At 38.5% G+C, this 72,089-nt stretch overlaps 1 protein-coding gene across 1 annotated transcript; it reads right to left on the bottom strand.

Annotated features, from left to right (window-relative positions):
* Positions 1-25,308: 25,308 nt before the first annotated feature.
* On the bottom strand, positions 25,309-60,910 carry LOC127189423 (aldehyde dehydrogenase 1A1). The gene is made up of 11 exons (XM_051146236.1): positions 60,853-60,910; positions 51,346-51,450; positions 41,472-41,612; positions 39,393-39,522; positions 37,832-37,893; positions 36,906-37,034; positions 35,430-35,543; positions 32,136-32,238; positions 30,208-30,392; positions 28,157-28,321; positions 25,309-25,470 (listed from the first exon to the last, which is right to left on the bottom strand). The coding sequence occupies exons 3-11, from the start codon at positions 41,544-41,546 to the stop codon at positions 25,309-25,311; spliced, it is 1,125 nt and encodes a 374-aa protein (XP_051002193.1). The 5' UTR covers positions 41,547-41,612; positions 51,346-51,450; positions 60,853-60,910.
* Positions 60,911-72,089: the final 11,179 nt, after the last annotated feature.

Genomic DNA, 72,089 nt, shown 5'->3' with positions numbered 1-72,089 from the left:
TTTTACTCTTTTAGGTTTAGGGAAGAAAATATTTTATAAGTACTTCTGTTTGGCTCTGGGTTTCCTTTATTTTCTTTTCCTTTCCTTCCCTTTCTTTCTTTCTTTCTTTTTTTTTCTCTTCCTGGGTGTCGAATGAATGAAATCCATAAGAAAAAAGGACAAAGTAGAAAGGTATTTTCTTTTCCTTTCCTCTTCTTTTTCTTCCCTTTTCTACCTTCTTTTCTTTTATGTACACTGAAATGTAATTGCTGTACCAATAGTAGTTAATATTTAGTAAATTGTTCACTTATTTCTTTAATGCTTTTAGCAGTATATAGGGAAATGCCCAATTCCACTGTTCACAGAAGACATGGCTGGTGACATGGCAGAGTGGAAGGCTGCCTACGGCTACCCATGGTCACAGGTGTCCTAGCTGTTAGGGGTGTTGGAAAGCAGCCACTCTCCACTCTCTAGAGATGCCTACCATTCATAGCAGATGTGTTCGCAGTCATGGTCACAGATGGGGACACATTGACATAACAGTTAAAGAAACATGATGATAACAAAGAAACCTCTCAGCAAGACCACTGGAGAGGAGACGCAGTCCCCTGGTGATTCTGATGTTGTCATCCTGCAAGAAGACAAAGAAACGTTAACCAACCATCTGTAGGTTAACCCTTAATAATCTGTCCTCTCACTCCACCTGGTGGAAACACTAAAAATACAACAAAATGAAGCTCTCAGAAGTGCTATAAAAGCAATATGGTGAGCTAATCCCTCAGGCCCTACACTACTCTTCTGAAAGACAGTTTTGTAAAAGTCTAAAGTCCATACGTAGCTCATCTTACAAAGTGGCTTCCTGTTCATACCTGTGAGAAATCTTGACAAGGAACTACACATACAAGCAACAAGTAGTAGAAGGAAATACAGAGGAAGTGATCATTGGAATTTTAGTTCCATATTACTCCTATCCTAAGAATGCCTCCATATTATTTCTTTATTTCTTAGGTGGAATGTCAGAACATCTTGGTTGCTTTTACAATGAATTTTCTGTAAAGATTAGGGTTTTTTTTTTTTTTTAAGATTAGGTTTTAAAGGCGTTCATAGGTGATGCTTAGACAGCTAGTCTTTACTAATCTTTTCACTGCAGTAGGCCATTCATTTCTTCTTCTAGGGAATGGAAACTTTAAATAGCATCAAGCTTTTGCTCTGCATTTCCCTCTGCTGCCTTGGGCTCTTACTTTTAGACCCCCAGCTGCTCTTCTTGATGCCATGTTTAACACAGACCACCATTTGTCCCTTCAGTGGTCTTGGAACCCTTGTTGAAAGCCACTTCACTCCAGATCTGCAGCTTCTTTCTTGCCACTCTACTTCTACATGGTGCTCTGTATATGTGTGACTTTTATTTAACATAACTTTTAAAAATTTCTTGTGAGAATTCCATACCTGAGTACTGTAATTATGTCATTTTTTTACTCCATCTTCCTCCCCAGCTCCTCCTCAAAAACCTTGTGCTTCTCAAATCTATGATCTCTTCTTCTATAATTATTATTGTGTGGTATTATGAGCTGTGGGAACTGAGTGCAACAAACAAATCGCTATCCACAGTATTGCTCCTGCAGGCTTCTGTGAACTTGCTTCTTTTCATTATTTCCTTTTTTTGAGATTACAATTACATTTCCCCTTTCTGTCCTCAAACCCTCTGACATGCCCCTCCTTGCTCACTTTCATATTCATTGCCTCTGTTTTTATTATTTGCTGCTTATTTTTACAGGCTAGTGTATCTTGACCAGGTGGAGTCAGAGACAAGTTTACTAAAGGGGAAACTCCAGAAGTTCATGTGGGAATATCAGTTTGTTACCATAATAGACTGTTATGCCAATGTGACCCCCTTTCTGGATATGACTTAGGATACACACTTCTGCTACAGAAAAGGGACTCATTCCAGATGGTTCAAGAAAAATAGCTTTATTTGAAATATATACAGGACCACCTCAGAGACTTTTAGAAATGAAACACACAAACAAGGAAAATTTTACCCAGAGCTTGCCAGAAATAGGATTTGCTTTATACACGGTCACTGTCAATATCATTTTGCAACCATTCACTATATCCACTAAGTAAGCCACAGCTCGAATAAATTCTAGAACATCGAACACGAAAGAAAACAGTTTTCTCATTCTTTAATTTCCTTGTTCTTCTCTTATTGAAAAGGGAGACATCTAGGTCTTAAGTTCTCCGTGTCACTCCTGATTTCTCCACAGGTGTCTTATGAAAACACTTTAATAGAAACAATTGGCTGTGTGTAGTCATACCCACGTCATGTTCTTACTTTTAGAGATTTTTGGGGGCCATACAGAGAAAATATCTTGATTTACTGAGATAAGATGAATCAAACTTCAAAACGTATTCAGCCTTCAGGATTGATAGCTATTTCTTCTGAGCACCTATGAAAGGCTCACAAACTAAATCATTCAAAACAAGTTGCAGCAATGAGGCCAGTGAAGATTAGCAAGACTATTCAGGAAGGGATATAACTAGGTATAAAACATAACATTTCCTTTACTATTGATAGTCCAAGATTCAGCCTGGGGATGGGTAGAGAAACTGAGCTGGCATAGAAACATGCTAGAAACAGTCTTCCTCTTTTAGGGTCTGATTGACAGGACAGGTGGGATTCAAGCAAGCGTCAGATCTCCTAGTCCGTATCTGTGCCTTTGGTCAGTTCAGCTCCTTTTTTCTCAGTGCCCTTACTATAAAATTGGAATCGTTCCATTTTGTACAGCTCAAGATACCATTGAGATTGGAACAAGATTAATATTTTAGAGCAATTGGTCCGTAAATATTCCCTTGTTAAAATCACATCCCATTATTAATAGCCTGTTTGTTTGCTTGCTTCTCTTTGCTATGATATGCCTCTAGGCACTGATTCTCAGCTGGGGGTGACCTTGTTCATCTGTGCCTAGAGTCAGTTGGGTTGCCATAGCAGCTGATAAGTGTTCTGAACATGCAGTGACTAGAAATCAGAGCTGTTCAAACATCCTGCCATGCTCAGCATCTGCTTCAGCAAGGACTTACATAGCCTGACATATGAACTCTACATGTTAGTAGCTCTCTTTGTCACAAACCCTTGTTGTGCAAGGATGTGACCTTGTTCTGTTTTCTAGTTCATTTTTCATCCATCCTCCCATCTTTCTCGGGTGTGAGCTCTTAATAAGGGGTAGTTCTGAGACATCCCTACTCTGGCCGTGCCTTATCCAGTCCAAGGATAAAGAAAGTTCTTGTGAAGTGCATGTTCTCTCAAGAACACCACAATAAAGGGATGAGCCTGTCCTGCTGAACTATGCATTGGTGGTGGTGGGGGGGGCGGGCGGGGCGGAGGTGATTTTTCTGAACCCAAGCTCAGCACAGTTGTGCTAAGGAAGTACAGGATGCCTGTGTCACAAAAGTCAGAGAGCATACTTTGCATTAGAAGGACTTCTGCTTGAATTCTGCCTTGAATTTATCATCAAACCTCTATCTTTTGGATATTATAAAAGGATTCACAGGTCAGCAAAGTGACTGCTTTTCACCACTTTCAGCAGTCAAGACACCTGTGACAGTGTGCATCGTCCCATGCTGGCACACTCTCAGCCAATGTCTTCTATGAGCAATGGAATCAGTAATGTCCCTGTACCACACTAAAAAGATTACGTGAAGCCACACTGTGCCTGTCAGGGTTTAATAAGTATTCACTATTGTTATTGCAACTTTGATATTTCAGTGGCAAATGTGATGAAAGTAAATCTTTGTCTTGTTGTACTTCCTTGTCCTATCTCTTCCATTACAAAACAAAAGCACAATGACAAAAAGCAAAGCAAAGGAAAACAAGACAAATCAGGAGTCAAAGGAAGCCTTTAAGATATTCCGAAAGCCTGAGGTGACTTTACATGTTGTGGGAGCCAAGGTATGGGTGCTCTTAATTAATCCTGCAGATCCTCCGACAAGAAGAGGCTCTCATTTCCTTCACATGGGTTTCTCGACCAGACTTAAAAGTAATGAAGGGTCCAAGAAAGATCTGTATCTTTGAATATGACAAGGGAAACAAAATTAAAGGGATCAATGCCTCTCCCACCCTTTCCACTTTGGAGGATGAAGCTGGCCAAACATTGAAAAGGGGTACTTGTTAAATACACAATAATGAAGGGGAGAGAGAATAGAATTGAAGTTGAGCTTATAGAAATAGAGAAACAGTTCCTGATTTGTGTGTGTGTGTGTGTGTGTGTGTGTGCACGAGAGAGAGAGAGAGAGAGAGAGAGAGAGAGAGAGAGAGAGAGAGAGAGAGAGAGAGAGAGAGAGAGAGAGTCATATTATTGGCTCAAGAACTTGGCTTTGGAGGAAATCTAAGTTGCCTTGCTTTCTATGCACAAAGCTTGGGAAAAAACTCTGAAGGAAAGGATGTTTCCTCACAGCAAGCATTTAGGGTTCACTAGATGTTAAAGAGTGAAAAATTATGCTTACTGAGCTCACGTGAGGAGGTCCCCCAGACTTCTTTCTTCTTAATATTTTTCTTTTATTCTTTACTCTCTTTTCATTTCTCCTCCCACTCTTCTCTTTCCTGCCTCTTTCCCTCCCTCTCTTCCTTCTTCCCACTCTTTCCTTAATAATTTTATGCTGTCTTTCATAAATATAGAACTTCTTGATGTACAAGAAATGTAAGTGATTGAAAATCCCTGCCCTCCTGTACCTTACACAGAATAAACACTGTACATTAAAAGTGAGCTGCATTTAAAGGCACACTGCTTTAGAAAATATAATTTCCGTCATGATTACAAAAGGCCCAAGGTTATCATCATAAAAGAGCAAAGGTTTGTTTGGCTCCTAGTTCAAAGGTTCATGGCAACTGGGCTCTGTTGCCGAGCATGTGGTACTTCAGGACTTCATGGTGGGAGATGGGGTGCGGCTCTTCATTCTATGGTAGCCAGAAAGCAAAGAGGGAGAGGAAAGGACCAGGATCCCAGGATCCCCTTCAAGGCATGTTCCCAGTGACTGAAGGAACTCAACTTAAGACACAACTGAATTGCACAAGCTGCAGATGAAACAACATGGGCCAAAATATAGCTTCTATTTGATTTAGTATAGTGTTATAGATTGATAATTTGGAAAATATAATAAATAAAAATACACAAATATACCTAATGTAACAAACATCACAGTTTAGCAATGGAACCCAAGGTGGAGAGAGGATATTTTTCTCATGGTCACCTAGCTAATTGAGAACTCAGAGACATAAACAAACAAGCAAACAAAAAAACAAAGTCCCTGTAATTCTACCTCAGAGATACGAATTGGAGAGCACTTTATCTGAGCATTGAACTCTGGTCTGGAAGTCAGGATTTGTAATGATAAACTGAGTGCCCATGAGGAACAAGGGTCAAAGAGGTAAAGGAATTTGGCATGTTGAGAATCTAGGTACAGGTCAGAGCTCAACAATTACCACACAGAAAGATGGGGCTTGGTAAAGAAGAGAAGATATTACTAATGGTTCAGCTAGCAGAAAACATTAATCTACTCATATCTAATTTCTCTGAATGAGAAATAAAACTTAAGGTACATGTATCAGAATCAGACAATGAAAGTCTCTCATATTATTTTTCTAATCCAGTCTCCAAAGAATGGTCTTGACCTTAGTTTTAATAAAAGAAATCCATATGGGTCTATCATTATGGTTATTTTATTTTGTAGACTTTAGGTACAGTCATATTAACCAAAGTTCTGTAATGGTATAACCTACATAACTGTAGAGATTATGAAAGGATTTACTAGAATGGCCAATGAATAGCCACCCCACCATCATATATGTGTATTGACAAGGATGATCAGGGAAAGAGACTGACTTCTCCCAGAGAACAGCCAGAACCACACCTCATATTTAAGTTTTCAGTTGAGCATCAGTGTTGGCCATTGGAGTCTAGAATGTAGATAGGACAATGTCAGCTCTTCAAGAGTGCTGGTGCCTCCTATGCCCCCAATTGTTTCTTAAACTTCTGGTGAAGAGAGAGTCTTAACATTACCTTTGTGGAAGATTAAGTTTTACACAACAGAAAAACTCCAGAATCTCCCTGTCTCTGAATTTCTTTATCAGCGTTAAGCACAATATGTCATCCTTTGACCCATAAGTTAGCAAACAATTCAAATAAACTGTTAACACATTTTTGTTTTCTGTGAAAGCTGCAACATTAAACTCAGAATCACTGCTCATTAGACCCAAATAGATATATTTAGTCTTATTTCATTTGTATTCTTTGTATTATTATCTGAGACCCTTAGAACCCATTATCACATATATTCTCCAGATCTCTGCTTTCATTGAGAGGATCAGACATTACAAGACTGCCCATGGCTGAAGTCATACACTCCCTGAAGGTACTGGCCAGACTCCATGAGCATCAGCCAATCCCACTTAAAGTCACCTAACAGGATGTTCTTAGCCCTGTAAAAGTCCACACTGAGTAGATCTGAGCCAATCAGCTGCTAGTATGACCATATATGGCTTAATGCCCAAAGATTATTACTCAAAGGATGGACCATCTGGCCCTGGACAATTAGCTTATGCCCTATGTAACTGCTCCTTAGCTCCTCCATTCCAATTAGAGAATAGCTCCCCCCTTTGGAATTCCCCTCATTCTCTATAAAAGGCCTGCACACCTTTGGGGTAGCCGCCATTTTGTATGGATGGTTGACCCTGCATGCTGGCTATTTCTGCAGGATAAACTCTCTTTGCTTTTGCATACTATGTCAGCCTGGGGTTTTCCTTCAGTGATTCTTGGACCTTTATATAATGAATTAGAAAAACCATGACTTTATTTAAGGATGTACAGACTATTTTTTTGTATCTCTCTCTCTCTCTGTATCTCTCTCTCTCTGTGTCTCTCTTTCTCACTCTCTCACTCTCCTCTAGGGAATATGAAAACAAGATAATATTTATGGGAATTTTATTTTTTTAAGAAATCATGACAGTCCTTGCTGGAAGTGAAAAATGTTTATTTATACTCTATTTGCTATATGATGTAACCATGGAGCCTTTAGTAGTCTTTAGTCACGCAGAATTTTCAGTGTGCAGAGCACCCCTGAGGTATATAGGCAGAAGTCACAAAGACTTCTGAGGTATACTTTTCGAAAGGGATTCAAGGGATCTTTGAGGCAAAATCTGGACCTTGCAAAGCATGATAAGGACAAACGCAGAAGGGGAAATAACTCACGTTTCCTACCTCAGTTTGGGGCAGTCCAGAGGGTGTTCTCATGCTTAGTTCTCCTGTATAGACACATTTTTAATAACCATGTGCTGAATGAAGAAAGACAGCATGTAGCCAGATTCATGGCCTCTAATTCTGAGGCAGGTTTACTGTACAAAGGATCCTGGACAATGCTAAGTTATGCCACTCTGAAAGCTTCAGGTATGTGTAATGGGGGTACCTCTTCAGGCTAGAAATAGCCTTCATTTTTTCTTTTTTACATTTAATTTGTGTGTCTGTGTGTTCTTGCATGTACAGCCATGGTGCACATGTGGAGATCAGAGAACAACTTGGGAGAGTTGCTTTCTTCTCCCACCATGTGAGCTTAAGGGTTGGAATTGAGGTTTTCATGCCTGGTGTCAAGGGTCTTTACCCAGTGATTCATCTTGCTGTTCTTCAGTCATCACTTGTAAAACACCTTCCCACTAACTGCAAGTTCTTATAGCACAGTATGGAAGCAGAAAAGGATCTATGCTGAATCGAGCTGAGTGGAGATAGAAAGACTTGATCCAGCTGGCTCATTAATTCTTGCCTTGGCTCATAGTCAGGCTCCACCCTGTACCATCCTCATGATGGCCAGAGAGTGCATGCAAATCAGGGCCAGCCTACCAAAATGGATTGCTATTGCTAATTTAACTAAGTGTGTTTTATACCGCTTAGTGTGAAAACAATGTAACTGGAGTTAACATGTTAAAATCGATCTGGAAAAAAAAAATCACATGAAAAGAAAAAATGTTGATGACACCAAGGCTTCTAGATCCATCTGGGATGAGCTGCCATTTCAGTGATTCCCAGCTTGAAGAGGTTTTGGGTGTGGGAGGTTATGGTCATGTGAAAGAGTTTAAGCAGGCTTGTAAAGTCAGAAGGCGGTGGAAAGGATGCAGGGTCCTCATGGATGACAGGGAGTAGTGCTATCGCAGGGGAAAAGCTGCAGGAAGTAGTAGTGGCTCCCGATGTGAGTGGCTCCCCAAGGAAGCATAAATGTGAACAACAACGCTGTCTGCTTTTTACTCAGGAGATTGGGAGAAAATTGATTTATCTGTTCATTCATTTATGGAATATAGGTTACCTCGAAATAGTTGTTGTATTAAAGACAAGCCAATTGAAAGTTCAGGAGTAAGAATGGTAAAAGTTCTAACACACGAATGAATAAACAGAACCCACATAAGTAAAGGAATGGATGGGTTGGAGAGTGACATCACACGAGGACAGGAAGAACAGACAATGTTTCTTCTTGATCTGCCTCTTCTAATTTAGCATTCTGAGGAAAGGCAATACACCTTCTTCCCTGAATGTTTTTGCTTATTTGACCACATATTTGCTGGACAAGATAGAAAAGGCTCATATTGCATATAGAGTTTAACTTTTTTATGGCAACTAAATTATGAATGAATGTATTATTTTAAGAGATGCTAAGGATAGTCTTGCAACACTCTTGAATCATATTCATAAATATTAGGCTTGTGACATTGAAGAAATAATGAACATCTATTTCCTTTACAATTTTAGAGATTTTGTTCACTCCACTGTAATGGGATCAGAATTATTAAAAATTAGAATGAATTTTGGGACACATGCATATACCCCAGGCTAGAGCCATGACTATTAATAAACATAAGCCATTTTCTTCAGGAAGACATTAATGGAGTCACCATGGTTTGTGTCAAGAAACTAGTGTTCAGAATAACATATGCTCTTCATCTTTCACATAATTTCTGGTAAACCAATCAGAAGGCAAGGGACGTGTATGTTTACAAAATATTGAGACAAGTGATGCTTAACAGTCCCAAGTCTTGTCTGTACTGGAACAGAAATCAGCATTTGAATAACACAGAAACAATCTTTACAAAGTGCACAAGAACATTACCCCAACAATATCCTATATTTTTTCCTGAAGAAGAGAGATCTTTGAAAGCTTCTCTCTCTATGTCTGTCTCTTTCATGTATACATGCTGCTTTTTTCTTTTGATAATCTAATAATTTTTTTTAGTGGTTATTATAAATTTATACTGTTATATATATTTAAGTGTTTCCAAAATTGCTTTGGAAGCCTTATAAAATCTTGTTATTTTGATATAAATGCCATATGTGACATTGAGGTGATAGAAACAAATATCTCTTTGGCTAATTATAATTGAGCATCCAAAGAATCTATGTACTCACAATCAGAACCAATGACCCAGAAACCCCAATTGGAATCAATAAAGGAGTTTTAAAGTAACTCCTTTGACATTTCTATGTATATCTTACAAGATATGGTTGCTAAGTGATCCATGCATTAAATTATTGTAAAAAGATTAAGTTACATATTATACTATTTTAGAAAGATAATTTGGTTTGAGAGTGAATTTTCATGTGTGTGTGTGTGTGTATGTATGTGTGTGTGTGTGTGTGTGTGTGTGTGTGTGTGTGTGTGTGTGTGTGTGTGATGGTGGTAGGCTTATAAAGATAAACAAATGTCTTCAGGACATGAAGAAGACTGTATTGCAATCAACTGTTCCTGGCTTGGTAAAATCAAATGTATTTCATCATCCTCTCTTCTTCAAGTGCCTACCATGGAAGATACCTCTTCCAGATCCCATCCCTAGAATCATTCATCAAAGGATATTGACTTGTAGTTGTTTTTTCGCTCTGATAGAAATAAATTCCTGGCACAATAATCAATTTTTATTTGTTTGAATGCATTGAGTGGTAAACAAACACTGTCCTACATTCACTTTTATTTCTGTGACAAGTATCTTGACAAAAAAGCAAAAGGTTTATTTGGCTTCCAATTCTCAGTTATAGTCTATCACTGTAACAAAGTTCCAGAGGAAGGAACTTTGGGACAGCTAGTCTACCACATTCATAATCAAGAGCAGAAATGAATATACTCTCAATGACTTCTTGTTTCTCCTCAGTTATCTTTCTCTACTCCTAAAGGTGCCAGGGTCCAGCCTATAAAGTGGTGCTGCCCACATACAGGGTGAATCTTCTCATCTGAATTAACTCAAGAAAAATCCCTCAGTTTAGGATTACCTATGCCGGTAATCCTAGTACTCAGGAGGCACAGGCAGGAGGATCTCTGTGAGGTCAAGGATAGGCTGGCCTATAAAGGACAGCCAAGGCAACACATAGAAACTCTGACTCAAAAACAAAAAACAAAACAACCAAAAAAACAAAACAAAACAAACGGACAGACAATCCAATCAAACAAACAAACACAAACCAAAAGGAGAAAATCCCTCAAGGGCATGTCCACAAGCCAATCTCATACAGATAATTCCTAATTAATATTCTTTCCAAGTAAGTCTAAAGTATGTCAAGGTGACATTTAAAACTGAGCAGCATGAACTCCAGCACTGGAAAGGTCTGAAGAATATATGAAATTACCATCTAGTAGCATGCTTCTGAGAACTTCCACAATTGCAAACTACTGTTCATCCCTCCACCAAGGCTGTCTCCCGGTCAGACTTCAAGCTAAAGAATGAGAAATAGTCTCAGACAACTAGGAGGAGGTAAAGGTCCAGTTAGGAAAAGACAAATAAGAAGAAAATGTCAGTAGCTGAGTTTAGCTGTTTTTACTTGACCTACAATTCCATTTGAACTTGACAAATAGTGTAGTTCCCACAAAATATTTGCTCCCTTAAAGAAAGGTGGGACATTGTGTTAAAAAAAAAAAAAGGTACTTGACATCTAAATATTATATTAAATTTTATGAGTATAAGGAACATTAGTCTCTGTGATTGAAATTAGTAGACGAAAATTTTCATACACTCATATAGTTTTACTCTGTAGAAAATACAATAGGCTAAATTTCAAGTCCCTTATAAAAATTGGCATTTCTTTGGCATAGAATGTGGATAATAACCTCTGCCTCCTTTGAAATCATTTCTCAGTTATTTATATAAGTATTACACTGTGAACACAATAAAGAGGGTACAATATCACCTCCCCTTAAATAACAGTAGCCATTCTACTTAGCTTCTTAAAGCCTCTATAACTATAACAGCTTTGGACGGACTGTATGTGAACTCTGTTCCTATTCTTAAACTTAAGTTTGCCTAGACACCTTCTTTTTATATTTCTGGTGGGAGGTACTAGACTTCATGGTCAGTTTATTCTAACTTCTCGCTTCTATGACAAACCTGTCACAGTCAAAAATGCCCTGGGAATTTAACTGAATCAAGTGACTTATAAATATGATTTCAGTGCATCCTTGGAAGCTGCTAGTCACTATTATGTAACAGTTACTTGCACTATGTTGCTTCTAAAAGACCTACTAGGTTGGGGCCCATGTGGTTCTTTGGAGTACTCCAGAAACCACCCATTTAGATTTCATCATCAATCTATGGGAAAATCACACCTAGTATTTTGTTCCCTATCCTATGTGACGCAAAATAGCTAAAGTAAAAGAAAAGGCAACAATATCTTGCTGCAGAGAATTACCTGCTACTCCTTACTGTACTTCCCTAATCACTTTTCACCTATTTCCCCACTCAGAGGCAAGCTGATAGTACCTCCCAGTGACAAAGCAGCACAGCCTTTTGTTTTTCTTTCTGTTGTTTGGAACATGTACTCTTTCCCCAGACAGCTTATAAGTAAACATTGTTATCTGCCTTCCAGCCCTTTCTGCCCTGGGAGCAGGTCGAGCCATGCCTCCCAGGTAAATGTTCCCTGGTCTGCCAGGCTGCTACTGTTGCCTCTAGGCTGTTTAGACTTGTAAGTCTTGATTGGGATAACACTCTTTCTTCAATAATAATATTTTTGTTTTTGTTTTCTACTTCCAATATTTGTTTCTGTGTCTCAGAAATCGATGTGGTATGGTTTCCCTCACTATAAATGTGTGCTTTGGATGCCTTTGTCCATTCGTTAGATGCAAAGGCACCTTTGCACTTTGTGCTTTCCGGTTTATGATTAAGCAGTTTAGTGTGCATTTCTGCTCTTCTCTAACATTGAAATAACCTTTGCACATGCGGGCAAATGAGCACGGATGGTACTTGCTAACCAGCTCACATGGCGTAAGAGCCTCACACACAAGGTGTCACTACAATGCTCAGGATTTCCCACATTTTAACGCTTTACCAACCATGCAATAAACTGAATGATGTCTTTAACTTTTGTTCCTAAGTTATCAGGAGTGCTTTGGAGCCATTGGGAACTGTATTACTTATATCTAAGCTTTTCTTTTTTAGACAGAAATCAATGAATACTAATTAATAAATACATACAAGTAAAACAAAAATATGAGCATTATAGAACCCTTTCCTTTCTTAGACAAATAAATAAAATATAAAAATAAAACACAAACAAATACAATGTGGATGAATGCTGCATATTTAATCAAGTATAGTGACCTATTTACAGTATCCTATAAGACAAAGAGACTAATGCAGAGTGAACAGGAGTCTTATCTAATTCTGTCCCTCATCATTTGGCAACTTTTTATGTCTTGCTTGTTTTCTTCATGAATCTGTAAAACAAACCTACTGGTGGTCTAGAAAAACATGAGACTTTTTTCAGATCTGACATGTGAGGTTCCATGAGTGAGCAGTAACTTCACAGTGGGTAGAAATGCTAAGGCATCTGTGTTTCAGTCCTCTAATTCTCCCCCATTGAATTCAGAGGCTAAGTTTCTGGTCACCTGAATAGACAACAGGTGACCAACATCTGTGTGCCTGCTAGCTGCATTTGAAACCAGCCTCTTCTGTTCTTCACTTCCTCCTCTTCTTGTCCTTATTAGCTTAAAGATTAATCTCCATGACTGTGGTGAAAAACAGTGAAATTCCTTTAATTAGAACAAAGTGTGCTTAGCCAACTTTGGGGCTCACATTCTTCTCCACCCAGTATTTTTCTTTGATAGTTAATCTTTCCTTTTATCTGAAGACAATAATTAAAAAGAAAGTCGATCGAAAAGAACTGGCAAATAAAACCCAATTCTAGTGGGATTTAAGTTAATTTGCCTAACAATTTAAAGGAAGACTGAGAAAATGAAAAAAAAAAGATACAATGTCAAGTTCAAGAGGAAAACTTAGCATTGATAAATAGCTATTGCTTTTGTTGAGTAGCTGTTAGGCCTAGATTTTTATTAAGTGCATCAGTATAAGCACTATATGTCATTAAACACTTGTATCTAGGGATCTTGCTGACCAAATGCTATTTCGTTTACTAGAATAATCCAAGTATGTAGCTATCATTAATTCCTTTTAATAAAATGTAATTAGTAGCTTAGAAATATGGAGAAATACTTCTCTAATCCTACATTCAATTCCTTCAGAATAGTTGTTTTAAACCATGTAGTTTGGCTCTCAGATCCTCCTGATTATCAACAGCTGTGCTCATCTGCTGGCTGGAACTAGATGAGGAAGATTGAATTATTCATTAGAATAATGGCTATTGTGAATGTTGAAGCCATAACTTAGCAATAGTCTGACTCAAAAGTTCAGGATTTGAACTTTGAAATGACAGTGAAATTTCTCTATAGTTAAGAGACTTCTATCCAGTTGATTTTAAGCAGTATCCCCTCATGTTACCAAAAGTCAGTGGTCTGAAAATTTCTAGAAAAAAAAAATGACAACAAAGACTGAATGACTGAGTAGAATGTCAGTGATACTGAGACACTGGAATGCTGCAAGTCCATACATAAACTATCTGAGACCGTATTTAGGCCCCTTAAAGCCAATTTTGCCCTCCTTCGAACATGACCTGACATCTTTGAAACTGTTGGGTAAGTCCTTTGGAATGTAAGAACAGACCTCAAGTGTCCACTAATCAAAGAGCTAAGAAGGACCTCAAATAGCATCCCAGGCCTAGAGTAGAGTTTCCCCCACTTTCTATAACACACCTATGCAGCTTGGGCTGAGTCTGAGTGTTTCTTTCTCTGTTCTAACTATCACTGAAAGCATCCTATAGCCTCAGCCTTGAAGGATTCAGCTTCCAGTCTCCATCTACTAACCTAGGCCTAGAATGCTTTCAGCCTCTGAGACTTACTACTGAATAAGCTCACCCTTTCTAGCCCTTTCTGAACTCTGGCTGGCTGGTTCAACTCAGCTATACTGGATCAAGCTCCTTGCCAAGCTGACTGATTCCATCTGGCTTCTCTCTCTTGGCTTCTGTCTGAATTGCTCTTCTTGGCCTCAAACTTACTCTGGTAGTATGTTCTAATCATTTGGTTCCTTCACATTCTCTGGCCAATTCTCTCTCAGTCTGTCTCTGTAAAACTGTCCCAGCAAAACTGCTGCACATATTACACTACTACTGCTATACTGCTACTGCTGCTGCTGCTGCTGCTGCTGCTGCTGCTGCTGCTGCTGCTCGCCTTCTCTCTCTGTACTGCTCCTAAGTAGCCTCTCTTCCTTTGCTGTTCTTGCAAGAGTTGGACGTATCCTATCTCTGACTCATTCTCTCAAATCTTTCTCTGATTCTTCACTTTGTCTGCCCCTCGATTAGATGTCACTTTCAAACATGTCTGCTTTCCTCTAAAATATAACCTTAATTTCATTGTTTCGGATTAGAGGTATGTACTAAGGGGCTGTCTGTATTCTAGCCAGATCACACTGTAATCCAGGGCATGTCTACATTGAGGCCAGATGACACAGACCTAAAAGGTCTTTTAGATGTGATACCTTACTAGAACATGTTGCTGGATTAAAATTCCTCTACATACTTATCAATGTGTTTGAAAAGTGTGATGTTTTATGATTGATTTTATTCTGTTACTGCAATAAATAAGGAAATGAAATTGTTCTCTTATTAAAACATATTATGTGGGGAAACTGATCTGTGTTCCTGTGCAATGTTCATTCACATTCAGTCTAGAATGTACCATCTCTTTTGTTGATTTGAAGTGAGAGCTGTTTTTTTTTATCACTAGATTGCTGTGACTTAAGGACGGAGTTCAAATAGCAAGCTAAATAATGAAATGAAAAAGACTTCTGTTACCTACATACAAAGTGCATACACATGTTTTCCAAGGAATATGGCTTTCTCTATAAAAATTCAAGGAGAAAAACACATAATTTTCATTTTAATGTAAGTATTCTTGTCGAGATTATAGCAAATAATCAAATATTTAATTTACAAACCTTTTTCCTTCAAACTTTCTCTCTTAGTAGCTTTTTTCTTAGTAACTTTAAGAGAACATTAACAATCTGACTGAATTAAATATGCTTTAAAGATGCATTCCTATCAAGACTGAAGAGTAAAACACAGGAAGCCATGGTAGATAAATGCAGTATGTAATCTCCATCAGTTCCTTTCATGCATAGTTTATAAGGCTCTGATGGAACAATTACGCAACATTGGTGAGGGGCTAGGTATTAGATGCTAGTACTCTGTTGTTAAATTATTTCAGCACAAAATAATTCCTTTGTGATTTTGTGAAAGGACAACTGTATTTCCAGGACCAGAGTGGCAATTTGAACTGAATTTCTGATATCTACAAAATATTTCTAAAGAGAAATAGGTCTTTGTATGGAGAATGGGATCTGCAGAGTCAAGACCAGACAACACCTAAAATCAGTAAGTAAATGGCATAGGAGAGTTCTTTTCACTGCTCTGGCCTTGCCTTTACAAGCTTAAACTTGTTTAAAAGTAAGTTAAAAAGTTACTAGCTAACGTAAATGCTGTACCTTTCAATATGTTATTGTAATTTATTCATATTACATGCCAATTATAATCAACCTTGCTCTTATCTTCTTGTTCCCACCCTTCTCCCCTTTCCATCCTATTCCCCTGTCCCTGATCTCTGACAGGTGGGGTCCTCCTCCCCTACTGTCTGACCATAGCCTATCAGGTCTCATCCGGATAACTTGCATCTTGTTCCTCCGTGTCCCTACAGGGCCTCTCCACCAAGGGGCAGTGATCAAATCATGGGCACCAGAGTTCGTATTAGAGTCAGTCCCCACTCTCCCCTCAATATTTTCTTAGGGCTGATGAATCTTTGAGCAAATAATGTTTCAAAAGGAAGCCAATCATCACTCTTAACACTTTGGTGAAATCATTCAGAGTGACACATCAGGCCTCGGTAAAAAGCAGATGCATGTGGGGCAATCTCAGGAAATGTTTAAACACCCCAAGCAGGGGTAGGTAGATGTGAGAGCTCTACTCTTGCCTTGGTGTAGAGGCTATGTGGGTGAGAAATCTGAATTTCCAGTGATTAGGCTTGTCCTACATGATTGTGGTTGAGAACAGTTTTTCCCTCTGGGATGGACCAGAATTGAAGAACTGTCTCAGAAATTTGCTTTAGAACTGCTTTGGTGTGGGTGAATTCCAAGAATGAAATATTCAACACGTTAAAAACTACAGGAGATCATGAGATAAAAGGATAAAACAGGGAGAGTGACAGGGAGGGGCTCACTGCTAGGCAAAGGGGCTTCGAAGTAATCACTTTTTAAATGAATTACAGGAAGAAACAGCTAAAATCTTGACCTTAAGTCAGTTCTGTTTTATGTTGATATTTTTTTTTAAAGCTGCCACCATTCACACCTTTTTATCAGGCCATCTCAAAAGCAGTTGCAGAAGCATATGTATTTTTTTTTTAATGAAGAAGATAAAAAAGAAACAAAATTGAAAATAGAAAAAAATTGCAGGACCTAACATTTGAAAACCTGAATCTAACGTCTGATATTCCTCCTACTTGGATAGTAAATTTCAATTTCTGCCACTTAGCTTGGTATGTCCAGAGATGAAAATCTCTTTATTGTGCAGACATTGTCAACAACGAAGCCATATTTATAACAGTAAAGCTAAATTCTTCATAAAATTTACCATACATAAATTATTAAGAACACCTGTAACTTTTCAATGTTTTAAGACTTATTGCTGGTGTGGGTTTCATACAATTAATGGCATACAAAGTCTAGACATTTAGGAGAAGCCAGTGCAAAGTAGAGAAGTTTTGTTTAATCCTGTAATATCTTATTTATACAAGGAAGATTTAATTTTCAAATATTGAAACCTGCTTCTGGCTTTTGTCTTGTTCTGTGCACAGATATCTTCTGTGATATATGAGAAGTGTTCTGGTGGGGTGTCTGGCCTCAGTGTTCACACGACAGCCTGCTGACATACTTACCCATGACTCAAACCCATCCAGTGAAAATATAAGAATTATTTTCGGCTTAGGAAAATAAATCCATCCTTTGTAATTCGATTTATTTATTTATTTATCTATTTATTTATTTATTTTGCTTTCAGTGATCAAATGCCTTTCCTTTTTTCCCCAAGACTACCATTTCTCCAGATTTCAAAATAGCAGTAATTATGTTGCAAATCTTACACTGTAATTTCAGTGATGGTAAAAACTAATAAATTTATATAAGTTTGAGGACCGCAAAATTGGAATTGCGACTACTTCAGGCCTCTGGAGCTTCTGACTGTTGACTGTCACACTGTTGTGTAAGGACTGCTAGTGGTGTCATAACGTCACTGCCGGGGGGGGGGTGGGGGCAGTCTGACACACAGAAATGACAAGCTCTTTTATTTGTAATCAGAATCTGGAATGGCCTGGTCTACATATTTCTAACCTTAAATTTAAGTCATTGATCTAAGGACAGTTTCAAATACATACACTGACACATAAATATCTTTTGATTTTGTTTGAACCCACTTTGCATTCTACTTGGTAGCCCAGGCCAGAATGAGAAGGTCCTCATAGGAGGGCATAATGGGAGCATGGGCCGTGAGTTTTACACAGAGCGCATCACCTCAGAGGCTCCTTTCATTCTGAGATGGCTCGCTCCTTTAGCTCCAGTGTTGCCATTGCAAGAAGAGCACCTTCTAACAAGGCTCCTGAATGTGCGTTGCTGTTAAGTGAGGTGGGCGAAGTTGCCAAAACAAATTTTGGGAAAATGTCATCATAAAGCAAAACTAAGCAGCTGGAGGACTTCTCTGAATCTGTAATATATGTTCACTATGCGGAAGATCATCGTGCGTAGAACGTGGCCACTCTTCTACAATGACCAGTCCTCACAATGATATGCCCTTCCTTTTATGCACTGAAAACAGTCCGTTGTTAACATTCAGATCTAGTAGAATTTCTTCATGAAGTCATCCCCAGGTTCTCTCAGACTTCATTTCTGCCTCTTTGCACATCGCTGAACTCGGGGTTTCAGAAAGCCTCCTTTCCATTACACACTCCTTTCTCCTGCTATGACAGGGAATACATGTCTGTTTTCCAGAAGTAAACCACCTTGTGATAACAGTTATTAAGTGTTATAGTTATCAATAGTGATAGTGGCATACCACACCTTCTCAGAACCTTGAAGGCATTCAGTAATGATTATCAGTTACTGATTATGTTCGCCTCAAATATATACCAATTATTCTGAAAAGTGCATTTTCCCCTGCACTTTTGAGGAAGAGTAGAAGGCTTTTTTTTTTTTCGATGCCGCATGTATTCACTGAATTTAATCGCGCTTTTGACTGACCAGTAGAGTTTATCACCATAACCCAAACTTATACCCAAATAATTCCGGATAAACAAAATCATGCAAGGGTGCCTTTATTAAGCATTGCATTCTAATTACAGCTAGGTATTTAACTTGACAGGCAGGCATGGCATTCTAGAAACCAGTTCACAACACTCAGGGGATAGCCACAGGAACAGAGCAGCTTACTCTGCAGTTATTATGTATGTTGAGTAATTCAAGGAGTCACTGAGGTAAGAGTTTAAATCAGGACTGGTCCTCCTTACCAAATGAATAATCTAGACAAGCAGCTACAATGGAAAGCAGTGATTATGGCAGAGTTGCAGAGAGCTTGCACCTAAATCTGTCTGGGATAAGAATTAGGGTCACATGTTAGAAGGCTAATGATTCTTTCAGGTTAAGCTACATGTTTTCTTTGCACGAGGTTAGTGCCAATGAATTGTTTATGTTTAAGAAATCAACACAAGAAGAAACTAGTTGAACACCACTGCACTGGTGACTATAGGAGATGTGTGGTCACTGTGGAGAGGTTTTCCTCACTCTGCTGGCTTCTTTATGAGTTCTTCTGAGATATTTTCATTGCGACTGTCTTGAGCTCAGTGTATTCATAAAGACCTTCTTCACCCCTAGAGAGGAAAGAAAAATTGCTGGTAAACATGATTCTGCACTGCATTGAAAGTCAAATACAATTCCTGGTAATTTAGTGCAAGTGCTTTCTTGCTTATCTGGTGAGGGGCAATGTAAAAGGCTCACTTACTACACAGTAGCTCACATAGTTGCTAGCTGAACATAGCTTTATGACCGAACATAAACTCTACAGTGGAGAAAAATATTCTTAAGCCTGTCTTTTATTTTAAAGGATTATGTGCTCTGCTTAGTTTCAGAGAAGCTATCCGCTGTTACCATCACTCTACTTGACCATATGACCATTACACAAGTCAGCCTGATCAGATTTCATCAGACAATAAGTAAGGGTGGTGTAGTTCCCATTGCACTCGATGGTCAGTGAAGAGCAGCAGGATAAGCCAGCAGCTGCACAGGAGCCTGCGCTCACCATCTGCACTGTCACGGAGACCCGAACAGGCAGCAAATGACCCAAATCCACATTCATACAGGGCAGGCTGTTCTTCTGAAGCCGTAGTGGCAACAGGATGTTTTGATTCTGAGCCAACCAACCACCTAGTCTTTCTTGGTGGACTTTTCTATATTTTGGATTGACTGTATCTAAATTTAAGGAGGAAAGAAACTAAAGACTGTCCTCATTCAGGCTTTGGGGATTTTTAGCAGAGACTGAGTTTCTCTAATAATCAACTTGCTATGAAACATTTAAGAAACTTTCCTGGCAACCACATGAGAACATCAGCTGGGACAAGTGTGCCTGTGATACAGCGGTGACTTTTACTCAGGGTTTTGTCCCACACCAGTTTTGGAAATGATGGTTTCTTTCCACCTGTGGAATGATGATTGCACTATGAGGACTGCACTCAGTTATACTCTGCATTGCTCTAGAGAGAAGATATAAAACTACATGCACATATGATTTTTTAAAATATCATAGCACTTGTGCACACACAGACTTGCAGAGGAGCCGGATTTTGGTCCCTCTTTACTAGTCCTATTCCCTATGCCCTTCTCTTGTGTATGCAGAAGAGGTCTTATTCTCCTTAGAAACATAATCTTCTTATACTGATTATTTTGTGGGTAATTAAGGATGAAAATACTTCTTGAATGCTTCAGTGAGATTGCTTCTCACAGTAATTAAAGGGCTTCAACTTAGCTCTCTAAATTCTATTAAGAGATAGTATTTTAATAAGTGCTTTATCTCAAAGAGGTAGATAAATTAAGCCACGATCTTGACCAAGTTGCTTTTCCTTGTATTTAGAGCTGCAGTCCTGTGTAACGGTGGTCACCTTGAGGCCGACACTCTTAGCCAGGACACAGGAGCATCTGATTATACTTCTTATTAGCTCAAGAAGTTTACACCTTACTAGTTCTGTGCTTCTGAAATTTCACTGCACAAATCAACTGGGCTTTCCTCACATGCTGCTGAGCCTCATGCAGCAGGCCTGGATGCAGCCTGCGACTGACTGTGTTTCCACTAAACTTTTGCACGTTGCTCAGGCTGCTTACCACAGGCCACAGGATACCTGAGAAGGTTTTAGCAGCAGGTCACATCTGCTTTCCTTCTGTGCCTAGAAATTAACTTTAACAAAGTCTCAGGAAACTGCTGAAATTGACAGATACAACCAAGCAAAATAAAAATTCATTCTAGTTCTTGTTTTAAACACTGTGTTTAAGAATAAATATTCTCTCTCTCTCTCTCTCTCTCTCTCTCTCTCTCTCTCTCTCTCTCTCTAACTGACAGGAGAAAGAAACAGCCACTGAAGTACAGAGAATAATTAAATTTGGGACATTCCCAGGTGAAATAAGAAAACAAAGGTGAAGTGAGTAGGACTACAAAGATCTAGATTTTGGACTTTTAACCTGTTCCAGCATCAGATCTGACCACAGATTCAGTACGGAAGGCTTGGGCTTCTTAGATTACCACTGACCACATTGGGAACCACATTTCTTCCTTCCTTCCTTCCTTCTTTTCTTCCTTCGCTTCTTCCTTCTTTCCTCCCCCTCCCTTCCTTCCTTTTCTTTTTTTGAGCTAGGGCTTCACTGTGTAGTTCTAGAGGGCCTATATCTCAACATATAATCCCGAATGATCAGAACTCAGTTTATACCATACTGGCTCTGAAATCACAGAAATCTGTCTGCCTTTGCCTCCTAAATAGTAAGATTTGAGAATAACCCAGAATCTAATTCTTATAGGTCATTTGAGATAGTCACTTCAGTAGCTGTCTGGAGATGTTTTAAAACAAGTGCCTTGTTTAACACACACACAATTTTTTTAGGTAGACTTCACCAAAAGCATAATAGTTTTGGATAAAGCAAATTTAATTCATTTAAGTGCTATATTCAAATGCCTTGAGTGTTTCCATATTTATTTAAGTGAATCTCTAGATTATCAGTTTATCCATTTACTTTATGACAATGTTTCCCAAGTGAATTCTAGTTACATGGGCAATCCTAAAAGCAGGCAACAATTGAGCTGCCAAGGTGGAGTAGCATTGTCTTTTATGGACAGTAAGAACTTAATAAAGTATATTACTTCTGCTGTTGCTTTTCTGCACTTTTGGATTTCCAAAATTTAAAATGTTTTTCTGTAGTAAAACAAACAACAAACAAAACAACAACAAAAACTAAACCAAAACAAACAGAAAAAATCTGAGGAAGAAAACAGGCATACTTTATTTAAGGTGTTGGAAGTGGATCAGTCTCTTGGGAGTGGAAATCATTTTCATAAAAATTATGTTTGTAGCACAAAGTTTTACTTACAGTTCTCGTCCATTTCCCGACATCTTGAACCCACCAAAGGGGCACTGAGCTGACAAGACCATATAGCAATTTACCCTTAAATAGAAGAGAGAAGGCCATTGTAGACAATACTTTACTTATCTCATAATTACAAAAGTGGAACTGAAAAGAATAAGAGATACCTTTTAAAACCCCACTTCTCAGTACAATATACTCATTGAGATAAAGGGGGAAAAAGCAGTGCTGCAGCTTAAAATGCAGAAAGCAAACATATATTTACCTAGGAATAAATAGATGGCCGTATAAGTGTGAATAGCCATAAGGCAAGATTTGTCTGAATTACAATAGAGGGAAGATCGAGTGTGTTATGAAGAGAGGTGTCTGTTTTGCTGGAGACTGGGATTTGTCCGCTGTCCCTCAGTAGCCGGCTCTGTAATGCTTACGTATTTAGCAGGCTAAAATCACCATTCTTTATCAGTTACAATGAGCGTTATAATACACAGTTCATTTGTTTCATTGATAGGTTGATATATTCGTTACACGAAAGTGTTGTCAGGAACTCAACATCATTAGCAATTTAAATCAGATTGTATAAAAAGAATTAAACATTTCTATAGAGAAACACATTATAAAAATGTGCATGGAATTAAAGAGAGGCTCAAAAGAAGATTGGGGCAAGAGGGGAATGGTGACTACAGTGCAGTTTTGCAGGGTGCAAACAATTAGTTTCATATTAGAAAAAATGGTATTTTATGGGGCTGTTGAACTCTGTCAGATGGTGCGGACAACATGCTCTTTGAAGTATATGGTATACAGTAAGCCTTCAGTAAATGATGAACACATGTGACATAGTAAATCTGAATTTACTAACATGCTATTACAGAAAAATCTATATTAAATCAATAGTCATATTTACTATGTGATAAAAATTTTCATTAAGTATTAGAAAAATATAAATAATCAAAACAAGACACAGCAGACTTTGAACTCTGGTGCTTAACACTAACTGTATAATAATATTATATCAAAGTTTAAAACTTGTTTTATACAAGAAGTATGCCCAGAGTCAATCCCAAGATATATTATCATTATTTTTGAGGTGTTTGACAAACACATCAGGTCATCTGGAATCAGGTTTTCAGTTCCAGGAGGTTACCCAGTCTGTGTGCTGGGACCTGAGTCTGGGCCCTCTGCAAAAACAGCAAGTTCTCTTAACTGACAAGCCAACTCTCCAGCTCTGGTCTGCTTTGTCTGTAAAAGGTGTATTTGTTTGTTTGTTTGATTTTAATAGGTATGTTTGTGTACCTGCATGTATATAAGAGGGCTTATGAGAGTGTGTGGCAGGCCTGGCTCTCGCTCTGTTATTCATTGCATGGTTTTGATAAGTTATGTAACCTAAGCAAGTTCCTGGTTTTACGGCAGATAAGGTTTAGGTGAATAAATAGGAGTTTTCAAGTAATCTTAAATGATGACTATAAGAAACACATTGCCATTTTGAATTAATAGTAATTAACTGATGACTCTCAATTTGATAGGAGGAAAAGACTTTTCAAGCTATCCAGAGAGTCAGGAGCTGCCAGGCTGTGTCTCTTAGGATGTTTTTCTGAGTCTGAGTTTCCTTAACTGGGCTAGGAGAGACAATGAGGCTAGCTTGTGCTGTTGCTGGGACTGGGGGAAGGGAGGTTTGATGAGAAAAAGGCTGCGAGGAAACAGTCCAGGAGTGGAGCTGCCTGCCTGGGCAAAGCTGCAGTTTGAGAGGCGAAGTCTGAGAATCTTCTAAGTTAAATTACAGAAATCAAAGAATAAACTAGGTCAAAAGTGAAATTGCTTCATAAAATTTATTACGTTCTTCTAAAAAATTGACATCTCTAAGAAAAAGAAGAAGAAGAAGAAGAAGAAGAAGAAGAAGAAGAAGAAGAAGAAGAAGAAGAAGAAGAAGAAAAGAAAATCCCAGAGTAAGAATCTAATATATAAGCTTCATAGCACTTTGCCTGAGATGCACACACAGAATCCCAGCTCCTCTTGAGCCTGGAGGAGGAGGATGACAAGTTCAAGGCTAACCTGGACCAGTTTCAGTCTATATATATCTGCAGACAGGGCTGAGGGATCGAGCACATGACTAGAATGTGTGAAGCATCAGGTCTAATACTCATTATGGGAAGTAATAATGACAAAAGCAACAACAATAATAACTTTCAGAATGTGTAAGGCACCCAAACATTGTCTAGCATAATTAAACTTGAAGAAAACAACTCGCCTTTTACTGCCATTGTTTAAAATAGTACCAAGTACCTTAAAATGATCTAGCAATTGGTATAATGTACAAAGTAAATATCCATAAAGTGTTTCAGAAAAGTAACTTGAAAAAGTTGGATAAAATTAATTTGGCTTTATAAACAATTAGACAATTACTTTTTTAGTAGGTCAGATAATTTCTTTTTTTTTCCCTTTTTTTTTTTTATTAATTTATTCTTGTTACATCTCAATGTTTATCCCATCCCTTGTATCCTCCCATTCCTCCCTCCCCCACCCATTTTCCCATTATTCCCCTCCCCTATGACTGTTCCTGAGGGGGATTACCTCCCCCTGTATATTCTCATAGGGTATCAAGTCTCTTCTTGGCAACCTGCTGTCCTTCCTCTGAGTGCCACCAGGTCTCCCCCTCCAGGGGACATGGTCAAATGTGAGGCACCAGAGTACGTGAGAAAGTCATATCACACTCTCCACTCAACTGTGGAGAATATTCTGACCAATGGCTAGATCTGGGAAGGGGTTTAAAGTTTACCTCCTGTATTGTCCTTGGCTGGTGCCTTAGTTTGAGCGGGACCCCTGGGCCCAAATCTGCCTATCATATTGTTCTACTTGTAGGTTTCTAGGACCCTCTGAATCCTTTTATTTTGCTATTCTCCCATGTGTCTCTCATTTAGAGTCCCAATAGGATGCCCTCCCCTCTGTCCCAGTTTCAGAACATGGAAACAGCCTAAGTGTCCCTCAGTAGAAGAGTGGATAAAGAAACTGTGGTACATATACACTATGGAATACTACTCAGCTATTAAAAACAAGGAATTCCCGAAATTGATGGATAAATGGATTGAGCTAGAAATGATCATAATGAGTGGGTTAACCCAGAAGCAGAAAGAATCAAATGGTATATACTCACTTATATCTGCATACTAGCCCAAGGGGCATGTCCCACGAAAGCCTTCACTTACCAGGTCAGATAATTTCAAAGGAATATTCAGCCCACGTGGCTGGTACAGGAAGGGCACCCCTCACTTCAGCTGCACTTACCACACTACCCCTGCCTGCAGAGCAGAAGACATAGTTATGGCTCTGTCCAGGTCTTTCGTGAAGACTCCTGCTGCTAGGCCATAGGTAGTATTGTTTGCTCTCTTGATCACATCGTCCATGGACTTGAACTTCATGATCTGTTGCACTGGTCCAAATATCTACCCAAGAATGACACAAAAAACGGGTTAACTGTATATTTTAAATATACTGCATATGTTTCCTTAGAAATCATTGTATGTTGGCTAAGGTATTGTCTCTCCTGTCAGACCTCTTGGTAAAACTCAAACAGGTGGTCATAAGCAGTGGACATGGACACAGGTTGTGATCATGTTTGACATTCATTGTGGAGCAGGATAGATGCCAGTCATTATGACAGCATATACTCTTAGATGCTGAGACAGAATTGCACAGAGCATAAGGGCTGAACATCAGATACTAACTGCATCGTTTCCTTGGAAACATTTTAAACTTTAAGCCTAGTTTTCTTCATTGTCCAAGTTACTGCACAAGGCAACAAGACCAAGAAAGCAGTCCTTTGCTCTAAGAGTAACAAATAGACAATGACTGAGAACAGTGTTTATTCCTTAAACATCAGTGTATCATTGGTTTAAATATCAGCCACTCTACTGTATTTGGATCATTTCATAATTATAAATATTGTGTAACATAGCACAGTTGTTATTGCTTTTTGTCACCCATTTCTACACACCATTACCAAACAAAATGACTCACTAATAGGAGGCTAACTCTGGAACTACCGTACCCCACTCAAACCCTGAGGTCCCTGGCAGTGGCTATTATCTCAACTTGATTATTCCAATATGAGCCCGTCTTTCATTTCTGTTGGAATCTAGTCAGAAAAGTACCGCCCTCCCCCCCCTGCCACAGCTCTCTATCTCACCCCAGAGGTAAGAAGAAATAATTGGGTTTTCTCATAGATATCAAGCCTTTGTATTTTGATACAATGGTTCTCAAAATTAAATGAAAGAGGTTTCTTGAAATGTTAGTGTACTTTCCTGGGAAGTATGAAAATGGGTTAGCAAAAACACAGAGGTGTCAAATGGTTTTCTGGTTCCAAGTCAATTTGAGTGGTATGGGGCAGTTAGTGGCCACTCCCTGCAGGCTCGGGGAAGATCCTGGGGTTCTACACTCCATCATGACCCTGCACGGGGGGAAGCATGACCGTGTGAGCATTGCAAATGGGAAGCAGGTAGTGCAGGGCAGAGCAGGTTTGCTCAGAGCTACATCAACTTAGCAGATGCAGTGTAGGCTCCAGGCACCCATTTCGAAGCAGCAAATAAGATATTCCAACGAGTACATTACAGGAGCACAATAAATGTTTGCTTGAATGGAGATTGTTTTTGGCTTTATTGTCTTTCCCACCCACGTTAATCAAGGTCTACAAGAACAATAGTTCTAATCAAAGAAGAACTGGCCAATAAGAACAGGAATTCAAATGCAGTTGAGGAATGAATTGATGCAGACAACCTAAGTATGTTGGATGATCCACATTCATGGTTTTTATTTCTGTTCTTTATATTTATTTCTTCTTCTTGCAAAGCTGAATAATGCCCATTTCTCTTTATTTGTTGACATTGTGGAGGTAAAGAAAATTACCTCTTAGGCCCTCTGTCATATCAGGGACATGAATATAAATTTATTGAATGGGGAAATTATGATTGTGTGTTGTTGATCACTGTGTTTTCTAGTGCATAACACTTTCATCATCTCTGGCAAGTGTTCATATTTCTGCATATAGTAAAAAGCCTTTGTAATCAAGATGTATATTAGTTACCATTTTAATTACAAGCCAGTTTCTTTTAGTTATATGCTGTTTATCTAAGTACCATCTTTACTGATAATACTTAGATTCAACTTCCCAGACCTCATGTTTACTTTCCATATAAAGCCAGGACATCCTATCTCTGTGAGTTTGAAATTTTTATGTTTTTTCTATACCTGAGGTCATTCAGTATATGTTGTTCTGTGCCTGGCATTTATAACACAGTATGTGTGCATTTATTCTTCTTTTTACAAATGAAAGGGTCATTTTCCATTCATCTAAGGTTGTGAATAAAGCCCCTATAAAAGCTGCTGTATACTTTGGTCTGTGTTGCTCAGAAACTTCTTGCAGGCCACTTGGATCCCTTACTGTTTAGCATTGATCACCAATAGCTTAAGACTGTATCGTCAAGCACTTTCTGGGAATGTTGGTCAAGGAGCTGAGGACTTTAGAGGGACACATAGAGCTGTTGGGGCATAATGTTCTTGTGAACTGTGTACAGTTTACCCTTGTTTATTCTAACGCTGATTCCTCTACTCCACTATCTTGTTTCAATCAGGACATCACACTGTGATGTTTATTCTAAGTATCTCCTGTTACAAGTTTGTGTAAACATGTTACCATTTGTTTTCTCTATTGTCAATAAAAACAAACTAGCTAATGCTGAGCAATAACAGAGAATAGGGTGGGAAATCCTGATCCAGTGAGGGGAGGAGAAAGAGAAGGAAGGAAGGAGAGGATGAAGCCATGAGGAGACCAGGAGACACCAGGAGAAGTGAACTGGGCTTAGGAGATGATTTTTAAATCAGGTATAAAGTAGGAAAACAGAATGGGAGGAAACTATACTAGCATGGAGGTTTAGGAGGGAGTAATTATTATGCAGCATTGTGCTATAGGCTAATTAAATAGATCCTGGTCTTTCTGTGTGGTTATTTGGGTATAAAGCTGGTTATACCACTGATTTCACTAAAATAATAATTCCACATTATATATTAATAATCCTTCAACGCACAGATTACACACAGAGAACATGGCAAACACAGAACCATGTGGAAACTTACCTCCTCTTTGGCAATGCGCATCTCATCATTAACATTGGAGAAGACCGTGGGCTGAACAAAGAAGCCCTTGTTGCCCCAGCGTCCACCACCACACTCCAGTTTGGCTCCCTCTTTCTTCCCACTCTCAATGAGATCAAGTATTTTATCGTGTTGTTCCTTGTCAATCTAGTTGAAAGAAACCACAGGGAAAAGGAAAAGGAATGAAAACCATAAACGTATAATGAAGACGAGGCTCCTGACCTCCAGGATACCCTGTTAAGTCTGACACTTTGAAATACCAGGAAGAGGTGCAGCCCATTCTGCTCGGGTGTGGATTTTTTTTTCTGTGAATTTTTAGGAAAGAAAGCTTTAGATTTTGTAAACAGTACAATTACATAAGCTCAGCAATTGTCAAAGTGAAAGCGGAAATATATGGAGCCCTTATACAACTGTCATTTATTCACTTTGAAAGAAGTTTGCTAATGATTTAGCACATATGCCTGGAAAGCCAGTCCTTATGGAAATAATGGAGAGATGGGGAGGAGGACTTTGACTCAGGTCTGGTGGAAGCAGACACTTTTGATTGATTGTAGGAGATCTGTATTCTTCATAGATTTAATCTGCCTGTTCTTGGGTCCTGGCTACTGGTGTGGCTGCCCTCCCATACCACATATAATCAGTTTGGGATGTTGTGCCATTCAATTCAGTATGTTACGTTCCAGCTTCTAATAAGAACTACTTAATATCTTCCTGTTCTATGAAATAGATCATGTCTAAATAATAAGATTGTTGTCACAGATTTGTCATGTTTTAAATAATATTTTTCATGAGAAATAATAGAAAAAAGAGACCAGAAGAAATCTGGCTGGCAAATGAGAATCACTTAACAGTCAATCTACTTGCTGAGATGTATGGGCTTTCTATTATCACAGTTTTCATAGTTGATGGAGGGAATGATTGAGTAATTCTTAGGTTTCATATCATTGGTTCAAACAGCTAGCCCAAAGTGTGGCAGTATTCGTACACACGCACACACACACACACACACACACACACACACACACACACACAGAACAATTACAAACCAAGAAACTAAATATGAAGGGCCAGGGTATTTTTTTCTGTGTTGAACAAAAGCTGTGTAAAAGGAAAAGGGTTTCCTTGAGTGAGATAGACAAAGACATTCATATTTACGGCAGACCTAGCTACACAGAAAAATACCCCACAGTACCTTTTGATAACAAAGAGAAAATTTTCAGAAGCCTAAAAACCATGATTGTCAAGAAACCTTATCAAATCATTACATGAGAGATTCAGTACCCTGCAGATGGTTCAGAGGGTGCTCTGTTACTTATATTTGTAGAATGGTGGCTGCAGTGAAAGATTGGCTATGAGGGAGAAATGAGAGATATATATAATAATCTCCAAGAGGTCTAAGAATTATAATAGAAAGCAAAAATTACGCGTATTGAAGAAATCAAGAAATTGATAATATTGTCCAATTTTCCTTTTTTATTCTTGTGTATATGTGCATGTGATGTGCATGCATTTGCACATACAACAGTGTAATGTGTTTAGAAGCCAGAAGTTGACATCAACTGCTTTTACTTTTACTCTAACTTTCTACTCTTACTCAATTTATCTAGATAGGCTGTCTCTATGAACCCAGAACTTACAAGCTTGGTTGTCCATCTTGCCTTGGAAAATCTCTGCCTTATCTCTTGAACTTTGAGGTTGAATTTTGGCTACCACGCATTCAAGTGGGTACTGCAATTTGAACTCTGAACCTCACACTTGCGTAAGTGCTTTATCCACTGGGGCATCTCCTCACACCTTTCCATGTTTAATTCCCAGTATTGTTCCTAATCTATTTCTAGACCTATAAAAAATTGGTCAACACAAAACAGAATGACTTCTTTTCTACTGGAAATTAGCCTCTTTATATAATGAAATGAAGGTAATAATATCCACCAACAAAGTCCATAGCTAAGCCGTAAAATGAACTCTATTAGTTCTGAGTAGGATTCTTTATTCTTGTGCTGAAAATGCTTGCATTTTTATTGTATACTTGCCTGAGGGCCTTGATTTATTCCTGAGTTCAGAGGATTTCCAAGAACATATTTCTTAGCTCGCTCGACACTTCTTCTCACGAACTCATCGTAAATTGATTCCTCAACAAAAATTCTGGATGCTGCTACACAACATTGGCCTTGATGGTAGAATACTCCATGGTGTGCAAACTCAACAGCAATATCCACTGCAAATAAAACATTTACATTGGAGAAGAAGTACTTTATAAAGCATAAATATTGCCGCACATATGTATGTACACATGTATGCATGTGGGTGCACATTGTGTGCACACATGCACAATGTCTAAATCAAAATAAATATTTAAAATCAATTTTTTTCTTCAGATGAAAAATTGTGATATGGTAAAAAGAAGAATCACTAAGCAATCATAGACTCAGTATATTCCACTTCTTAGAAGCCAGGTGACAAAATAATCTTGGTGATCTTTTTATTTACATGAAATAATAACAACAAAAGGAATCTGGAAAGAGGTGCTATACTTGTATGTCTTCGCACAGACTTTACTAAGAACACAGATTTGATTATAAGAACAAATAGCAATACAAATAATTTTATAACTCTTTTTAAAGATGAAGATTTTATGACAACTTTTAGATTCAGGTTTTAACTATATAAAAAAAATGAAATCTGAAGTGTATGTTGCCTTAAGTAATTTCAAGACATTCATATACTTTGATCAGTGAGAAAATTTATATTTCTGAAAACAACAAAACCCATTAGTATTCAGAATCATCACTGACCATATGAATCTTACTCCAGGCAAGACAATTCCAAAATCTACCTAAAGCCTATGTCATGCATGCCTGTAAATTCATTGCTAAGTTTATGTAGTACAGTACATCCATAGTTTTTATTAGAATATTGTCTAATGAAAAGAAAAGTGTGTGTGTGTGTGTGTGTGTGTGTGTGTGTGTGTGTATAAGAGAGAGAGAGACAGACAGACAGACAGACAGACAGACAGACAGAAAACAGAGACAGAGAGAGACAGACAGAGACACAGAGACACAGAGACACAGAGACACAGAGACACAGAGAGAGCGAGTCAGGGAGGGAGAATTTTTGAAATGAGGGAGCTGAAAGATTCTATTCAACAGTATAGAAATGGGCGTCGATCGGCAAGCCAGTCACAACTGCTTCAGTTGTGGCGAGGAGAGCTTCCAAAGTGATAAACTAGGGAACGTGCCATGTGTTGGATGGTAACCAGGAAGTGTGTTCTAAATCTCCAATAAGGATTACAGCAATGACAAGGGCAAATTCCACGTGCCATTTGTGTTTATAGTCTCATAATTATGCAACTATTGAAGGAAGAGGCAAATGAATGTTTGACCGTGGTTTTCAGTGAGATTACTTCTATTTAGAAAGTGACCTGAGATTTCATCTGTAGTAAAATCAGGACAACTTGGAACATTATGGCTGGAGTCAAATCTAAATGATAAATTAACATATTTTAACTTCACTAACATTAGTCAGAAAATGAGAAAATATTTTAACAGGTATAATATTCTTCTGGCTATCCCCATATACTGAGTGAAGGCAGAAAGCAAATGTAAAACTGCTGACTCTCTCTCTATATATGTTTTGGCTCTATATGTTTTAGATATCTCATGTACTCAACACAATTATGGATATAGAATTAACAAAACAGATTATAGACCCTAGATACATTACCATTCATACTACCTCACATTGCCACTACAAAGTAGCAATCTGTTTCAACCCAGGACAAAATCTTATCTGTGTTTAATTTTACACCATGCAACAATTTAAGGTTTCCAGTGTTACTACGGACTCTACTTAATTCCTTTTCCCTTGAAGCAAAGTCAATTGTAAGACTCCAGGTAACTGTGTGACATCACCAGGCATCAGGGGGAGGAAGGTGAGGTGCTATCAGAGGACTTGTACTCACAGTCAGCATCCGCGAACACGATGCAAGGGCTCTTTCCCCCAAGCTCCAGGGTGACCCTCTTCAGGTTGCTTTTCCCTGCAGCTTCTTTGATTAATTTGCCAACCTGAAACCAAACACGGCAAAGGAGGAGGCTTAGTGTGTTCTGTACATAGCTTCAATTTAATGCTTTCCGTCGATAGGAAAGCTGTGCTACCATTCCATTTCATTTGGGAGAAACCATTAAATGGTGCTGTTCAGAATCTGGCACCTGCAGATGTAAAAGCCTCTACCATTAATCCTGCAAATGCAAGATTAATCAGAAAATGCTCATGGGCAGAAGAGAAGACACCGTAACTGTGAAAGCTGCCTTGATGTGTGGGCAGACAAGAAGCTATTTTTCATCTTCATCAGAACTTCCTCTCTGCATCTGATCAGAAGTATCCCCCAAACACCTCATGTGTTGACTTCTCACCTTTCTGGTGTACTTCTTTGTTTGGGCTCATCTTTTGGCACAGAATCTCCATGAGTCCTTCTTGGATGACTCTTGATGGGTATGGTTCTTTTTCCTTGGTCTCCAGAAGGACATGAAAACACTCCTAGGATTCCCCAAATGGTATCCTGCATATCTGCAAAACCTTTCCCAACAGACTGCCATTTTCTCCTTCCCTGTGTGCTTATCATGGTCTGCTCATGGTTGGTAGGTTTTGATCCATCCCCACTGTTACCTCCTTGATGCTTTGCTTCTGTTTTTCCTATACACATCACTGCACAGCAGACATTGAAAAAGACAGTGGCTCTGAGCTCTGTGCTCTGCTTGCCTTGGCTAGAATCTTGCTGTTTTAGTTTTTTCTTTAATTTATGGTTCCTTCATATAAAAGAAGACATGGCTTTTATTCCATTTTTCTTTCTCTTTTTGGCTCTCTTCCATTGAAGGTTATTTTCTAAACAAGAGTTCTTGTTTGCCATCTTTAAATCTAGCTTTTATAATGACTTTTACTTCTTTATGTACACAAAGACCACATTGTAATGAAAAGAACTTCTGCTTGTTGTCTAGAGGTACCCATTATATTTTGCCTCTTTAATCCTGTGGGTTTCCTGTGGTATCTTATATGTTGGATTTTAATGAAATATTTCTCTTCATCAGAGTGTGGAGATAATGTCTATGGGAATACTGCATTTGCTATTATGTTTTGCAGAAAAGATAATCATTCTACTAAAAATTCATTTCATTAACTATTTTGTAAGTCAAATAAACTCTTAGATGAATAGAAATGAAGAAAAAGCAGTCAGGTCCCGGGAAGCCCTGCCTGAGGTTTATCTTCCCTTCCAGTCTTTCAAGCAACGGACTTCCCTCCTTTTATCACATCTTTTATTTCTAACAATGAGTCCCTGTGTAGCTCAGTCTGGCTTCGACCCTGTGGCCCTCCTGCTTCTCTTCCCAAGTGGGGATAGTGGTGTGTGCCACCATGTGGGGACTCTATAGTACAGTTTTTGTGACTATTTTCATTTAAGAAGTTTCTATTTTCTGTATAACAAATGCTATCCTTTTTAAGTTGCCCAGTCAGGATAGTTGAAAACGTCTGCTAACGTTTGTCTTAGTTAAGGCAGTAAGAGCAGAAGAAATTTCTTAAAGTTACACATGGCAAAAGAATGACTAGGAAAGCTGGTTAGAAATGTGAGTGAGGAGTAACTATTATATATATATTGAACATTCAGGTAAACATTGTAAAGCTCATGTGAATTTTTTTAGAAAACAAATAATAATTTTTAATCCCATGATTTTGTTCCCTTACTTTGATAAAGTAAAATATTATTTTCCTGAAGAGGACTTTCATCAAGGTAAACATCTAAACTGTTCATTTCTTGGTGCATTCTATGTGAAACAGAGATGACCAGTGTTCAAAAAAATGTGTTGTACATTGTGTGGCCACAGTTGTATTCAAAAAAGAATTATAAAACTCTTAATGTCTAAATTACATTAAATTTATGTTAGGCTGTTTTCACTGCTGTGAGAATGAAAAGTTCAATCTATCTCTAGTCTCTGGGTTAAAAAAAAATGGTTCAGGGACCTTTCATAGAAGTCAGGGAACAAAAGTTGAGAATGGAGAAGTTTCCACAGAGCATTTGTGTTGGACTAATGTCATTTTCACTCGCTGTGGCTTCTAAAATCATATTGTCCTTATTTTGTTATTTAGAAGTAGTTGTACACCATCCTCTGGCTAATCCCAGACAAAAGAGTCATCTTTGAGTCTACCCAGACAAGAGAAAGAGATAAATCCACAAGGACACACATGCTCTTGATTATGAATCCCAGACAGTGGGGACACAGATGGAAACATTGTTTAATTCATGGTTTTCTTAGACCTTGATGAGAAGCACCAGAGCAGTGTGGGAACACTTGGGGGTCAGGTGAGAGGAGCCGATGCCCACAACCCAAAACATGGGAAAACTAAAAATAGTGACTAAGGTCATTTCTCAAAGAGGTGTTAACTGTCTTATTCTACCTGTTCTCACTTTTATTATGTAGAAGAGATGTTACACTAAAACAGTAATTACCATCCTTGTGTTCTTCAAATAAAAAAACTCAAATTTGGCATAGAACTTAGAGGGCTAGATTGGAATTTGAGCCAATATGTTGCCTGATCTTTTAATTATTACTTTTTTGGGGAGCATATAAAGAGACCTCAAAACATCCTTGGATCAGAGTCAGTTAAGACAATTTAGCATTCATGCTGCTGTGGGGATCAGGACCAGAAAGCATCAGCGAACACGGACTGGAAAAGAGAGCATAGATTTGAACCCAGAAATGCACATGGATTCCCTGTTGCAGTGGGTAGGAAACCTCAGGATTCTCTCTGCCAGTCTTTTCTTTCCCTGCTATGATGTCAGCCTATAGCATTGCCATTATGGACATTATCAGCATAGGTTGGATATTCTCCCGTGTTCTTTTTTCCCATAGGAAATCCTGAATACAAGTTTATTTTTATTTTTGTTTTTACCATATCTCAACCAGAGATTTTCCACCATGTACTATTTTTCTACTGTCCATGAAAAACAAAGAAAGTGTGACAGGCTCAAGGGTTACATTTCTAAAAGCTGGTAATAAACACATTGAAAATTATAATCTCCCTAAATTAGCAACAGGTATTTTCTTTTCTCCTAAATTCATCCACTTGGGCTTGATAGACATATTTCAGGGATATATTAAGTTATAAATTATGGAAGCAACTTTTATTTTAAAAGTGTTGGCTGAGAAATAGCTGCAGAGAGCATTTTGTTCTTGCAGGAGATTAGACGTTCAGAGATTGGCACTACCTGTGTTGATCCCGTGAAGGCCACTTTGTCGATGTCCATGTGAGAGGAGATGGCTGCCCCTGCAGTGGGCCCATAACCAGGAACAATGTTCACCACGCCAGGAGGAAACCCTGCCTACAAGTGGTCAACAGATCAAGACTTTAGTTCACAGCAGGGTGAGAACACGTTTGGAGCTGCTTTCTTATTCTAACCTCATGAGGTTTTCTACCAAGAAAATTTCACTCAAGTATTTACTCTTTATTATTACTACTTCTTCTCTTAGACCCAAAAAAAATGTACTCAAAGATGATATTACTGAGAAACACTTTCTTCCAAAGCCAAATATCTCATCCATAGTTCAGAGTCCCAATGGTTAGCTATGCCAAATGTAAAGAGGAAGAACTTATTGAAACAGGATCCAAGGATGAGTGATAAAGTACATGTCCAGAAAATCTAAAAAGAGGTCAAGTTTTCAGTGTTGACTTTTTTGGCAGTACAGTTAAGTTACAATCCCTAGTGGTATTGTTTGATCAGTGATATATGACCTAGGCAAGGCCTTTCCACATGGTATGAAAGTGGCAGAATGATTCTGAGACCATCAAAAGCATCAAAGATAGAACTACTGCTTAATAGTCACATTAAAATTTCATGATATTTGAATCAAAAATGCCTCATTTTTGACAAATTTTGGTAATTTTCGTTTGAAATGAAAAAAAATATTTTTTGAGACAGGGTTTTTCTGTGTAGCCAGTCCTGTCCTGGACTTACCTTGTGGATCAGGCTGGCTTTGAACTTACAGAGATCTGCCTGTTTCTGCCTCCTAGAGTGCTGGGCTGAAAGGTATGTGCCACTGTGCCCAGCATGAAAAAAATATCTTAAAGACATTCTTTCCCTTTTCAAAATTCTAAATTGCCCTTTTGAGTTTTTGGTATGATATGCAGGACAAAACTCATTAACTTCTTTTAAAGAGATGAAATCATACCTTTTGGTTAATTACATAAAAGTGTCATGTACTCTGCATTTTGAACAGGAATGAAAATGAAAAATCTATAATAGACAAGTGAATATGGATGATTGTGTATATTCTTTGCATATTGGTGCAATATCACAGCAAGCATATTATCACAGTGTCTTCCAAGCTTCAGCCTTATTAAAACTAATATAATGGAAGGAATTCCAGAAGCAACCAAGCTCGTTATGAGTGCTGCAGTGTCAACAAATCTTTTAACATTTGAAAGAATGCTGAATTTTCTACTGTATTATGTCCATCAGACAGGAACAACAAAAGTAATAGGTTACAAGGTGACTGAGCTACAAGCCACAGATCTGTGCGGAGACCCATGTGTGCTGGCCCAGGGCGCAGCTCTGCAGCTGTCATCTGCATGGCCAGGCAGGAGCCACATAGCAACAGCAAAGCTCACAGTCCATGTGAAAGAAGACCGTAAGGTCAACTGGGGACCCTGCATTAGCCTGCGTACTTAGGCTCAGGAAACTCACCTCTTTTATTAGAGACGCCATGTGCAGAGCAGTGAGAGGAGTTTGCTCGGCTGGTTTGACAATCACAGTGTTCCCACAGCTAAGGGCGGGGCCGATCTTCCAAATGAACATCATCAATGGGAAATTCCACTAGAAAGCAAAATTGAACAACAGAGTCTTTATATTGTCTCAAAGCACAGTTTCTGGAACAACATGCCTTGGAAGATGTTAAATAAAAACTTATAAAATCTGTCTACTTATCAGGCACATCTCACTTATGTCCCTTGCTAAAAGCAACTAGTAAATGACAAATGTTCTAAACTAAACACATAGAAGGGGACAGGAAAACACACCCAAATTTAATCAAGTCCTGTTATTATGAATTCTTATTATATAAGGAAGACATTATTTTATGCTTTTGTACATAATTAAACATGTCAAGTGTTGTGAATAAAAGATATGACTCCCCCCCCCCATATTTCCCTAAAGGCCATTTATTGAATTTACCTAACTAATATCTTGCTGCTGCTACTGTCAATGGTGAGAAATCTCAAGGAGGAGACAGAAATGCTAGGGGTGGCAGAAATGCTAGCTGTGTCCTACTGAAGTGGAGTCACAACACAGATGAGCCATGATGAACCTTTGTCATATACTTATAAAGCATAGCTCATGAAAGCAGAACATAGCACAACTGTAGTCAACACTTATGTGTTAACATTGAAATGTCCTCAAAGGCTACAACAGAACACTGAGGCGTTTCTGGACCAGCTAGTTCATAGGGAAGAAGCTCAGGTAGAGGACGATGAGCTTCAGGCCGCCATGCTTGTTGAATTTACTTCACATATAACCACCACATAAGCTTCACCAGTGTGGGAACAGGCTTCATCACAAGACCAATGGGATTGGCTCTTTATTTCCCCCACTGGGAGTCATGATGGAGAACTTACAGGGATGATTTGGCCACACACCCCAATAGGTTCACGTCTTGTGTAAGTGAAAAGGTCTCCATCTGGAAAACAGAGCAGATGCATCACTCGTTAAAGGCTGTGTAGGCATGGCAGGCTATGAGAAGAGCCATACAAATAGCAAAAGGGAAACAAATGATCCTGGCTACAAGATTAAATGACATAAATAATGGAGCCCTCACACAGTAATTTGAATCTAAAGACTGAGGTACATGAAACTAAGTGACAAGAAGGGGAAAGATCTGACAGGCAGTTAACTCCATTCTTTGTATTCAAAATGGCTGCCTTCACATCATCCTGTTAACAGAGTGGTGCAGAATGGAGCTGGGAGGTGATATTTTCTCTGAGTAAGGGCTGAGCCCTGTGAAAATGCTTCCAACATCTCAAATTATCCAGAAGCATGAACCTTTAAAATGGTAAATGATTTAAATTGTAAAATTGTAAATACTTTCTTGGTGACTTGAATTTTTTTTTTATTATGTACCAAACACAAACCAATGTCTTGTAATCTAAGAAAAATACAAAAACAAATAAACAACAACATGCCTAAAGTGAAGCATGGCTCTTTTCCATCTGAGTTTGACCAACTCTTTTCTTTGATGTGGTTTCCCTGGGAATTTTGTTGTTCTGTGTTTTGTTCTGGCTTCCACAGGCGCCTACTGCTACCAAAGCAAGTTCTTTCTTGTTAAGACCGACAGGTACTTTAAACAGCTTCATCTATGTTTCCTAAGAGTGGAGTAAGAGCCACAGAACAGCTCCAGTCACGGCCGCTCTGTTGTCTTGTTCTCATCTCTAACTTTCTGCTGACCACCTCTCACAATGCGCCCTCCACTTGGATTAGGAGATTGGGGTGCGCAGTAGGGACAGACCTGGAAGTGGACTGTTTGAGTTCCTGACATCATTACAGTTATAGACATGAAACTTGGCTTCCACTACACTCCCAAGTTGATTCCTTTTTCAATTGAAATATTTTCGTGTCTTTCTGCTATATGCCTACTGATAATACTTGCACAAGCACTTCCGTGTAAACTTCGTAAGTCAGCTAGAAAAAAACTGTGTCATCTTACTTTGTGGTTTTGAAACACATTAATATAAAATAGTTTGCTTTTAATACACTGAATTTAAAAGGGCACAGAGTAGCATATTTGCCTGATTCTGGACCACATGTTTAAAAAAATTATTATAGGAAGGATATTAGTGTGTTGTTATGGAAACGAAGCAGAAATAAGCAATCAGTGGCCAGCTTTGAACAGTTTGAATTCTTAGACACCTCAATTGAATTTTTAATACAATCTATGATAATTTTCTTACTTTAATGCTCTCTGTATTCTCCATAGTTTTGTTTTATACATAATTAATAGATACAACTTAAAAATGTTCACTGTTTAATAAAATATCCTTCTTCAGAAATGTGTTTATTCAAAGTCAAGGAGAACATAATTTCCCTTGTTGTTTGACATCTTTTTCAAAATTTAAAAGTATATTCTCTGTAATAGCAGCCTTGCCTCTACTCCATGTCCATTATTTTTCCAAGTATACTTACCGCTTGGTATTGTTTGACCATGGATCTTGTCAGCCCAGCCTGCACAGTACTTTAATGCTTTAATGCAGCCTCCTATATCCATCAAGTATGCATTGGCAAAAACCTTCCCACCATTGATTGCTTCCATTGTCTGAAAAACCAATAGAAACCCAGTCAATAATTACCACAAGAACAATAGATTAAGACGATTACTCGATGGAGCTGGAGAGATGGCTCAGTGGTTAAGGTCACGGGATGTTGTTCCAGAAGACCTAGTCCAATTCCCAGCACCCATACAATAGATCACCAGCATCTATAACTCCAGTCACATGTGATATTATGCCTCATTGTGGCCTTGGAGAGCAGTTATTAGTGCACAGATGCACATACAAACCAAACATCCATACACATGAAATGATTTAAAATAAAAATGAATGGCCATATGCTCAATGTACATATGAACAGCACAATTAGATTCAGAAGTTTACTCATAGGAGTAAAAAGAAGGTATCAAGTAGGTGGTAGGTGGCATGGGGGCAGTAAAAGGAGCTGATAGGAAGTCGGTACGGATGGATATGACCAGTATCAATTTTATAAATGTGTGGAAATTGGTAAGAATAAAAAATAAATTAAAAGTATATGTTGTCAATATTTTCAGTAGTCAATATTTCAACATGCAAGAGAGCTTTGTAACTATAAGGAGCCTCAAATCATCTTAACTAAACTACGGTTTTTTTAAAAACTGAGTCAAATAACTTGCTTCTGGCCACATAACAAGATCCAGGTTGGGAGGATAGTAAGAGTGTGGCTGTCTGAGCCTGTGCTCTTTCTGTCACAATCTGATTTCCTTCCAACTAAGTAATGTCTAAGCAATAGGCACAATTTCACAGGTATGCATCTGGGAAAATGACTCCTGGTCTCCCTGTCATATAGAGTTCCAACAAGATGGCCCTTACCATGCAACTCTAGAGACAATTCAGTATGTGTGACCATTCTCGACGGCTGACCAACCATTTCATATTCCTCAAAGAGAAAGTCTATTCACCCCAGTGTACTCCTACGTCCTTCATCATGGATTTTCCTCAGCAGTTTTCACTGACAATCCTGCCGTGTAGGCAACATGGTCACAACTCTTTCCATAGTCACACGATAAGGTTCCATACTTTCTGGGCTTGTAGTGTCGTTTATACCTTCTCTTTCCATGTTGACTATAAAGTTCCTGGGATTGTACACTCTACAAGGTGGTCGGTCTGTAACTAGTGCTCCTCTTTCTCCAATTTATATTGTCTACTCCCTCAGACTCTACACTCATGTGATTTTGTATGTCAATTCTTCATTCTCTGTGATCTTTCAAGCTGACAAGGGCAATTAACACTTTTCACTGCACAGACAAATGAGAGAAGCCAAGTTTTTGAAAAACTGCTTTCTTTCTATAGAACATTGAGGATGGTGTGACTTTATTGCAACAGCTATTAATTTTATTTTTTTCATATTTTGGAAAATTCAGCGTATTTGAGAAAAGGGTATTCTTTACAAAGAATGCTTCCAGTAAAATGAAGAAAATAGAATGTAGTTTGAAGTCTAACTGGAGACCATGTTGTTTTTCTGTTTGCTTTACTGAAACACAGGACTCAGAAGACAAGAAAATATGTTCACATCCATATTCTATACTGACATATCTATTCACAGAAATGAAGAAGCATACCACCCAAAACAGAAGCAAGATTTTATTCAATATTAAACCTGGAGTTGGTTTTGTTAACTCTTTTACACCTGCAAAAACAAAAATCACTTCTCTTTGTCATAACATTATGAACGGACAGACATCTGGCAGGAGAAAGCCACTGTAAAAATATGTTGGCTCGAAATAAATAAGATGTATTTTAGAGCAATATTTTGTCACTTTTAACAGATCCATGAGTCTTCTCCTAAAAGTCTTTAGTATCAATGGGTTTGAAAAAATCAAGGGCATTGTTAGAGGGATGGGTGACTATGTTAAGGACTCTAAGAAGTCCTAGAGGACAGAATGGATGTTCATCTTAACCACACTGCCTGGGAACCCTCCTATGTATCTTCTTGTTGCTGTTGGAGAATACTCACAGCCAGCAGCAGGCGATCTCTTTCTATTAAGTCGGCCAGCTTGTTCAGCAGGCGCCCCCTCTCTGAAGCATCCATGGTGCGCCATGGGGAGCCAATCTGGAAAGCCTGTCTTGCAGCCTTCACAGCTTTGTCGACATCTGCCTGGAAATCAGTGAATTCAATTCATTACGTTCAAATGACTACATGGGCCACAACTTCATCAACTAGAACATAGTCTTCACAAACAGGAACTAGGTCTTCTTTAGCCCCAAATCTAGAATATTCTACTCACTCTGTACCACAATGTATTGGAATGGTTTCTTTTGAATGATATTTAGAATAAGCTCCAATTATCTACCAAATAGTTAAACTTCTAGAACAGATATTATATGTTTTAATAGTTGTTACTTCATTCTATTATAACAGGACAGCAAGTGTTTATTTGAAATAATGTTCTAGTTAATTACACACATTAGCTCATTTGATTCAGAAATAAAGTCTCCTTTTCCAATTTAGGAGCTAAAGTACCAAATTTGGGTACACTCACATTATATCCAACTGAAAATGAGGGCTTACTATATACATAGTGTATTGGCTTATCTGTGAAATGTTGACTATAAAGTCAAATGTTCTAACAGTTGTCACTCAGGTGTCAGCTCAGTTTTAAGAGGTTGTGAGACCTTATGGACACAGACACTGAAGGGCAGATGTAGAGCCACATGGCACAGCACATGGATTGTGTCAGGATCCAGTAGCATCTTTAGATCTTTTTTTCTGCATCCTGGTCCAGTGAGACACAAGGAGTCTTGGCATCTCAGCCCTGCCACTTTGTTCTCTTCCTTGCCTTCACTATCTTGATGAGTTGTACCCTTCGGAACTGTGAGCCAACATAAATCCTTCCTTATAAAGTTGTGTCTGTCAGCTACTTTGTAAGGCAGGTAAGAAAAGTAAGTAGCACTCAGACCCATCCTCCTATAGATCGGCTCCACTAACTCTGCCGTACTCTTCCCATACAAAAGGAATGAGTGCAATTTATAGTAACAGCAAAGTTATTATTCACTTTTTATTAGGAGTGTTTTGAGAGTGGATAGGCTGTAGAATCTCCAGAGGCCGCAGAAAATATCTGTTAGCCAACACCCTGAACTGTTGTCAAAATACTTTTCTCCCTATCAGCAAAGGAATGCAATACAATGCACAGCAAGACATGCACAGCTAGCCATCCTCCCTGTACAATCCACTTGACTACTTTAGGTTATTTGCCAATTCACCATGAGCTCATTCGCTTTGCTACATTGTCTCTATCAGTAAAATGAAGAACAAATTTGACCCATAATATTATTTGGAATGAAAATGAGCTAATCTGTATAAACCTATAAGAACATTATTTCAAATAAAGTACTCGGTGTGAAATTAAGGTAGGACAAAGTAACAACTATTAAAATATAATATGGCTTTGAGAGATGGTTCACAGAGTCAAGGCCCTTGCTGCCACACATTCCAACCTGAGTTCCATTCTTGGGGTCACAGGATAGAAGGAGAGAACCATCTCCAACATAGTGTCCTCTCACCTTTATTTGAATGCATGACACCTATACAAACACATGTGCATATGTGTGCATGCATACACATAGTTCACAAATAAATATTTTAAATGTAATTAATTTTTAAAATTTTATCTGTAAGACTGGTATTGTGTGAAACTCCAAAAATCATACAGGCTAGTTGATCACATCTCTATGTAGGAGACTGAATCCATCTTGAAAATTAGAATAGCAGGAAGCAAATTATCCTATATTTGTGAATGGCTTATATTTATCTGAAAGTCACATTTGGCATGGAAAGCCAAATCAATATCACTTTGCTCAAAAAATATTCTATAGTACATCCAAGGCTTACATGTCTGAAAACTGAGACAGAAAAACAAATTCATAGTACAGATGCTCCTGCCTGAAAATTCTATATGTTACATGCTTGCAGTGCACATCACATATGCACTTAGGCACATATGCACATCAGAGCTTAACCTAAAGACCTAATATGGACTGTATTCTTTCCTAAGTGTTGGATATGTCATTTCATGTGTTGAATTCAGTATGCTGTGGGACATGGACTTGGTGGCTTATCCACAGGATTGTGGGGCTTATGGGAAGCCCCACCAGTATTCCAGGAGACAACTGTACTGCAAATCATAAGCTTGGAAAAAGTTTGATTGTCAAAATGAAATGTCCAGTTTCTGTTGAATGTGTATTGCTTTCAAGTTATAAAATTACCAGCCCAACTGGTATAAATCAAGGACAATCTGCATTTATGAATGGTATAGGAAGAACCTTTTTAGAAATACATACTGGTTTGAGCAAGTCAGTGTTTAAAACTATACACTGATATTCTTTGGCTACACTATTTTACACACCAGTGCCAATTTTTTGAATAATAATGAATTTGTGGAATTAATTATGTATAGTTATTGCTTTGCTCCATTAAGAACAATGTATATTTTAAGTATTGTGTTGATCATATATTTTGCTTATATTTGGACATTGTTTTATTTTACAAGACATTTTTCTAAGCTTTTCCTAAGGAAATTAAGAGAATACTGTTTATGGAAGAAAAAGCAAACCTCAAAAAAATCTGAGCTTTCCCATGTGATCTATGAATATTATAGATTTTAAGCGCGCGCACACACACGCGCACGCGCACACATGCACGCGCACACACACACACAGTGCTCTGTGAGATGCAGCTTTTTTGTGGACCATTCTGGTCAGTGTTCTGTCATTGACCTTTGCCAAATATAAGCTGTCTTGAGCTTCCTGCCTTCTTCTAAGGGTGGATAGGAAAGTGGTTTTGAAACAAACCTTGTTTTATAATTAAAGATTAAAGGAGATAGATCGAAGGTACCAGACAGCAGATATTATGTTATACAGAGTTTATTAAATAAGCATGGGGGGGGAGGAAGAGGTACACTAGAGAGCGAGAAAGTAGAAAGAGAGGGTGAGAGTAGAGAAAGGGAGAGAGGGGGGGAGGGGGAGGGAGGGAGAGAGAGAGCCGCGTGGAAGTTTGTCTTTTAATATGGCCCTGGGCAGGGCCACACCCCATGACAGGTAGGCAATGACATCACAGGTAGGCGGACTGAAGCAGAATACTAACACTTGTCATAAATAATTTTGATATATGTTTATATATTGTATGCAATGACTCTCCTCTCACTTCATGTATTTTAATCCTCCATTTCCAGTTCTAATATTTCAACAAGGCTACCTAATAAAACTGCTTTGGTATCATAGTCACTACTTAGTGAAATACAGACTGCAATATTTCTTCCTATTCTTTTAATACACATCCCATAATTAATCATTTTTAGCTTTCTTATTAATCCAACATGTTATGCTACCATCATACATTATGCCACATGTAATTTAATTTATTGTATTAATATTTACATAACAACTGTATTTAACTGATTTCACTTTGTAACAAAACTTTTACATTACCAAATGTACTAGTCACAAAAAATTGTTTTTAATGTTTTATTATTTTAAAACTGTCATTTTGTTTATTTTAAATCAAGGAATGACATTTTCAAGACACATTTTTTTTAAATTGATAAGATAACAAGATTAACTGGGGTTTTCTATGATCAAGTCCTGTGGCGTAGGGAAAGTAAAATATTCCACTGTTAAGGCAGAGCCTGCAGGCTGAATATGTACGTTTGAGTAGAAGTGAGAAAACAAGAGCCTTAGAGACTAGTAAGTGAGCGTCTGAGTGCCTCCCCCTCCCCTGAAAGACCCCCGCCTTAGCTTCACAGAGATGGAGAAAATATCACTCAGACTACTTTTCCTTCACACCTGTCTGAGTCGCTTACTTTCATGGACATTTAGCTTTATTCCCTCCAATTATCGATTAGCTCATGCCCCAGGATTGGTCAGTGGTTCCCAAAGGAGCCACTGAAGTGAAAAGAAAACACTTCCCACCCACAGACATGCTTTGCATTCTAAGATGCCTTTGCTCTGGCTTCTGAACCACCCTTGAGATACCATGAAAGACAGGATATGGCCTGTTGGTAGTCTCATTCTGCTTGTGACTGGACTTTCCAAAACCTTTAGCCTGTGACCTAATGAGTCAGTCCAGCATATCAGGTTTCTTGTGACTGTGCACTTTGCCATGTTAGAGCCTTTCCCTAAGCCATGCTAGCCACTCTTCATTACAGTCCTGGCAAAATGGTTAAGCATTAACATTCTAAGAAGACAATTTGCTTAGTAATTCCAAAAAAAAAAAAAAAAAAAAAAAAAAAGGGATGAAGATACAGGAATGTGGTAGTGAAACCAGCTCTTGCTTATCAGAGACTGCATCACTGACAGTTTGCTTAGAGGAATCACTTGTCCAGCCAACCAGACTGGCCTGGCTGTGGCATGGCTTTCAGCTTGGCTGGCTGTGAGTTAGTCTCTTTGCTTTCTTCTGTGGAAGGGCCAGTTGTCACTAAGCACAGAGCAGATCGGTGTCATTGGCAAGGCTGCTGGGATGGTCACCAGCTTTCCCTTCTCCACCTTAGGAAGAAGGTAAGCCTCCCTGAATGCCCCAGCCAAGTCCCCAGCCTGCCCCACAAGCTTTCTACTGACCCAGGCAGAGACTTCTGTTTTCCTGATGACTCCAACCCCATTTTCAAAGCAAGATGAGTTAACTATTCAAGGTTTCAATGTTAAAGCATCAAGCATCTGACTTTTTGTTAACTGGCACCTACAGATCCGTGATCTTGAGAGTGATTTTTTATCTACATGGAGAAGGTACAGGCAGCAGATAGAGTTTTAGTTTGTGTATGTCTATGACTTAGTGTATGCATGGCTTATTTTTCTATTTCTTCTATGAAGATACTCAATGATTAGGAGTGCCATTTGAGGTAAAATCATACTCTATGAATCTATGGAAATATCATGTAAAAAGCATTTGTTCTGCCTTTGTTAAATGTAGCAAACACATTCTCACTTCCTTCTGGGATAAGCTGAGAGGCTTCTGGGTAACCTGTGGCACATAGCTATGGATGGTAATTACCTCTGCTTAAGTTTGGCTCTCTAGAAATCCATGAAGATACACCAATGGCTAAACAAGTCCTGGTAATCTACTTCTTTACCCATCCAAACCCATATTTCCCATTATGCACTGCAGCCATTTCAACAAATCCATCACAACATATAGTGGACAAGAGACAGCGCCCTTCTTACTGAGAAACTGGAAAACTACAGGAGACAGAGTTAGTGTAAACCCTTCTCCTCTATGATAAATAGAAATGAACTCAAATGGACCAACAACCTAAATGAAAACACAAAACTATTCTACTGAAAAAAAAAAGGACAAAAATAATGTCAAGGCATTGGACCACAAAGTGACCAGTTGGAGAAGTTTCCAAAGCACAACTATTAGAACAAAAAATTAAATAAACCTTGTGTAGTTTCAAGTCATAATTCTGTAGAACAAGGAGGGGAAGAAGCAGCCTGCAATGGGAAGTCTTAGACTGTTTATCTGGTGAATATTTGGCTTCCAGATTTTATAAGGGACTAGTATAAAGAAAAATCTTCTAAATAATTAATTTAAATGGAAATTATGTCTAAAAGCCTTGCTTTAGATGTGTGACTGGCCAAGGAAAATATGAAATTATGGTCACTTTGCTAGCTATTGGACAAACTCCGAACAAAATGATGACTGACTTCCATTCTCTTACTCGACTACTGATGATTATTAACAAAAATCAAAATGTAGGAAGTACTGGTGGGACTGAGGGAAAAAGAAATCCTTATATACTTTAGTGGAAATTTTATTTCACCATTATGAAGTATAGCATAAAGTTCCCCCCAAAATGAGAAATATATAATTTTTAAAAACCTATCTATCCTGATTTTGAGTATATAGCCAGATGAAACTAAATAGGTTAAGCAAAGAAACATATCTGTTCTTATGTTCATTTGTGAATTATTTATATTAGCCAATATATTGAATTAACTCAAGTGCCCACCTGGGAATAGAAGGAAAAAGAATATAATGCGATTGAAGGAAAAGAAGAAGGAAATCCTATCTCTTCATCAAAAACCATCACATTGAAGGGCATTGTGCTAAGGTGAATTAAGCCAATAAAATTAAGATCTTGCATGGTTGCTACTCACTAATGAAATTCAAACTTAGATATCAAAGAAGAAACATGCATTATTGTGCTTATTAGAGCATAATGTGGAGAGTGATAGAGGGTGAATAGTGGGTTCAAATGACTCTTAGTCAAAGCTCCAAACATAGAGACTGAAGAGTGGGTGAGGAGATGAAAATCTAATTATCATGATCTGATTATTATACATAGTATACATATATTGAATTAATATGTGTTGTCTCATAAATATAGATCATTGTTATATTTATAATTTATTTATTTATTTATTTATTTATTTATTTATTTATTTATTTATTTATTTATAGAGAGACCAGGTCTCACTATGTAGCACTGACTGTCCTAGACCAATTTGGCCTTGAAATCACAGAGATCCTCCTTCCTCTGCCTCCTGGGTGCTATTTTTAGAAAGTATATATCCCATATCAAATGCTGAAGATAACCCTTGAGAAAAGATACAAACTATTTCGTGCTTTCTATTCAGTATTTCTAAAACTATTTGCTACTCCATCTGCAGCTCATAACACTAGCATTACCTGAAAAATATTCTGGAATACCAATTCCCAGGCTCACTCTAGTGTGGCAAAGTACTCTAGGAAGATAGGAAATCTGTACTTTATAGGATTTTTGGAAATTCTTATGCACACCAATTCTCAGAGTCACTGTTTATGCCAGTGACTAGGTGAATAAATACTAGATTTCTAATATATGAAGTACGGGCTATATAAAGGAAAAATGTGTTGGAATTGGAATAGTTTTCTTGATATATACAGTGTATCAACACCTGATGACATAAAAGAAGATGCATTTTTTTTTTTTTTTTTGCTGTTGTTTGTTTTGGTTTTGGTTTTTTGAGACAGAGTGTCTCTGTGAAACCTTGGCTGTTTTGGACTCAATTTGCAGATCGGGTTGGCCCTGGACTCATAGAGATCTGCCTGACACTGCTTCCCTGAGTGCTGGGATTATAGGCATGGCACCCAGCTAGGAGATGCATTAATGATCCATAATTGTAGGGATTCTTTCTGATTTGATCTTTATATATTTTATTTAGCCCTCTAAGAATTTCCTTGTTTTACATGAAATGAAATAGGACATCAATGAAGGTGACACAAATGTGGAACTCAGGTGCTCTCACTATGAGGTGGCTTGCCAGGACCCGTTCTAGAGGACCACACAGGGAGCGTGTGCAGAGGCAGTGAGCAGACAGCAGGCAGCAGTATCTGGAAGGGAGTGGGACACTGGCCAGAAGTTGAAATTCTCCTGTTGATAAGGTGGCCTGGGTGTGAGGCCATAAACAAAAGCTGTATAGCATTATAAAGGCCTCTTATGGTGGACTTTCCCACTGAATCAGCGAGAAGCCAAGGTAAAATGCTCCCATGGGTGAATCTGTTGGTATTTGTACTAACCCAGAAAGCATCCCACAGAGGCTGTCACCATTATCTATTTATTTTTTTAATCTTTAGTCCGTGTTATATTCTGAGGTCTTGTCCTTGAAGGCCTTGGTCTAACTTTGTGCCCATATTACTGTAATTTTAGCCTCCATAAACCCCACAAAAGTTCTAAACCCAAGATCCATGGCTATCTGAAATACACCCATGTGACTCCATAAATATCATAATATTTGTGATCACATGGAATGAGGCTGAGCTGATAAGGGGTGCAAATGACAGGGTTGTGCGGTTGCCAGTTAGCTGACGCCTAGTGTCAGGAATGATCTAATCCTCAGGTTCACTAACTCCATCGTTCAGTATTTTTTTATTACTATTATTTTTAATTTTTAATTTTATGTTACAGAGATGTAAAAGTTAGTGTTTTTTCAACGGTTACTAGTGGGAAATTTTTTCAAAGTAGACTTGGAGGCACACATGTGATTTTTACGTCCACGTGTGTTCAGGTAAAGATTCTGAAGGCTTTCTGTTTCTCGTCACTGTTCAACATTTTAGCATTTCACTATTATTTTATGATAAAGAGTAAACACAGTGGAATGGTGATCCTTGCCGTCACAGTAACCCTGTTGACCAGAGGCTTGGGCTATCAACACAACTGTCAACTTGAGTGAATTAATCAGCCTTGCTATTCTTCCACTTTATTATCATCTGTAAATTTAGCTAGAAAATACAATCTTCTTTTCCCCCTGTTATTAGCCATGGTGCAATAATCTTGAATTAGATAACCAATGGGAGTCATGCTGTCACTCAAACTGCACAGATTGATAAATACTGTATCAGTGGCTTTTTATCTGGAGGGTATCTATGGGTGTTGGTGTTCTTGTGTATATATTCATGTGACACCCAGATGTGGATGTTGAGTGTCCTCTTCAGTGACTCTTCATGATATACTTTGAGCCAGAGTGTCCCCTTGAGTTTGGTGCTCTCTGATTGGCCCCATGGAACCATGCCTTTGCCTCCCCTGCTCTGGGTTTGTACATATCTGTCACTAAGTTCAGTGTTTTCTTTTTTAATGAATATTTTAAATTATTTTACTCAATTTTGTCAAAGTTGCCACATAAAATAGTGCTGTAATTTATAATTGTGACTATTAAAAATGCTGGGATATAGAATCATCAATTTAATAAGTATGTGATTCCAAGTATTCTTTTAACTATTTTTTGTTGTCATAATTAACATTTTTCTGCATGTATGCCTTCTATGTTAGTACTTCCCAAAGAGAAAATGTCTTGACTATAATTACTTGGTTACTAGAATGTAGACTACTGATCAAATTTTTTCCAGAGTTGATGCAAATGTGGAAAGTATCGGAAACATCATATTTGAATAGAATTAATGTGATCCTGTAACTTCAAAATGAAATCTCATTTTTCCTGAACCTGAAAATTTTAAATATTTCTTCGTCTTTAAAATTATACATTTACTCTGACCTATTCTTAAAAATGTTGTTCAACTGTAATTACACCATATCATTAAATATGATAATCAAAAGAGTATGATTAACCAGAGCTTTATCTTGGATTCAGTTATTATAAAATAATGTGGACCTGTTTGCTAAAGAGATTTATAATTTTAAATGTTCAGTATTTCTTTTGTGTAAAACTTTTGAGGGTGTAGTCCTAGGAAGATTTCTCTCAATCTAAAAATGAGTTTTTAATTAAAATAGATACTGACTTATTCATCCAACACACATTTGTTGACTATTATATATAAACTAGTGATATTAAAATACATGGCTTTTGTGTGAGTGGTAGGGGTCTAAATTCACATCCTTAAACTTCAGCATTTTATATATTGACCCATCTCCTTACTGCAAAATCAATGATGTTCTTAAAAAAAGAAGCTTGATAATACATTGTTCTAAAAGGCCTATGCCAACTTTTAGTTTCACTTAGCAAATGTCAAAGAACAACTGTAAGTTAATAAAAGATTTCTCTCCTTGTTAGCCTAAAATAAATTTTTTCTACAGATTTTCTAAATGTAATATATATATATATATATATATATATATATATATATATATATATATATATATATATATATATTTTGTCAAGGGAAAATAGCATGAAAAAATCAGCACCTCACCCAAGGCACCAGTTGATGGCCATTACATCACTCGGCAGAGTTTTTCTTATGCCAAGGACAACAGAGCATTTACCTTCCTGACAGAGCAGCATTGCTTGCATGCCCTTCATTGATCTTGTGGTGGATTTTGAGCTCATAATGATGAGAAACAGAGAGTCCTGGTGGTAAGTGGACGTGTGTGTGTGTGTGTGTGTGTGTGTGTGTGTGTACTTACTTTGTCCCCTTCTTCCACATGGCAGATGACCTCCTCAGTTGCAGGGTTCAGGACAGGAAATTTCTTGCCACTCACTGAGTCATGCCATTCATTGTTTATGAAGATCTGTGGAGATGCAGAAAAAGCAAACAAAAGCACTGAAGTACGCCTTAAGTTTGAGGCTTAGAAAAAAACCCTGGAGTTTAAGTACTATATGACAACTACAGGTTTCTTATCTTTTTCTGTCTCAAAATGCCCATCATATGTTTTAAAGTAAACACACACACACACACACACACACACACACACACACACACACACCAGGTAGGTTTTCATCTTGACTTTTGGTCCCAAAGTCCCTGAGCTCAGCCCATAATTTACCCCCATTCCCTGATTCAGTCACCAGGTTCTCCTCTGTTTCACATCCCTTCCTAAGTTTCTGAGTCGAAGCCTTGACAATTTCCTGTGATACATCAACCTAGTTTAAGGAGCATCTCCTCATGACCTGGCCACTAGTTGCGCCAACTGAATTTAACTTCTTTTGTTCCTATGAAACCATTAAACTCCTCCTACAAAGTTAGTATGTTCTCCTCTGTGTTACAGGTAGATACACACGACCTCTAAGATTGAAACCAGACGGATATTATAATCAGCCTTGAAAATTAGCATAAAATTCACTTACGCTCAATAAGTCTGCCTTGTTTCTGCCAGAGGAATTGCATCATACCCCAGATTTTCCATTGATAAACTGAAACAAAGTGTCTCATAATATGTAGATAGACTCGTAATTCCATCTCCCCTTTCGAAAATTGTAATTTCACTTAGAAATAGATGGTACAGCCCACACTAAGTTAACCACATTTTGTTATGCTGTTGTGAGACCAGCTAGCTCCTGCCTGGGTCCTCACTTCCTTCTTGCTGTGAGGTCTTAGTGCGCTGCTGCCATAGGTGACTTGTGGCGCATGATCTCTTTTGGCGAAGAAGCCATTACGATACGTGTATGTCATCTTTACATTAGAATCATGCCTCTAAACTGTACACTGCGCCTTCATAGTAAAGGCAGTAGATGCTTCAGAAGTGAGTCAAACTAGAATTATGTAAGTTTATGTGCTAGGCTTCAGATAACTGCAGGGACAGGCTGTGGATAATCCTGTGAGCACCATGGCTCTGCATTATTCATGTTTTACCTTTAATACTAAAGAAAGCTGTGACTCCAGCATTTGTTTGGTTTAGTTTTATATAACCAAATCCTGACTGGCCACTTGAAATGTTTTTATTGAGTTGTTTTCTTTGCCAATTTCATACAAGTACAAAGTGTACCCTGATTAGTTCAACTCCTCCCTTCGCTAATCTCTCTCCATTTCCACTGATCCTCCCGAGCTCTCTGTATACCCTTTCTCACATACATGGCTTTTACTTTATTAGTTTATTCATTTGAAATATGAATTTAGTAAGGTTCATCTGTGTGTCCATGGGTTTGAAGCTATCCATTAAGAGCCCAGTGGGATCACCATTGGATATACAAGTGAAAATGATGACTCACTCTACCTTCCCCAGAATCCATAGTAGTCAGTAGTTCACCAGGGAGGCACAGGGACCAGTACACCCCTCCCTGATCCATGACTGACTACACATAGGGCCAGTCTTATGTTGTCACATTGTAGGAAGCCACAGCTGATGTTGGATCATAACTTGCATCTGCTATGCCATACAAAAATGGTCATAGTTTTCATCAGAGAGACATTTTGTAAAATTAGGACCAAGTGTGAAACATATTGTGAAAGATAGTGTGAGAAAAATGAAGTGTGTTAGGTGTAGCACTGATCTTAAAGGCTCACACTTTAAAAATCATGGGGTCTAATCATTGTCCATTAGTAACCTGAAGACTCAAAGAGCCAAAGTAGCAAGTTCATCAATAAACTTAATGACAAGACTTGTGTGTGTGAGAGAGAGAGAGAGAGGTGGCATGGGACAAAGACAAAAGATGAGCAAAGCATGTGCCAGTCTTAAGATCCTTACAGCACAGCAAAGGGTTCCACTAGGATCAAGTTGAAATGCAGTCAGAATCTAATGGCTTCCAATGTCCAGAGAGAAGTTTGAGCTACCAGAGTCTATACCAAAGAGGATATTTTAGGAAATAATTAAAATATCCAATACTGACATGAACTGGAGGAATCTTGTTGGAGAATTCCCCCCAGGGGCTCTTCTGAAGGCCAGCACTGAGGTCGCAAGGCCAGAGGACAGTATCAGCTGCAAAGCAGGGCTCAGGAGTCTGACAGTAAGAAACTGCATGCGCTCTCCACTAGACAGGATTCAAACAGAACTCAACATAGACTACACGGCACCTTTCCCTTCCTCTTAGTCATAGTGAACTTATTGATATTAACTACCATAATCCCTCCCTCCCTCTCCCTCTCTCTCTCTCTCTCTCTCTCTCTCTCTCTCTCTCTCTCTCTCTCTCTCTCTCTCTCTCTTTCTCTGCCCCCTAAGTTTTCTTAGATGTGCATTTTTATTGCCTTCTAGCTACTTTTAAGAACAAATATATCTGAACAGCCTCCTTCCTATAATTATATTAAATGGATATATGGAGATATTTGGTTCAGTGAAGTTTATTACAGTAATTACTAAGCTCAGTTGAGGTCTACTGAATGTCCTCTCATGGAGAGAGCAATAGTTTGCATTTGATGCTTGCTGTTGTCAAATTTGGGGGACAGAGATGGCACTATAAAATAAAATATTATTGTCACATTTAACCATTAATTGTATTCTAATTATGAATATACTTGGGATGCTTTAAAGTATTGTGGTCAATAGATATTAACCCTAAGCTACAGAAACCACTGGAATTTAAAGGTGTCATTTGTAATCTTGAAATACAAGTATTATTTTAATCTGATGAAAACGATCAATAAAAATTTTCAGGCAATTAAAACTTGATTTCTGTCTTTTGTAATTTGCACATATCAAATTAAAGATAATGTACATACCACTTTCCTGTTTCCCAGGATACTTGTGTTCCGATTTATAATTAGGAAAAAAAAAAGGTGCCGGTTCAGTGTAAAAGTTATTAAGTCTTCGTGTATTTTATGAAAACATTTCTAAATAAAAGCTTTCTATATTCTGGTTTCTTCATATCATATAAATCTTTCTCCTTTTCCTAAATAAGAGATTTCTTCAAAATATTTCTAGTTTAGATCAAAATAGGTTTTATTAATAGACATAGTAAATAACTTCTCTTCTTATCTGTTGATAAAAAAATTGGCAGCCTACTGGCTCTCAACTCCCTCCAACAAAGTGCATAAATTCAAATTATCTCTTAATAGTGGCAACTCAGCTATCAGCTCAAGGTCATTATAGTGAATGTCAAAATTTTCTTAGTTGCTGAGAATGTGTAAAATTACATTTCAAATAAAAGCATTTAAAGATATTCTAAGGGAGAGAAATGCTAGTCAGTCCTTACTCCACTTGCCTGTGTGCATTGCCAACTCTGAAAACCAGGGACACAGCTTGGAGAGTGATGGGTGGTGATGTCAAAATGTATGGAATGACAGATGTTATAATGTGTATATTTTCTCAGCATTAGCAATCTGAAAACATACCAAGATTATGGGAAATGGTTGAAAGAAAAAGATGAAAGACAGGGTAGAGTAAACACATGGGATGGAACATGTCAAGTGGTGTTTTAAACATTAAAAATAATCAATACTAGATTTCTCTACTTTAACCTAAGCCATGAGGCAGCAAAGCAAAATGTTGTGATTAAAATTTGAAGAGACACAAATCAGGAAACAATACATGATAGGAAACTATCTACAGCTGAAGGTGTGGAAACAATGTGAGAATGACCAAAATAAATTGGAAGAAATGCAGAATTCCTTATATTTCTGCTTTACATTCCTTCCTGACTAGTAATGTAACTACAGAGTCATTTGCCTTTGTTTTGAATCCCATTCAGACCTGGAGAAAAGAAAGATGCTGCTGCAATTATGTTGAGGGACATCGTCACTAAGTCCAATAGATGACAAAATTACATCTGCGCATCTCATATGTCCTGAATCAGAATAAATCTGTAGAAGTATTAAAAAAAAAACTTCTGTCTCTATTTCCCCTTTAATAGTATTAGATCCTCTTCCTTCTAAAGAAAAATCACTATAGAACAGAGGCATTAAATCAGGTTGGATTGCTCTTCAAATTTCCCACATAGCCCTCTCATTCTGGAAAATGATAAGTGAAAAATTCAATGATATTGTTTATGCTTGAAAAACCAAGCGAGCATACAGTCTTTAAAAAATTGAGACAATAACTTTCAGAGCATATGTACAATCTATTTTAGGACTTGTATTGATGAGACTTTCTTCAATGAAATTGGAACACCACTGTCATTAGTAGTCAGGAAGACTAGGATGTCATATAGAAACATGTCATTTGAAAGAGTACAATGAATAAGTTTTATATTCTAGCTTTGTGTCTTAAGGGCTGGGTAACCTTAAATAAGCTAGCATGTTCTCTGAGCTTAGCTTCTCAAGCTTGGAAATAGGAAAACATTAGTATTTTCTCATTCTTTCCTACTAGCTATTTATTAATCTCAAATGAGGTAAACAGTTGAAATTAGTTTCGTACTGTATTAAGTAAAAATGGTATAGATTTTACTAACATTGAAAACTGATCACTCTATGGTTTCTATGATTCTTCTTGAAAGGTATAGTTCAAGAAAGTGCAAAATAATAAGTGTAAGACACTGTGTGCTTTCCTCAAACCATTGACTTAATTCTTATAGTCACTTTCCCAGGAAGCATCTTTATTAAATGCTAATTCATAGATAGAAAAACTTAAACCCAAGAAGAAAGGACGCTTGGCCAAGATTAGGCTATGAAATAAGTGTAACGTCTGGAAATTGAATCCAGGTCTGTGTAATTAAACAACTATACCCCCACAGAGATTCTGCTATTTGTTTAGCTGCTTCCAAGCCCTGAGAAAATAAAGTATAGTTTTAGTTAGAAGTCAGAAAAGATTTATCCAAATAAAGGCAGCCATAGCACAGTCAGCTTTATCTCGAAGGTAGTTCTGCCCTCGTTTACGCAACTTTAGGATTCCCTCAAGACTCCATCAGCCAGTGTTGTCCATTCTCAGATCCCACATTCCTTCCTCTTCCACTTTATTCCTTTCATATAGCCTTTCAGCTTTCTGATTTCTTCCTTTAAGCATATTCAACAATTTTCTATTTAATGTATTCTAATATAATTTCTTGAGACAATAATCATATCAACATTCTAATATCTGACTTATTATGGAACAATTACACAATAAATTTATTAAACAAAGGAAAAGGGGAAATTGAAGAAAGGACGAGAAAATTGGAAAAATTAAGTTAAGAGGGGAGGAGTTACTGGAAATCTTACGTAGCCTGAGTTTGTGAATTGTAAGAGTTTTAAAGGAGTTTTTAAAAGAGTTTGGGTACTCAGTACTCCAACCTGTGTACAGAAAGTCAGTTGTGCATAATTCTTTGGGTGTAGGTATACACAAAGAGAGAGAGAGAGAGAGAGAGAGAGAGAGAGAGAGAATCAAAGACAGAGAGACAAAGAGACAGAAGTTAATGGAAAGAGACATTTAAGAAGAAAGTCACCTGCTGTAACTAAACTTTAATCCATAGGCTTTGAAGTTATGCAGTTCACATGGAAAGTGTGTGCCTGTCTCCCACCTTCCTCCTCACGCTGTCTCCCAAGCCAGACCTTTCTTTTCAGTCTAGTCAACAAACTACTTCTGCCTGCCCTCTCTCTTCTCTCTTTTCTCTCAAAACTGGTGGCCAACATATTCCTATGGCCTGAGAGAAGCATCCACAAAAGTTTAGTCACCATCCTCCAGGACTCAGGAATGGGCAGGTAAAAGTCAACGTAAAAATTGCACAGCATGTAAATTCTATGTCCTTCAGGCATAGTAGGGGGCATAGTAGGACAGGGGACAGGCAGCCAGCATTCAAGATCGAGACTTGTCACTTAAAAGCTGGGTTTGTATTACCCAGGCCTTTCGTTTCTTCGTCTATATATAAAAAAAAAAAAAAAAAAAAAAAAAAAAAAAAAAAAAAAAATCAGAGCTTCCGATAGGGCTGCTGTGAGAAAATGAATGAAATTATTGTAAAACACTTGGGTTGTAATTGTTTTCTGTGCATATGACATGCCACTAGATGAAAACACCTTCCAAGCAAGAAAGAACTATAAGTTAAGGAGTTAAATTCAACAATTACGCCAAGTATTAATGAAATTTGAACCCTATATGAAAACATTTGTCTTTTTTGAATTTCCTATTTATTTGTTTTTAAAGGAAGATGTGCAAAATGAGAAAGAAAAATTGGAGTGAGAAAAATCCCATGAAAGAGAAAAAATTGTCAAGCCCTGAACGACCTAACTTTACTCCAGTGCTTGGGTGGAGCAGCACTGTTCAGACAGACTAATGTAAAAAATGGGAGAAAACGGGAGGAGAGTGACCCTGTGGGGACTGATCTGGGAAATGATTTAAAAAAAAAAGCAATCCCCCTAGCTTTGGGGTTACTAATGTTAGTCGCTCCCCATGATTCAGGGTCTGCCTCAAGTGCTTCTTCCCCATTAAAGGTGGAGCTGGTTTACACCTCCTGAGGAACATGGACTCCTCTTTATCCTATAGCAGTTGTAAGAAAGCAGAGGCCGGTCAGGGTAATCAAGTTGACAAGGGGGTCCAGTAACTCTCAAAGGAGTTCTTCCTGCAAAAGCTCAGTAGCAGGGATGGAGGTCACATGTGCACATGTGGCATTTCCTCAGAACTCCTAAGCAGGTAATGAAGACAGGGATGTGATGGGAGCTTCTGTATTGCCTTCCAAGATAGTTCATTCCATCTACCGCCTCAAAGAGGAACTGAATGAGAGATGACATCCCCAAAAATATGCATGCATGAGCTACTTGGGTGGGAGAGAAGCACCCTGGCGGTTAAGATGAGGCAGCTGTTTCACGATAGTTAATGTTCTTTTCATTGCTTTTGTTATTAACTGCTTGTTGTTCTCTAGCCTTGAGCATGAAACACCAACTTGCTTTAGGCAATAATGAAAGAACAACAGAAAGCAGTAGAGAAAAATAATACTGAAATTGAGACACTGGTCAGGAAAGGTCATTTGACAAATACTTCCAAGCCCTGACTTCTTGTTGTTTGCCACCAGGAGCTGAGTTAACAGCCATTGCTTTTAATCCATCTAGGGAGTGCAAACCCAATACAGTTCTTCAGTGGGACATGGTAAAAAGGAACATGCACAGGCATACAGAGAGCTCCCATTGAGATTTAATTGCATACATAACTGGTGTCCTCCCAAGTGTGAAAGGGCTGTAACCAGCACTTCAAACGGCATAATGCATACTGAGCAGGGCAGACATATATAGAAGATACACGGAAAATCAAAATTCACTGAGTGGCGTTGGTTATTATTTACTAGAGAAGTATTTGACCACCGAGCAATTGCATTCTTGGCTCTTAAACACTTCGGTCCATCATCCTCCCTAGGGTGTTCTTATGCAATGCCTTTGCAGTGAAGAGGTTTCATTCTGGAAACGTCTGTCGGTGTTAAAGGATTACTGGTCCCGTGCTTGTACATAAGACTTTAAGTAATAGCTCATTTTTTTCCCCTAGTACTTTCATTTGCATGCTTCTTTAATAAGTACTCAATTAAACTTAACTCAGTGGGAAAATAGTTAACTTAAAAAACACCTTTGAGATTCACATACACACAAATACAAGAGCTCAGCAAAGTTCATAAAAACATAAATGGAGTAAAGAACCATGGGGCATCCCAACTCCTCAAATCCAGCCCAGCTGGGATCCTATGAACTAAACTTTTCTTGGTGGTTAAAATGTAGTGAAGACATGTAGAGTCTTCCAGTCTGCAGGAAACACTGGACGTGCAAATTTTGACAGGAATTTCTTCCAAATGAGAAAAAGTAAGGGGGGTGGAGTTTGACATTTGTGGCTTGCACATACTTTTGTTATCTGTGAGCTGCAGGAGGGAGTTTTTGGACTCACCACAGTTTTCATCTACCAATTAAAAAGTGAAACGAAAAAAAGAAAGAAAGAAAAAGAAAAACCTGAGCAGTTTTTTTTTTCTTTTCAAAATTTGTGACATTAGGCTTTGTGTAGTTCTAAACTGCTCCTGAAGCTCCAAGGCTCGCTCCTCTTCTGCAGACCTTGTCCTAAGGACAGAGCCCGTAAGCTGGGGCAGCTCCTTCACTCAAGGTGCTTTGGAAAGTGCAAAAGGCTGCAATGTTTCAAAGCCACTCATGTTTATGCATAAGGAAATAAACACATAAGGTGAGCACTTGGCCCCTAATCATCTAGTTAATACTCCTTGGTTTTCATTAACTAATTCAGAATCAATATGTTTTCCCCAGATTGAAAGTTCAACTGCTACCTTATTCTCTGTATCATACCACACAGCTAATTTAAGTGACTTTTCTAAAATGTGTGTGTGTGTGTGGAGAGAGAGAGAGAGAGAGAGAGAGAGAGAGAGAGAGAGAGAGAGGAGAGAGAGGAGAGCGACGGCTGAGATTTTCCTTTCTTTCTTCTTCTTCATTTTCAAACCCTAAGGTCAGTGACAAAAGTAGCCATGAAACTATGTGGCAGAAAAAAATATCAGAGAGTATTTCAGGACAGCTCCAGTCTGATCATTTCCTATCTCTCCCTGGCTGAAGATTTTAAGAGTATTGTGTGTCCTCAATCAGCTAACAATCACATATGTTCGCCAACAACAACAAGAACAGACTTTCCTGGAGAAATAAGCACTGTTTTCTATCTTAAAATAAACAAGTCACTCATGTGCATTTGGGAGGGTCTGGCAACAGTTTTCCTAGTGATGCTCAGAGTGAGGACCTCCAACCTTAACACTGGGTATTCAAACATATGGTCACGGTAGCAACTGTTTTCAGAGTGCTATTTTTCCTTTAGAAAGAAAGAAGAAATGAAGGAAGGGAATGGTGATGGAAAGAAAGAAAGGAACAAAGAAAGGGAAGGAGGGAGGGGAAGAGGGGAAGAAGGTAGAAAGAAAGAAAAAAGAGAGAAGGAAAGAAAGGAGGAAGGAAAGAAAGAAGGTAGAAAGAAAGAAAAAGGAGAAAGAAAGGAGGAAGGAAGAAAGAAAGAAAGAAAGAAAGAAAGAAAGAAAGAATCAGCAACAAGACATTCCCACATGTCTTTCCTCCTTCCAGTAAGTTCCTGTTTGCCTGCCTTACCCTGTGTGCCCACTGCAGAGTTATTGGAACTGCTCACTAAGGTTCACTGGTACTCTGGCACAAGGACCTGTTTATACAGAAGAACAGCCCCTTTCCCTTGGACATATGTCAAGAGATAACTTAAGAGAAAGTGTCTGGGTAATGGTTTAGAATTCATCCCCGAATAGGCCACTAACTTTTGCAAGCTTTTTTGTTTTCCTGTTTGGAAAGAGCTCTTACAGAGGCTCCAATGGACCTGTGCTTTAAAAACCAGGAGGCCCCCAGGGAAAGCCCTGCTTAGGAAATGACTTACCTTTGTATGTTGAATCTTTAAGTTGGCCAGAGGCGCAGGGACTTGAGGCTGTGCAGGGGAGGACTGGCTGGTTGGGCTCCTGGAACACAGGTGGCAACTGGCTCAGCATTGGGTTCTGATAGAGCACTTGCTCCGTTTTATCTGCATGCACTCAGGGTCATTTGCATATTGGGATATGATTGGATGGGCAGACTCAGGGCAGGGCAGAAAGGGCACTACCACCCCTTGGAACACCTAGAGCTGGGAGCCTTTGCCTTTAAATGTGAATCCTTAAAGACTCTGCACCCCAGCCCTGAAGTTCCATCTGGAGACTGCTCACTATTTACAGATGAATTAATTTACTGAGCCAAACCTGTGCTGAGGGTGTGTGTGCAGCTGCTCCAGACACTCAAAGCCAGTTGTTCTTTTTTCCCCCTTGTCTTTTCAAGCTTTGTTATGCTACTATGTAACTCTTCCTTCTCCAACACTCTGGGAACCAAAGGTATTGAAATGAAGAAAAGTCTAAAAAGACCTCTGTTCTCACTAGGAGCTGAGGAGCAAAGGACCATGAATTCCCAGGGCATGGCTACCAGCAAATCCATTCGTGTCCCAGCAGATCGAGGTGCTGTTAGGGAGAAATGCCCTCTTTTCTAGATTCTGTCTTCCCTAGCTTAAAAAACAAAAAAAAAAAAAAAAGAAAAAAAAAAAAAAAAAAAAAAAAAAAAAAAATCAGCAACCTTAAGCGATAACAGAATCCTCAAATTGCCAGCCCCACCGCCTCCCCAGAGGGGTCCAGGTGGGGACAGAAAACTGCTCAGGCCTTTTTAGACAGAGTTCATTGTCACTCACAAACCTTCAAAGAGCATTATGCCGAAGTCACCTGTGAACATCCATTTAAAGCGAAAGTAATGTATGATTCAGGAAGCTTCTGTGCTTGTGAATCGTTACTCTAAGCGAAGTTGAAGGAAAGAATGTAAATATCGCTCCCTAAGAGTCTAAATCTCGGATGTTTTGAGCTGGGAACTCTGTAGAGGACACTTTCCAACTGTCGCATTTTCAGTTTGAGTACAATGCTTCTCTGTGTTGAAGCTCCAGCACAAAGATACGGAAGGAACAAGATAACATTCTTTGGTGCTCTGCTTACTAAAAAAATCAGCATCAACGTCTTTGTAAGTGAAATTGCCACCTCCCCTGCATGGGAGCTCAGCTGGAAGCAGGAACAGGGCAGGGGGGAACCTGTTTCTCTTCCCACCTTGACCCGAGCTTCTCATGTTGTAAACAGGGAACGGAATACAGCTTCTGATCACAGACTTCACAGTGCAAGGCTGACATCTCACTTCAGGCAAAGCACCTTAGGTTTGTTCTTCCTCTTTTCCAGCCCTACCTTGATACCCATAAGATGATCCCCCACAAGGGCTCAAGCTCAGCTTGGGGTCCCCCAGTGAGCAGTTACACCCATGGAATTTATGGTGACTTTTTTTTTTTTTTTTTTTTTTTTTCACCGTAGCAAGAAATGGCCAACTTTTCATGGGACAGATGGGAAGCAATTTCATGTTCCTGGCACATATCATTTCTGTTTCAACAAGTTCTATGCCAACTAACACAAACAACAAATAAATGCACATTTTAAATGGAGTTGTATATATGTGTGGGGAAAAAAAAAGGAGTCAAGCCAGATCCACTACACTGATCATTTTCCTAGATTCAGCAGTTCTTAAATACCCTGCTCATCTAGCTTGAGTCTGCATAGGAACATGTGTATTCTTCAAATAGTCTTGCTCTCTCTCTCTCTCTCTCTCTCTCTCTCTCTCTCTCTCTCTCTCTCTCTTTCTCTCTCTCTCTCTCCCCTGTTTTCTTTCTTTCTATCTTTCTGTTTTTTAGGAAAAACTGAACTGTTTTCTCTTTCATAAATGCTTTTTGAGTTAAATGTACAATTTCTCAACAGTTGTTACATAACACACAGAGTGGTGCTCAGGCCAATGCCTAAACAGCTGTATTTGCAGAGTCATAGTTGTTTGTGGATTCAAAACTGGTTCATTTCATGTCTAGAAGGAAAAACACCAGCGGTAGAACATACTTGACATACCATCTTACTTTCTGAATGAGCACATCACTCATTGTATTTTCTTGGATAATTATGTAATATTGTGCTCTTCAAATCAAGCATTATGCATGTAGCTAAAGGAAACTCCGGAGATAGTTACCATGCCTGTCCCTCTAATTGCCCAAGTATTAACTAAGCAGTGAGTATGCACCGTTCATTCTTCAAATTTACTTTGTTGGCCGAGCTGACCTTTTTCTCCCAAAGCCACATGCCTGACAGATGTATTCTGAGGCTTAGTTTTTAGAAGTTTATTTCTGGGGATGATTATACAAGTTAAAAAAAAAAAAAAAGAAGAAAGAAAGAAAGAATCTTTTCTTCTTTTCATTTACAGAAGAAAAAACTAGCTTTGGTAATATAATGGGTACCAGGTAGGCCTACTTCTTGACTTGAGTCAGAGTTGAGTATTTTCATCTTATGACAGAGCAGGTGATTTAACCTAAGGTCCTCAGAAGAGACTATTTTATCATTTTCTTTTCTGTGACAAGCTAAATTGCATATATCTATATTTATACCTATAACTATATCTATGTATGTATGTATGTATGTATCTATCTATCTATCTATCTATCTATCTATCTATCTATTGATCTATCTATCCACCTACACACAGTCAAAGAAGACAAAAGGAAATTATTTTATAATATAATTATTATAAATAAGTAAATTTTTATAATATAATAGTTATGTTGTTGCCTCCAAGGTTTCATAAGGCTGTTTTGTTTTTAGATTGATTTTTAAATTTAAAAAATTATGTGCAAGTGTGGGAAGAAGGTATGTGCTCATGAGTACCCACAGAAGGCCAGAAGAAAGTGCCAGGTCTCTTAGTGCTAGAGGTACAGGTGGTTGTGGGTCACCTGACATGAGAGCTGAGAATAGAGACCCTGTCTTTTGCAAGAGCAGTTAGTTTGCACTATTAGCCAACGAAGCATCTCTGTGGCCTATGTAGTCTTTACTTACACCAGGAAATGTACAGACTACAACATCTGCCTTCACCAAAACCAATCTCATCAGACTGCACTTCTGTCCATGGCTTCATTCAAGGTGAAATTCCTGACAAGATAAAATCTCTTTCTTACAGGAGTAGCTCCGCCTCCTACAATATGAGTAATTGAAATTCAAGTGAGATTGGATAGCAAAAATTAATTTTCTTCTCTGTGACAAGCTAAACTGCATAGATCTATATTTATATTTATACTTATAACTATAGGTTCAGATGTCAAGATGAGAATTTCTGCACTGGAAGTGCGTGCTCAAGCTGAAATCCTAATCCAGTGACAAAATGTGAGGAAGTGGGATTCTTGGGATGAAGTGGGTCATGGAAGGGAAGCCCATTTGCGCTGCTAGGGATGGATCCCAGGACCTCCTGCATGCTAGGCGAGCTCTCTATCAGCGAAATCCAGCCCAGGTTTGCCTGCCAACTCTTTCTATGCAGAGATCCAAGGTGATGCCCAGACTCTGCCACTCAGAAGTCAGTCCTCAAACTGCCTGCCAACACTCAACTCTGACAGAGGACTTGTGGCTTCCAGACCGTTAAATAATAACATCTTGTTTTTAAGTTTTAGAAATTTGTTGTAGTAGGCTAAAAAGACTAGGATGACTTTTGTTTTCTTTCCTTTTCTGTTCTTCTTTTACATTGACTGATTGTGAGTTCCTGGGATGGTTCACAGGAGCTCAGTCTTGCTCACATGGGACATAGGCCTCATGCCCACCCCTTGACGCCCTGCTACCTTCAACATGGCTAAGCTAGCCCCATGGTAGACATGTTTTTACATTTTAATGGTTATAATTTTGTTTGATACACTATCATTCTGGCTCACGTTGAGGGATTAAGGCTAAATAATTTATAAAAAGTAGCCCTTGCTTGTGCTTGACTGATAAACTGATGCTAAAAAAGCATGTATTAAACGAAATGCATGCATTTGTGGGATACTTCCTGTTCAGTTACTATTCTTCATTTAGCCATATTTCATCACCTCTGATTTTTTTTTTGTCTCCCTACATATTTCATCATTGTTTTTCTAGTTGTTTCCTGCAACTAAGATATGTCATGTATTCCTGTCATCTGATATAATTGGGGCACTGACTTGATAGTAAGGCCTCTAAAACTGACTATGGATTAAAGACTTTATACAATAATTATTTGAGCTTAAAAGGGGTTTTGCTAAACCTATGGGTCAAAGCCATCTCACGGAACTTGGTTGGCATGGGCTTAACAATGACTTTGCCAACACTTGGTGTTTTATCTGTGCATTTCACTTTGTTTCTTAATAGCAGAAAAAAATAAAATAAACCCACTGGATACACTCACAAGACCATCTGCCATGGACTACTATGAAATGTGTTGTAGCTGCCCCAAAGCTCCCCACATTTGTATTATGCATAGATTACCCCACAACATGTTCATCATTTTGCAAGAAATAATTCTTGTTCTCCACTTTTGCACTCATAACTTCGATCACATTAGCTCAGTCATTTGAGTGAAGTAGCGAGTACAAGTAGGATCAGGCTTGGCGCTGAGCCACAGGCATCAGAACTGAGGTTTCAAGACATGGAGGAATGGTGGTCTTTCCCTTCCTCTATGGTTTGCCAAACTCTTTAATAGTTAAATGGGATAGGTATAGGGAAGAACCAGGAGAGTAGAACTCAACAAGTGGCTATAAGAGGAAAAAAAAATAACCAACAACCACCATTTGTGTATGGAAACCTGTCAGAGCTTCAGAACATACTGGGCCCTCACTCAGGATCACCAACCCCTTTCTACTCCCGCCAATTACCTCTACTCTAAATTTCAAATGCATCCAGTTATTTAAATCTCTCATTATTTGAATTTGTCTTGAATGAAATAGACATCCAAACATTTGCACCAGGGAGATGCAGGGTCAAGGTTAACCTTGTTGCTTAGTTTTGTTTTTTTGTTTGTTTTGTTCTGCCTGCATGTACACCTGCATGCCAAATCACCTTATAGATGGTTATGAGACACCATGTGGTTGCTGGGAATTGAACTTAGGACCTCTGGAGGAACAGACAGTGCTCTTAACCTCTCAGCCATCTCTCCAGGAGCAATAAGAATGTTTGTTTGTTTGTTTGTTTGTTTCATGGAGACTCTTACTCTCAAACTCACAGTTGGATAATGACTTATATTGCAACAAACCAAAGCAAAGCACACACAGTTTGTATTTCTACCAAGTGGTGTTTCCCAACTGAAGCACAGAGCACAAACAAATTCAGAACACTGGCCTCGCCCTGTAGCCTTTGCCAAGGGACAACAATATCACCAGAAAACTGAGTGAAATGTCAGCACACTCTGCTGCTGCTGGGTCCACATACTCTCATTTGAAAATTGTTACTTTATGAAGACAACCAAATACATGTAGGTTAGGACCATATATCACAATACATTTTTTTATTTATTCTAGGAGTATTCTCGTGTTCTCCTGTTTGAGTCCCAGGCTCAAGGGCTTCTGGTTCACACTCCCTAACAGAGTAACTGGTGGAAAAGGGTGAAGGCTAAGTAATCATTCAGGAGATTTACCATCACTAGTGACCGTTCTAGAGATTTAGTGTCATTTTTAAATTTAAGCATTACTAAGTGGTCCAATAAATCATGCTTTTCAAAAAAAATTTCAAAGGTCATGGTAATTTTTAATAGAATTTTTAATAAATTAAAAGAGTATAGATGCATGTGTGCATATAAAAGCCTTTCTTTCCTACTGCAAAAGACAGAGGCCCTTCCTAAGACAGCCAAGCAGGTGCCCAGGTTCAAATCTACCTCCGAGAAGATAGAGCGTGGTTGTTGTCAATCTGATTAGATCTAAAACCAACTAAGTCTCTTGCCTCTCAGTGAGTGTGCCAGAATGCTTCCTGGAAGAATTAACTGGAAGAAAAGACTGGTCCCTCGAGTGGGAAGCATCTTCTGTGGTGGACCAGATACAATGAGAACTGAGAGGAATGTCTCTACTGCTACTGGTCCCTCCTCATCTTCACTCCTTGCTAGTGATTACATCTTATCTATGTAGATGCCCCTTCTTCTGCCATCCTTGGATGGCACTACGACCAAGCTTCTTTCATGTGCCAATGAGGACTGAAAGCCCCCAACTCTCTGGGAATCCTCTAGGGCTTCAGCACCAAAGTGAGATGGCTAAGGCATTACACATCATGGATTTAATAGATAACCTATTAAAGCCAATATAATAAATGTCCTTGCAATATATATTTATTTTACTTATCTCATAGTTCTAGATAACCCTTTTTAATACAATAGGGTTTCAGAATATTTGAGCCATAAAAAAATTAGACTATTTAAAACATGAAAAGATAGTTAGTCAGTAGTCTGTGAATGCATACTATTACTCATAGCTATTTCTTAGATCCCTATTCAGAAAATGGCTGGATTAGTTCATCTGAGGGTAGACCACCTGACATCAAGAGGTGAATTCTACGAGTCAAAGGTTAGACAGAAGCAGCCTTCAAACCCCTGAAAAGTAACTTAAGCAAGTATTATTATAAACTCATGAATCCGAAGTGACATCTAGAGCAAAGCCAGAGGGCGATTGCCAATATACAGACCAAATGCATGAGCTGAGCCAGCAGAGGATTCTAAACTCAACCTAAAGGGAGAGTTTATATCAGTTAAGATCAGTGGTTTGTTTAGTTTTCACCTCTGGTTAAACAGCTGAAATTATACTTCAAAGTCTGTCCTGGTTTGAGTGTGACTGTCTTCCAGAAGCACATAGGGTGAGCGCTTGGTCCCCAGGTGATGCACTGAAAAACTTCAGTAGGTGAAGCCTAGTTGAAGAAAGAAGGGGATATTTGGCTGCCAGTTCCCTCCTCTTTCTGTTTCAAGGGATCAAGAACCCCCATTGTTCCACTCCTAATGGCATGTTAATCTCCCTTCCCATGGACCAGAGTAAACACAGCCAAATCTGTGGTCTGAAATCTCAGATTCTGTGAGCCCAAACAAATTATTTCTTCTGTCAGATACTTGGTTACAGTGATGAGAAAAACCATGAATACAATGCTAATTTTGAGGTCTTGAAATTATGCACGATCAAAAAAAAAAAGGAGGGGGGCGGCATTTCCTTTGTTATATTTTCTATATTTTCCACAGGTTGACTGATGTCCCAAAGATATCCCTCCCTATAAAGTGAATGTTATATGATAAAAGCAAGTTTTCAAATGTGAGTCAGCATCTTGAGATGGAATTCCTTAGTGTTCACAGGAGACACTTGTTGCAGTTGCTTTTCTTCTGTTGTGCAAAATACCATGACCAAGGCAACTGTTAGAATAAGGCACTCACTGTGCTATAGATGTTGCTGAAGCAGTAGCTGAGGGTTCCCATGCTGAGACATCACCACGAGGCTGGGTGGTGCTGGGGGTAACTAGAACTAATGAGAAATGGCACGGACTTTTGAAACCTCAAAACCTGCTCCAAGTTACACACCTCCCCCCAAAAAGGTCACACTTTCTACTCCTTTCGAAACAGTTTCACTAACTGGGGTCCAAATATTCAGATATACAAGCCATTTTTATTTAAACAAACCATACCCCCAAATGCAATTACAGTTTTAATATGAACGAGGCATAGATTTAACTGTAGCAAACAAAGACAAAGTGACCAATGAAAGAAAATGTGCTGCTGGATCGAAGCAGGTTGAAAGGGGTCAGAGGAAAAGATGGGAACAAGCAGAAGCAAATAGTATATGTAGAAAATGTAAGGACGTGGCTTCTTCCCTAGAGCCTCTGGAGGGGACAGATGCTGCTCTCCACTTTAGTGTCATTGACTGAATTTGATTTCAGAGATCTGGGTTCATACTACCTCTACAGTCCCAATAGATGCTAATGTACCTTCTGTCCTCAAAGATGATGTGAACCAGTTCAGGTCATGAACTGAACTTTCAAACCCAACACACACACAAAAAAAACTTCACATTAAATACTCCATAAGCCAGATCAGCAGCCTAAACCTTCATGATATTGGAAACTTCCAGTGTTCCAGAGTCAGAGTCAAATTATCTTGGGCCATTATCTTGTCCCAAGTCATCCTGGGACAGCTACTGGCTGTCTCCCAAGTAGCTACTCATTGTCTGGCCTGACAGCTTTGAGATATTCATGCAACATTTTTCAGAATGTATCAATTCTTCCACTGACCCAAATCTCAGCATGGCATCAGACCTATAGCAGAGTCTTTCCACTTTGCTGTAACTGCCCACATGATACGCCCATCGATGGATTTGCAAATGCCTTAATTTGTGACTTTCTTTATTTTACATTGTTGTGTAGCAGTTTCTTTCATGAATGAAATATTCCATCCTTTCAGGAAGTTCTTCAAGACAGACAACAAACCATTCAGAAAAGCTTCAGGAAGACCCTGAAACTGACCAGATTCATCAGGTCCCTCCTTCCCAAGAGTAAACAATAGCTAATGCTGAGAGCCACTGTCTGATACAAGTTCAGTTTCCTGGAAGAAACAAAAATTAGACAAGCTGTCTGGAAGATAATTAGACCATCTGAGACACTTGGAAAAAACACTTTCCAATTATTGAACTTCCTATAGACTGTGCAGAGTGCTCCAGGATCCCAGCTCATATGAACGGTCATCCATGCTGTGGTAAATTTTAAGTCATTTATGTTTTCTGTAAGTAACTCCTCACCCATATTCATATAGTGACCCCAGTAAAACTCACTGGTTCATCAAGTGGGATTCTGGTGGTATCTATATAGACTGTCAAAGGCTTCTTACAGTATATACCCATAAGTTCATGAAAACATTTCCAAATTGGGACTTGTTATTTGGAGAAAACTGAGTCCATGTTCCTGGACCATAGTCACTCACGTTTTATTCCAGAACAATCTGTTTACTGTTTCCTATGAAGTGAGAGATGCTTTGGGATGACAGTTTTAATGACATAACGCAACACATCTTGTCTATAAGAGTTGTCTAGACCCAGTTACCAGAGTGAGTCATTTGTGCACAGCCAAACACATGGTCTTCACAGGTGGTGTTGTGTAGGAAAGTCCTCTCTGGGACCTAGTTTTCCTCTGGTTTGGTAAAGAGATTAGTTTATCCTCAGCTAGTTGGATATCATTTCATTTTTCACCCTGAGTGCTCAGTTTTTAATTAACTAATTCATTCACTTTACATTCTATACATAGCCCCCTTTCCTTCTCTCCTCCCAGGCACACACTCCATCACTCTTCCTTCACCCCTCTCTCCTATTCCTCAGAAAACGTGTGCTCTACCTACCTACCCACACGAGCTCATCAGGTTGCAACAGGACTGAGCTTGTCCTCTTTCCCTGTGGCCTGGCAAGGGGAAGTGATCAAAAAGCAGGCAACAGAGTCCATGTCAAAGAAAGCCCCTGCTAGAGGACCCACCTGAAGCTCGAGTTGCCCATCACTTACATCTTTATAAGACCCACCCCATGGAAGAGAGCCACGCCTTGACAATATTAACGGTACTCGGCTATGTTTTCAGACAAGAACCTAGCAGACTTGTCCTTTCAGAGACTCCACCCAGTAGCAGTTCAGAACAGATGCTGAGAGTCATGGACAAATATTGGGCAGAAAGTAGGGAGTCTTGTAGAAAAACTGGGGGGGGGGGTGGTGAGGGAAGAAAATGATCTAGAAGTGACAGAAGCTCCAAAAGAAAACCAACAGAGCCAACTAACCAGGGCCCAGAGGCACGTGTGGAGACTGAAGCACCAACCAAGGACCATGCATAGACTGGACCAAATGTTCCTTTTTAATTGAATAATCCAATAATCAAGATAATTATCACAGTAAAATTTGCTCTAAAAGGATCAAATAATCCTAGTGGGCTAAGAACAGCTCTTTGAAAAATAAAAATCAGTAGAATATAATATATACCTATGCATTACATGTAATGTAGGTCAATATCTTCACATGAAATTTTTTCAAATGTATTTTTATAGTAAATTGGTATGTGTCATGTGTCTTAAAAGTATATGTTATATTAAAGATGACATGAAAATATACACCTTATACATTATATCAATAATTGTTTGTTGGAAATAAAGTTATTGGAAGTTATAACCTCTGGAAATTAAATGTCAATTTTGTTAACATCTCAAAGTAGGATTTAAGGAAGAAATCACATGACACATTAACTAGAGCAAATTCTAAGAAGGGATGTCAGAGTCCTGTTCAGTCGTGGCAATAGGCACATAATGATCTGTTAGGTCCACATATCTCACAGTGAGACACTTGACAGGAAGAATTCTCATCAGCGGTGTGATCTTGGAGGATCAGTCTCAGCTTCAGAATCATAAGCTCATTCAGGCTTTTTCTCCATCCAGTTCTTGGTGATGTTGGAGACCATCAACATTCACAGATGTATTTCACAAGCTCCCCTGTGATTTCATGTCTGAACCTATTGTGAAGCAACCCAGGCTGTTTTTTTTTTAATTTAGAAACAGTAATCATTATTTTAATTGATATAAACCAAGCACAGAATAGAATTGCCACATGGTATCATTTATGCATATAACATAGTTTTAAAGTTAGTGTCATACAACTTGAGAGCAGACTAGCTGCTATCACAGGGTAAAGATAATAGTTGGAATGGAGGATTGCAAAAATATTGATGAATCATATTAAGCCACAGCCGTATAGCAGACAGAAGTTCTGCTATGCTACAGATAGGTGCAGATGTGAATAATGTTTGATATTAGTACCCTCTGTATTAAAAAGCCAGAAAATTATATTTAATGTTTTCACCAAAAAGACAGTCCAATGTGTAAATCTTTGAGTGTAATCTGATAAAACATTATATAGTGCAAATATATATAAACTCATGTGTCATCCAATTAGTTTGTACATAGTCCAATATTTATTTTGATATGCCATAAATTTTAAAATAAAATAAGCAATTAGCCTATCTATACTTGTTGTACATTTCTTTGAACCATTTTTTTTTCAGAATGCAAAATTCATAGACAAATTTATCAGGGACTCCTGGTTTCTTGAACTCTAATGTTTGTTGGGAAAATATGTTTCTTTACTTTTAGATTTAGATACTATTCTCAAAGACTATTGAAATAGTTCAGTAAGAAAATGAATCCATCTCATCTTTACTGGATCCATTAAAGTACATCATAATCTGGCCCTTTTCATTTCTTCAAACTCCATCAGGAAA

This window comes from Acomys russatus, chromosome 5 (assembly GCF_903995435.1).
Source record: "Acomys russatus chromosome 5, mAcoRus1.1, whole genome shotgun sequence".
Lineage (NCBI taxonomy): Eukaryota > Metazoa > Chordata > Mammalia > Rodentia > Muridae > Acomys > Acomys russatus.
This window is presented reverse-complemented; position numbering and strand designations above follow the sequence as displayed.

Excerpts from the sequence above, each read along its gene's own strand:
- LOC127189423 (XM_051146236.1), bottom strand. The coding sequence starts at position 41,546 with ATGGATGCTTCAGAGAGGGGGCGCCTGCTGAACAAGCTGGCCGACTTA. Across the intron at positions 39,523-41,471 it reads GAGATCGCCTGCTGCTGGCT|ACAATGGAAGCAATCAATGG; the intron begins GTGAGTATTCTC and ends TTGGTTTTTCAG. Across the intron at positions 28,322-30,207 it reads GAATAAATCAAGGCCCTCAG|ATTGACAAGGAACAACACGA; the intron begins GCAAGTATACAA and ends TCTTTCAACTAG.